The sequence below is a fragment of the Dendrobates tinctorius genome, unplaced genomic scaffold (genome assembly GCF_039654945.1).
Source record: "Dendrobates tinctorius isolate UK_male_01 unplaced genomic scaffold, ASM3965494v1 ptg000103l, whole genome shotgun sequence".
NCBI classification, from domain to species: Eukaryota; Metazoa; Chordata; class Amphibia; order Anura; family Dendrobatidae; genus Dendrobates; species Dendrobates tinctorius.
In genome coordinates this window covers 34,477,242-34,549,330 of record NW_027361771.1, presented here as the reverse complement: position 1 = coordinate 34,549,330, position 72,089 = coordinate 34,477,242, and the positions used below count along the sequence as shown (strand labels likewise).

Below are 72,089 nucleotides of genomic sequence, written 5' to 3'. Positions count from 1 at the left end.
GTGGCCAAACCTGCCTATCATTACCGACCATCCTGCAGTGCAACCAGATTCCTGACAACAGGTCAGAAATACCTTCACGGGAGGTGGCGACACATCACCCCCATCTAAAGCGTATAGTGTTATGATTGGGTCACTGAGAAGGAGAGCAAGCCCAAGCTAAGCCACAGAAATCCAGAGAGATTGGTAACTAAGCGGATTGCAGACCCCTGATCCTATCAACTAGCAGTAGCCGTGGAGCATACCTATGATGATCCTAGTCGCCTTGGCACAGCCGGAGAGCTAACTAAGCCTAAAGCAAGAAAGGGGAAATCTAAACTGCCCCAGAGCAGACCCCAAAGGAATAGATAGCCCCCAAACATAAATTGTCGGTGAGACAAGATGAAAACACAAACGCAGGCAGGAAAACAGACTGAGCAAATGATGGGGCCCACACTGACTAGACAGGACAGGAAAGGAAAGACACTGTCTGCAACCACGCAAAAAAACCCTGCAAAAAGTCAAACACGTCTGATGCAAAAAACACGGAAGTTGCACGACTTCGCCCACTATATCAGCACTCTGGAATATTTTGAAAGCAGAGCTAAAAGAGGCCAATCTAATAAGGGACAAAAAACAAACTGGCACAAGCAGTAACATATGGACGGTGATTCAGCACAGCCCCAGCCAGAGCTGGCTGACCCACACAAAACTGAGATAGCAAAACCAGATCAAATGCAAACAGAATAGCAAATTAACATGTAGCTGAACATGCAGGGACTGAGCTGGAAACATCATACCTCAGGAGGCAAGAAGAAAATCACCAGCAGGGAGAGAGTCGGCTGTCTTAAATCCCAAACTGAAACCCCAGATCTCCAATCGTTGTCCTCATTATCAGGTGGCAAGCCTCTGTTAATCAAATCAGCTCCATTACCTCCAGTAACCCCACCAGAGGGAGCCCAGAAAGAGAACTCGCAACCCCTCTGTCAATCTGACCAGCTCCACTACCTTCAGTAATAACCAGAGGGAGTCCAGAAAGCGAATTCACAACAGTACCCCCCCTTGAGGAGGGGTCACTGAACCCTCATCCACGCCACCAGGCCGATGAGGATGGGACCAGTGAAAAGCACGAACCAATCTATCGGCATGAATGTCAGAAGCAGAGACCCAAGAATTATCCTCCTGGCCATAAGCCTTCCATTTAACCAAGTACTGGAGTCTCCATCTAGCCAAACGAGAATCCAATATTTTCTCTACCTCATATTCCAAATTGCCTTTAACCAACACAGGGTCAGGAGGCGCCGCCATAGGAACTACTGGCTCCAAAAACCTCTTCAACAAAGATTTATGAAACACGTTATGGATCTAAACGTAACTGGAAGAGCCAATCGGAAAGAAACGGGATTAAGGATCTCCAAAATCTTACAAGGTCCAATGAATCTTGGCTTGAATTTTGGAGACGCAACCTTCATAGGAATATTCTTTGAAGACAACCAAACCATATGACCCACTTTAAATCGGGGACCAATGGTCCTATGCCAGATGGAAAACCGTTGGGCTTTTTCCTGAGAGTGGGACAACTTATCCACCACTTGGTCACAAATCTGCTGCATTCTCTCTACCACAGTGTCCACACTTGGGCAAGTCGAAGATTCCACCTGCCCTGAAGAAAATCGAGGATGAAACCCAAAGTTACAGAAAAAGGGCGACCTCAAAGTGGCAGAACTAGCTCTATTGTTTAGCGTGAATTCAGCCAAGGGCAAAAATGAGACCCAGTCATCCTGATCAGCAGATATGAAACATCTCAAATGGGACTCCACAGTCTGCTTTGTTCTCTCAGTCTGCCCATTGGTCTGAGAATGAAATGCAGAGGAGAAAGATAACTGAATTCCCAGTTTGGAACAAAAAGCTCTCCAAAATCTGGAAACAAACTGAACTCCTCTGTCTGACACAATGTTCTCAGGAATCCCGTGCAACCGAACCACCTGTTGTAAAAACAAGGGCACCAACTCAGAAGAAGATGGCAACTTTGGGAGTGGTACAAGATGGATCATCTTAGAAAAATCTATCACAAATCACCCAGATAACGACAACCCACTAGAACGAGAACAGGGCTTGGACCGAGAACAAGTCCCACAGGACTGCACAAAATTCCTGACATCACGAGATAAGGCAGGCCAGCAAAAAGACCGACTCACCAAATCTCTGGTACCAAAAATACCTGGATGACAAGCCAACGCGGAGCAATGAATTTCAGACATTACTCTCTTTTTCCACTGGTCAGGGACAAACAATTTTCCCATAGGGCAACGTTCAGGTTTGTCCTCCTGAAATTCCTCCAGGGCACGTCTCAAATCGGGTGAGATGGCGGAAAGAACTTCACCCTCATTTAGAATGGTAGTAGGCTGGGTCACATTAAGAGAATCCGCAAAGAAACTCCTAGAAAGGGCGTCCGCCTTAACATTCTTAGTGCCCGGAAGAAAAGAGACCACAAAATTAAAACGCGTGAAAAACAAGGCCCATCTAGCCTGTCTAGGATTCAGGCATTTGGCTGAGTCAAGATAAATCAAATTCTTGTGGTCGGTGAGGACCACAACTTGATGTCTAGCTCCCTCCAACCAATGTCTCCACTCTTCAAATGCCCATTTCATGGCCAACAATTCCTGATTCCCCACGTCACAGTTACGTTCAGATGGCGAGAATTTTCGAGAAAAGAAGGCACAGGGATTCATCTTAGAAGTCACCGGATCTTTTTGGGACAAAACGGCTCCTGCACCAATCTCAGAAGCATCTACCTCCACCTGAAATGGGAGTGAGATATCAGATTGCCGTAGAACCGGAGCAGAAGTGAATCTCCGCTTAAGCTCCTGAAATGCCAAGAATGCCTCTGGAGACCAATTCACCACATCAATGCCCTTTTTGGTCAGATCAGTCAGTGGTTTAATAATACCAGAAAAATTACTTTATAAATTTACGGTAGAAATTAGCAAAACCCAAAAACTTCTGGAGAGCCTTCAAAGAAGTGGGCTGAACCCAATCATATATGGCCTGTATCTTGGCCGGGTCCATTTCAATAGCAGACGGGGACAAAATGAATCCCAAAAATGAAATCCTCTGTACACCAAAGAGGCACTTCGATCCCTTAACACAGTGGTCCCCAACCTTTTTTGCACCGGGGACCGGTTTCAAGCAAGACCATTCTTCCATGGCCCGGCAGGGCGGGGATGGAGGTGTGGCAGGGGCGGGGCTTTGGTCATAAGGGGGCGGGGCTATGGACACGGTTGTAGTGTAGCAGTGCATACTTATAATTAAATAACATTTATAATGTGACTCAACTCACCATAGGTTTTGAATAAGTGCTCCATCACCCCCTTCTCCCCATCATTGCCTTCACCCCATCACTCCCTTCTCCCCATCATTGCCTTCACCCCATCACTCCCCTCTCCCCATCATTGCCTTCACCCCATCACTCCCTTCTCCCCATCATTGCCTTCACCCCATCACTCCCCTCTCCCCATCATTGCCTTCACCCCATCATTGCCTTCACCCCATCACTCCCCTCTCCCCATCATTGCCTTCACCCCATCACTCCCTTCTCCCCATCATTGCCTTCACCCCATCACTGCCATCTCTCCATCATTGCCATCACCCCCTTCTCCCCATCATTGCCTTCACCCCATCACTCCCTTCTCCCCATCATTGCCTTCACCCCATCACTGCCATCTCCCCATCATTGCCTTCACCCCATCACTGCCGTCTCTCCATCATTGCCTTCACCCCATCACTGCTGTCTCCCCATCATTGCCTTCACCCCATCACTGCCATCTCTCCATCATTGCCTTCACCCCATCACTGCTGTCTCCCCATCATTGCCTTCACCCCATCACTGCTGTCTCCCCATCATTGCCTTCACCCCATCACTGCCATCTCTCCATCATTGCCTTCACCCCATCACTGCTGTCTCCCCATCATTGCCTTCACCCCATCATTGCCTTCACCCCATCACTCCCCTCTCCCCATCATTGCCTTCACCCCATCACTCCCCTCTCCCCATCATTGCCTTCACCCCATCACTCCCTTCTCCCCATCATTGCCTTCACCCCATCACCCCCTTCTCCCCATCATTGCCTTCACCCCATCACCCCCTTCTCCCCATCATTGCCTTCACCCCATCACTCCCTTCTCCCCATCATTGCCTTCACCCCATCACTCCCCTCATGGCCTTATCCTCATGTCCCCATCTCCTCCAGGGCCAGGCTACACAGACACACAAACACACACACACACACACATACATGTACACACACATTATATACACACACACAAACACACATACATACATACATGTACACACACACACACACAGACATACATATACACACAGACACCACCTCTCTCCTCTCACCTGCCCGCCGCCCGCGCTTCCTCGCTCTGACACAGCAGCGGCCGCGCTCTCCTCTCTGTCAGTCAGAGACAGGAAGCGCGGGCAGGAAGCTGGATGGGTCCTTGCAGCTCCGCTCCTGCTATTCCCTCTTGCAGGCAGCGGAGCTGCTTGATCGCTCCCTGCCCGCCGCTAAGAGCTGCTGCGCGCCGCCCCAGCCCCCGCTACACCACTGACCGCCCCTGGCTCCCCTTGTGTCCGCGGACCGGCAAGGGCACTGCAGCGGCCCGGTGCTGGGCCGCGGACCGGCGGTTGGGGACCCCTGCCTTAACATACAGAGAATTTTCCCTCAAAATCCAGAACACAATCCAGACATGTTCCACATGAGAATCCCAATCACTGGAAAAGATCAAAATATCATCCAGATAAATGATCAAAAACTTATCCACAAAGTCCCGGAAAATATCATTCATAAAAGATTGGAAGACAGAAGGGGCATTAGTGAGCCCAAAAGACATCACTAGATACTGAAAATGTCCCTCAGGAGTATTAAACGCCGTCTTCCATTCATCCCCATGCTTGATGCGAATAAGATTATACGACCCCCTGAGGTCAAGCTAGGTAAACCAACAGGCACTTTTAACTCTGGAGAATAAATCAGATATCAGGGGTAACGGGTACTGATATTTAACGGTGATTTTGTTAAGGGAACGATAGTGAATACATGGCCTTAATGAACCATTTTTCTTGGCCACAAAAAAAAACCCAGCACCTAAAGGTGAAGATGATAGTCTAATATGACCCTTCTCCAACGACTCCTTGATATAAGATCACATAGCATCATGTTCGGGTACCGATAAGTTGAAAAGCCGACCCTTGGGAAATTTACACCCAGGCATTAACTCAATTGCACAGTCATAACTCCTATGAGGAGGCAAAGACACAGACTTACACTCACTAAATACATCAGAAAAATCAGCCAAATAGTCAGGAATATCATGAGACTGGGGAGAGGTGAAGAAAACAGGAGTGTCACTAAGAACACATTGACAACCCCAACTCACCACAGACACAGATTTCCAATACAAAACAGGATTATGAGTCTGCAACCAAGGAAAACCCAGAACAATAGTATCATGCAAATTGTGCAACACCAAAAATTTACAATTTTCTTGGTGGTTTGGGGCGACCCGCATTATCACCTGGGTCCAAAACTGGGGTTTATTCTCTGCCAAAGGAGTAGAATCAATACCCCTCAAAGGGATAGGAGTCCGCAGAGGTATAATAGGAAATCACAACATTTAGCAAAGTCTAAATCCAACAGATTCAATGCTGCTCCTGAATCTACAAAAGCCTTAAAATGAATCCTGACCCTGGTTCAATGCCAATAAGGTTTTCTCAGCTTGATCAATAGCATTAGGTTCATCATACAACAACCCCAAGGCTTGAAAAAATGCGTCCACATTAGCCAGAATAGGATCTCCGGGTGTCAAAGAAAAGGCCCAATCCTGGGGATCGCCGCGCAGCAGGGAGATGACAATTTTAACCTGCTGCACAGAGCTCCCCGATGAGTTAGATTTCAAAGCAAAAAATAGTTTACAATTATTCTTAAGTCAAAAATTTAGACCGATCCCCAGAAAACACATCAGGAGTAGGGATTTTTGGTTCAACAGCAGATGATTGAGCGAGATTGGAGGAAATTCCCCGCACTTCAGCAGCGAGCTGCTCAACACGATCAGACAATTGCTTAGTCTCCATTTAGAAAAAGAAAAAAAAAATCTCCTCCTGCAGCCCCAGAAAAAGAGGAAAAAATATACAAGAAAAAAAAAATTCTGACCATTTTCTTTTTTTTTTCTATATATTTTTTTTTTTTAAATTCTTTCTTACTTTAGAGTACCCTAGAGTCTACAGTTAGGCTGGTGATTCTGTTATGATTGGGTCACCGAGGAGGAGAGCAAGCCAAAGCTATGCCACAGAAAACCAGAGAGGTTGGTAACTAAGCGGATTGCAGACCCCTGATCCTATCCACACAACTAGCAGTAACCTTGGAGCGTACCTACGATGATCCTAGACGCCTCTGCACAGCCGGAGAGCTAACTAAGCCTAAAGCAAGAAAGGGGAAATCTAAACTGCCCCAGAGCAGACCCCAAAGGAATAGATAGCCCCCAAACATATATTGTCGGTGAGACAAGATGAAAACACAAACGCAGGCAGGAAAATAGACTGAGCAAATGATGGGGCCCACACTGACTAAACAGGAAAGGAAAGACGCTGTCTGCAATCACGCAAAAAACCCTGCAAAATGTCCAACACGTCAGATGCAAAAAACACTGAAGTCGCACGACTTCGCCCACTATATCAACACTCTGGCCTCTTTTTGCTCTGCTTTCAGAATATACCAATCTAATAAGGGACAAAAACAAACTGGCACAGGCAGTAACATATGGACGGTGATTCAGCACAGCCCCAGCCAGAGCTGGCTGACTCACACAAAACTGAGATAGACAAAACCAGATCAAATGCAAAGAGAATAGCAAATGAACACTTAGCTGAACATGCAGGGACTGAGCTCGAAACATCATACCTCAGGAGGCAAGAAGAAAATCACCAGCAGGGATAGAGGGAGTCGGCTGTCTTAAATCCCAATCTGAAACCCCAGATCTCCAATCGTCGTCCTCATTATCAGGTGGCAAGCCTCTGTTAATCAGATCAGCTCCATTACCTCCAGTAACCCCACCAGAGGGAGCCCAGAAAGAGAACTCGCAACCCCTCTGTCAATCTGACCAGCTCCGCTACCTTTAGTAATAACCAGAGGGAGGCCAGAAAGCGAATTCACAACAGTATAGCCCACTTGATATCTGAAATGGATCCAGGAACCCCAATAGCTCTACTTCTTGGAAGAGATATACTACAAGTCCACAAGGCTAGAGAATGCATAAATGGCTCCAGGAACGCTCCGTACACACAGAGGCATGACTGTTGTGAATTCGCTTTCTGGCCTACCCCTGGTTACTACTGAAGGTGGTGGAGCTGGTCAGACTGACAGAGGGGTTGCGAGTTCTCTTTCTGGGCTCCCTCTGGTGGTTACTGGAGGTAATGGAGCTGATCTGATTGACAGAGGCTTGCCGCCTGATAGTGAGGACGACGATTTGAGATCTGGGGTTTCAGACTGGGTTTTGGGACAGCTGACTCCCTCTGTCCCTGCTGGTGATTTTCTTCCTGCCTCCTGGGGTCTTGGTTTCCGGCTCAGTCCCTACGTGTTTAGCAGGGTGTTCGCTTGCTATTCTGTTTGTGTTTTGTCTGTTTCGGTTTTGTGTGGGTTGGCCGGCTCCGGCTGGGTCTGTGCTGAGTCGCCATCCGTGTGTCGCTGCTTGTGTCAGTTCGTTTTGTCCCTTGTTGGATTGGCCTCTTTTTGCTCTGCTTTCGGAGTGTGCCAGGGTGCTGGTGTGGTGGGTGGGGTTGTGCGACTTCGGTGTTTTTTGCGTCAGACGTGTTGGACTTTTTTGTGGGTTTTTTTGCGTGGTTGTGGGCGGTGTCTTTCATTTCCTGTCCTGTCTGGTCAGTGTGGGCCCCGTCGTTTGCTCAGTCTGTTTTCCTGCCTGCGTTTGTGTTTTCGTCTTGTCTCGCTGGCAGTGTGTGTTTGGGGGCTGTCTGTTCCTTTTGGGGTCTGCTCTGGGGCAATTTGGATTTCCCCTTTCTTGCTTTGGGCTTGGTTGGCTCTCCGGCCATGCCGGGGCGTCTGGGATCGTCGTAGGCACGCTCCGCGGCTGCTGCTGGTTGTGTGGATTTGGTCGGGGGTTTGCAGTCCGCTTGGTTGTCGGCCTCTCTGGTTTTCTGTGGCTTGGCTTGGGCTTGCTCTCCTCCTCGGTGACCCAATCATAACAGATATGCAAATAAAGTCCGTGGAGCCTCATTTAAGAGTCTCAAACACGGGACTAGCCAGATCTTCCTCCAGGGAAGGACCCAGCCAAGGAGTGGCTCCTTTCGGAAACCACCATTACCACCATATTAAGTGGCCCTTTAAGTCAATATCCAGCTCTTTACGAGTTTACAGACATGACAAGGGAAATACCAAGGCCAGGTATCCATCCACAGACAGCTGTTTCGGGGGTGTTGCCCCTCATCAGTGTGGAGTAGGATTCTGGCTAGGTGGGAGCAATGCCTAGTAGACCAACATCACGAAACAATCACTGACCTCAGGGAGACCAGTCAAAGAAAACACTGTGGCAGCCAGCAAAGGCGCTCAATCAGTGAAATCCTAGGTGCATTGCTCCCAATCATAACAGAGTCACCAGCCTAACTGCAGACTCTAGGGTACTCAAAAGAAGGAAAGAATTGTTAAAAAAAAAAAAAAAGTGTCAGAATTTTTTCTTTAATGGAGATTAAGCAATTGTCAGAATGGGTTGAGCAGCTCGCTGCTGAAGTGAGGGGAATTCCTGCCTTTCTCGCTCAATCATCTGCTGTTGAACCAAAAATTCCTACTCCTGATGTGTTTTCTGGGGATCGGTCTAAATTTTTGAATTTTAAGATTAAATAAACAATTTCTTGCCTTGAAGCCTAACTCATTGGGGAGCTATGTGCAGCAGGTAAAAATTGTGATCTCCCTGCTGCGCGGCGTTCCCCAGGATTGGGCTTTTCTCTGACACCTGGAGATCCTATTCTGACTAATGTGGATGCATTTTTTCAAGCCTTGGGGCTGTTGTATGATGAACCTAATGTAATTGATCAAGCTGAGAAAACCTTATTGGCATTGAATCAGGGTCAGGATTCTGCAGAGTTATATTGTCAAAAATTCCGAAAGTGGGTGGTCCTTACTAAATGGAATGATGATGCCCTAGCAGCTCTCTTTCGGAAGGGTTTGGCAGAAACCGTTAAAGATGTTATGGTGGGATTTCCTGTTCCCTCTGGTCTAGACAACTCTATGTCATTGGCCATTCAAGTTGATCGGCGTTTACGTGAACGCAAAACTACACGAGAGGAGTTGCCGCCTTTCGAACGAACGTCTGAACCCATGCAATGTGATAGGGTTTTGTCTAGGGCGCAACATAAGGAGTTTAGATGGTGTAATAAGCTGTGTTTTTTCTGTGGAGACACCTCTCATACTATTTCTGTCTGCCCTAAATGAGAAAAAGGTTTTGCTCACATATTTGGGCAGTGTACAGCCTAAGTTCCTTTTGGCAATTACTCTGATCTGCTCCTTGTGTGGCGCCCCCAGGAGTCTGGCCGCAACAGTGGCTTTGCCTTCCTCCAGGGAGGGTAATGCCAGGCTTGGAAGCGGTGAAGGGTCTCTCTCGCTGTTAACCTATATATGCAACACAGTTCCACTCCAGGCCAGCAGGGGGGACTCTGAACCGGAATTGAAGGGAGGAGTGCTCTCTGAGGGCCAAGAGGAAGGAGTGGGCAGTTAGTCTGCGGAGGGTGAAGTGTGCAGACGTGTGGAGAGAAGCTGGAGGTTGAGCTGAGGAAAGAGAGCTCCCTCCCAGTGAGAGCGCATGAACTGGAGCCTGGTCTCCACGGGTGTATGGATACTGACGGTCCTGCACCAGAAACCAGAGGAGTAGGAGGCTGTAAATGCCCTACTCTCATCTAAGACTCGGAGGCACAACAGCACGGAGTGAGCCAAGAGAGGAATACGGCTACAGCTGTCTGCCATACAAGGAGTGCTAGTAGAAGAGAATCAGGAGGAACTTCAGTGTAACTCAGTACTAGGAGTACTTCATTCAAATAAGCACTAGGAAGGAGACTGCACAGCCCTTCTGCTGAGAGAGAATCCTGAGCTGCTTCCAGGCTAGCCTGCTCCGGTACCATCTGTAATCAGGACCCTGGACTGCATTTATCAAGAAAAGGTACAGAAACTGCACCCCGCTGTGTCTGTCTGCTTCCTACCCTTCCGGCACTGTTACATCCCCGTGCCAACCACATCAACACTGTCCTGGGACTACAGCTTCACCTTTGGGGAGCTTTTACATCTTTGCTGCACCATACTATCAGTCCCAGTGGATCTGCATGCAGCGTTGGCTTAACATTTCACTTGCCGAACACCACAGGTGGCGTCACGAACTATTCCATTAACTATAATCCACAATTTCCATTCCCCCATTACTTGGGCGCCCAGGGCCATGGACCGGGTCACCGCTGCTGTGACACGTCCCGCTGACACCGGCCCGTTACCAAGTACCCCACAGCCCTGGGAGGGTGACCCAACTTGGCGTCACAAACAGGATTACGGAGCCCGGTACCCCCCAGGTCCTGTGTGCCATAGACTGTGCTTGTGTAAAAGACTGTGTGTGAAATTGGCATCAATTGCCGCGCTGCTTGGCGCGCGTGGGAAGAAGGGCGGGCTTTCGTGGGCGGAGCCTGCCGCAGAGCACGAAGAAGTGAAGTGCCACGCGGGAAGAGGACAGCGCGCGAGAAGGGGAGGAGCTGAGGCCTAGAGCCTGGAGCGTCGGGCCTGCGAAGCGACCGCCGGTAAGCTCACACAACCCCCGGCCCTGGCTAACGTTAACTGGGGGGGAAGAGAATGTCTGCGCCGAGCAACAATGCCGCGGCGGACGACGTTGCCAACCCTGCAGCACCGCAAGGCGGAGCGCCCGCCGCAGCGGTCTCCATGATGCCGCTGTCTATGCCCTATATACCGGGAGCGGCCTGGCTACTGCAGTACTCGGGCGAGTCACATACCCTGAGTGAATTTAAAGAGAGACTGTGCAGTTTGTTTAAAGTATACCCTCTGTCTGAAAGCCAGAAAGTGAACATCCTTATTGGACAGCTAACGGGTGCAGCACAGAGAGAGGTGAAAGCCTGGCAGGACACTGACAAAGAGACTGTTAAAAAGATTCTAGCCAAGCTGAGAAGCACCTTTGACACCCGCACTGCAGCTGAAATCAAGATGTGATTCTTTGGATGTAAGCAGAGAACGCAGGACAGTATAAGGGACTATGCTCTTAACCTGCAGGAGGCGCTGTGAGCAGTTAAGCCAGTTGATCCTGACAGTGTGAAGGAGGAAGATAAACTGTTAAAGGAGCAGTTCATTGAAGGACTCCTCTCCAGTACCCAGAGAGGACAGTTGCGCATCATAACCCTGAAAAACCCTGATCTGGACTTTGCTGATTTTAAGGACAGGGCTATTCGGGTACTGCAGGAATCAACTGACAGCCGTCCAACGCCCCCTAGGCGCCCAGCGATCACCTACCACCAGGAAGCAACATCTTTCCCTTCCATCCCTGTGGAGGCTGATGCACAGACTATGGATAAAGACCCTACAGAAGAGCTGCATCTTCAGGTCCAGGAGTTGACCAAAGGGATGGCTGCACTTACTAAAACCGTGCAGTTCCTGCAGGTGTCCTCCAAAGAAAAATTCCAGCTTGCTTCCAGTCCAGAGGATGTCCCGTGGCTCCGGGGGAGGAGAGCCTCGCCACTCCGAGGAAGGAACATCGATCGCTATGACCAGGACGGACGTCCCATCTGTCGTCGCTGCTACAAGGCAGGTCATCTTGCAAGATTTTGTCCTTTACACGAGCAACCCCTGGGGCAGAGGGCCAACCCCCAGGAGTAGGATCACAAGGCTCAAGGAACTGGCGAGCCAAATGGGTCGCCCCCGCTGGCTTCACACAGGGCTGTGGGATACTCGGTACCGGGCCGGTGTCAGGGGGTTGAGGTGTCACCGCAGCGGTGACCCGGTCCGTGGCCCTGGGCCCCAATATCAATGGCGGTGGTGTTTGTAATGTAAAGTTCGTGACGCCACCCGTGGTATTTGGCAAGTAAGATGGTAAGCCAACGCTGCTTGCAGATCCCCAGACTCAACTCCGGTCAGACTGACCTAAGTGTGTCTGACGGCCCCCTAAGGGACTGACTTGTAATTCTATCTTTCCCAGTCTTTCTATACTAACTCCACCCACCTCCCAGCACATCTCGTGTTACGAAGCAGGGTTCCACGAAGGGTGCTCTGCTACCCCCAGCCTGAAGCTGCTAGGTGTCCTTGCTGAACTATCCTGTGTGTGGGATGCAGGTGTTGGAGTGTGGCAGGGAGTTCCCACCTTACCTGGATGGTGGGGCACTACACCTTAGGAGAAGGTGCAGTACCTCTGTGGCGACCGAGCCTCAGGGGCGCCACATACCCCCCCATTAAACACAGCACATCCGCGGGCTGCAAGAAAACACAGCATACAGCAGAGAAACATACAAAAATTTTATATTGCATAATAACTTTTCTTACTCTAAGCTTCCTAATATAGGAGGTACTCATCTTAAACGTTACCAACAATCCTATCAAAAATTCTATGTTAAACAGTGCAAATATCTAAGTGCAATTCTTACTCTCAAAGTGCTATTCTCTGTAACACATTTCTTTATTACTTTTCTCTCTTTTCCGTCACTTAATTCTCATTTTTCTTTTCTTTCTCATTCTACTAGACGCAAGACACTGACCTCACATACTTGGCCTGTCACCTGTCTCTCTCAATTCTTCATCTACATTGCTCATCTCTACATTAGACATTCCTAATTCTAGCTACATAAAAGCCATTTCTCAAATATCAACTTTCTTATAAAACACATTATCAAATACTTTTTCAATAAAACATTATAAACATTCTTGTAAGTGCTGGACACTGCCCCCAGCCGGGATCTCTTGCAGTGTCCTTTGAGGTAGACATCATTCTTCGAAAAGTGTCCATTCAAAAACATCATATTCGCAAAGTGTCTATATCTGTAAAACACTATCTTCACAAAGTGTTCCTTTATGTAAAACCAAGAAAGGGCACCTAAAGAGGTGCAACTATTTACAATATGAGTTCGGATCAATTAGCGTCTATGATCTCCTTAGTTCCATTTCAAAAATATCGCTGCCAATCAAAACTGGGCAACAAAAAGGAAAAATAGCAAAAGGGCACAACTGGTGCAACAAACCCTCCTGGGTAACGAGATTTGAAAAATAACACAAAATCTTTTAATGGTGGTCCCCTCCTGGGGTTCTGGAAACTGAACTGTGACCGCTACCAGACTCTAGGTGATCATGGGCGATTTTCAGGTACTCCTCTTCCGAGGGTGTCAAATCTGTAAACTTTAACTTGGGCTGCCGGATAGGTGCAGGTACTGGGTCAGCTGGTTTCTCCGTAACCGGTACAGGAACCGTCTGGTTGGTAGCTGTATGTGGAGGGGCAGCAACTGATGAGCTCGGCAGGTATCGTGGATAAATTCTTTGGGGATGCGGCGGATGTTCAGGGCATACCACCCCCTTAGTCCTTCATGCCGAGTGAACGTCACGTACTCCCCGGGCTGCAGGTCCCTGTCTGGGTGCCCCTGTCTTAGATGGGGCTCCACGTCCTGCCGGTTGAAGAACAGGTCACTGATCCGTTTGGGGTCCGCGATAAAGCCAAAACCCATCTCCCGATTCACATTCAGGACCTGTCCCCAACCGGCTGCATCCCGGGGACCAAGTTGACCAGCACGGGCCCTCTCTTTCTGGTTTAAATCACGGCCCAGCACCTATATCTTCCGCTGCTCCCTCTTCCTGTATTCCGCTGCCAACTGCCGCAGGGTAGCCCGACAGTGGGCCTCAGTCTTCTCTTTCTCCTCCCAGGACCTGCTCTCACCCACTGGGGCTCGCGGTACCACCGTAAGGGGTTCAGGTGTCTCCCTCTTGGGGCTAGCATCCCGGTCCCAGATGAGGTCCAACACGACCCGTCCCGCCGCCACTACGGCGGGCGCGCACCCCAGGGCCTTCCCATGCACAGGGCCTGCAGTCCTACCTGGGACCTCCTGGCGGTGCTCCGGTTCCAATTCAGGCCCGAAGCGGTGGGGCGCTGCAGGGACATCTTCTGGAATAATGGGTCCGGGTGCTGGCGTTGGTGGAGTAGGTGGCGGCTCCGGATCCGCGGAGGCTTCAGTTGGGACCTGCGCGGTCGCGACAGGTCCGAGCGGGAGCACGGTCTTAACTCCCGGGTCCTCCGATATTCTCTTCTGGCCAGCGTCACTCAGCTGCATGGACAGCGTGGATGTGAATATTAACGCTGCCGGAGGACAGTCCAGTGCAGCGGTAGCCGGTACCGGTGGAAGAGGTACCGCAGGCATAGGCCCTGCCGGGGCGCGCTGCCGTCTCTGCTTCTCCAAGGCCTCCTGCCTCAGCTGCAGACGGGTGGTCAGTTCGGCTATTTGTTCTTCTAATTGCTGGCAGTTCATTCCGGAGTCAGGGTTGTAGCCGTCAGCCATGGCGCCGGGGATATCAGTTTCCCCGCACTCCGCAGGCCTCCTTCCCTCACTCTCCAAAATGACGTTCTTCCTGCCTCGGCCCCTTTCCCGCCACTGGCATCTTTTGCCCCTCCTTCCGGGGGCGGCGTCTTCCAGCGCCTCCATACCAAGCCAGCATACGAACCCCTCGGGGGGTGGACTATGTATTTGTCACATAGTAATTCAGGCAGGGCAGGCCCAATACTCTTTGCGGTCTTTTCTTAGGAACTCCTATCTCTTCACGTCCTTCTTCACCGCACCAGCGGCCATTTCTAATGTCCATTTCACAGTCTATCAAATCAGGTCTTCTACACATTTTCAAAAAGTCAAAGTTCAATAAATTTCAGGCACACAGGACCCGATGGTGTCGGGTCTCGTCATCCTGATCGTGATGCCAAAATTGGGTCGTCCCCGCTGGCTTCACCCAGGGCTGTGGGATACTCGGTACCGGGCCGGTGTCAGGGGTTGAGGTGTCACAGCAGCGGTGACCCGGTCCGTGGCCCTGGGCCCCAATATCAATGGCGGTGGTGTTTGTAATGTAAGTTCGTGACGCCACCCGTGGTATTTGGCAAGTAAGATGGTAAGCCAACGCTGCTTGCAGATCCACTGGGACTGATGGTGTGATGCAGCTAAGATGGTGTAGCTCCCCACAGGTGGAGCTGTAGTCCCAGGGCAGTGTATAGGTGCGATGGAGGAGTAGGGGCACAGAATGTTGATACCCCCAATGTAGCGGTGCTGATGCGGAAATGAATGGAGGACACCAGGGCTTGCAGTTTCAAAGCTTTACTCACAGTTTGTAGTGCACACAGGTGCCTGCTTCGGTACCGTGTCCTCCGGGACAGAGGCCCAGCCAACCTCCAGGCAAGATAGGGCTCTCCCCGCCAGCACCCCTCCAACATGTGCCTTTGCTGAACAACTCCTCTATAGCGCCTATTGGTGTGAAGAGCTCCATCACCGTGGTTCTCTGAAGTTCCTCCTGTCAGATGTTCCTAACAACTCTCTCACTTGTATGACAGACAGCTGTAGACTGCTTCGGGGACTCCCTTCTCCTGAATCCCGGCTCTCTATCCATTTCGCTGTTGTGTCCCAAGTCTTGGATGGGAGTAGTGCATTTACAGCCAACTACTCCACCGGTGTCTGCTGCAGAACCATAAGTGTCCATACAACCTCGGGGACCGGGCCCCGGCCGTGCGCTGAGAACCTATAGGCAGGGTTCCTATCCAACCCACTCCTTCTCTCTGTTCTCCTTCCACTTCGTTCCGTACTTGTCTTTCTCTCTCTTATGGAAATGCAGGTTACAGTTCTATGTGTCTCTCTCTCTCTCTCTCTCTCTCTCTCTCTCTCTCTCTCTCTCTCTCCCCGTGCCAGCTGGCTCAGGTCACTGTGGCAGCTGCAGCACTTTCTTCTCTTTCTTTCTTCGGGAGCACTCCACTAAGACCAGTCCTCAGCCTCTCCCGACTGACTGTCTTTCCTCCGCCTGAACTCCCGACAGGCTGACCTCCTGCCAGCCTGCTCTCCTCTGGGACTCCCCCCAGACTCCACTCCGGTCAGACTGACCTAACTGTGTTTGACGGCCCCCTAAGGGACTCACTTGTAATTCTATCTTTCCCAGTCTTTTTATACTAACTCCACCCACCTCCCAGCACATCTTGTGTTACGAAGCAGGGTTCCACGAAGGGTGCTCTGCTACCCCCAGCCTGAAGCTGCCAGGTGTCCCTGCTGTACTATCCTGTGTGTGGGATGCAGGTGTTGGAGTGTGGCAGGGAGTTCCCACCTTACCTGGATGGTGGGGCACTACACCTTAGAAGGTGCAGTACCTCTGTGGCGACTGAGCCTCAGGGGCGCCACACAAATATGTGGGAGGGAGACCGATCCTTCCTGTGGTGATTGACGGCATCCCCATGAACGCTTTGCTGGACACTGGCTCCCAGGTGACCACCATGCCCTATATCCTCTACAAGCGGTATTGGGCTGATTCTGAACTCACCCGTGGCCCAACTGATGAACTAACAGTAGTTGCCAGTAATGGCCAGTCTTTGCCACAGATAGGATGTAAGGAAATTACTGTTAAAGTGGGGAGGGTGGAGTTGAAATCTCAAGGTCTGATAGTTGTGGATATTGATCGACGTGAATGTAATCCCATGATGACTCTTGGTACAAATGTAATTGAAAATTGTCTTTCCGAGGTAATTGTCTTGTTGCAACAGGTGGCTGAGACTACTGGTTCCAGTGAACGAGTCCTGCAGAAGGAGATCAAGGCCCTGATGCAAAGACAACAGGTAGAACTCTCTGGCGGAGAAATTGGTAGTGTCAGAGTGAGTGATGCTTTCCCCATTGCAATACCCCCCAGATGTGAAATGTTGATTTGGTGTTGGGCAGCCATAGGCCTCAGAGGGAAGGATTACCAGGCATTAGTAGAACCAGTATATTCTGATAGCAGGCCCACTGTCCTGACAGCCAGAGGGGTGGTTGATGTACGTAAAGGGAGAGTATCTGTACGCCTTTTGAATTGTGGGGAGGAGAAGGCCACAATACCTCGGTACGCCACAGTTGCTAAGCTGATCACTGTTAATAACTCTTTGCAGGCAGCAGAGCCCTTGGTCTCATCCGATCAGGTGGAGGACAATGGCTCTGTGAAGCAGATGGAGGAGTGGTGCCAGCAACTGCAGGTGGAGACTGACTCTACACCTTCATACAAGAAAAATGGGGTTTACAGAGTGACATAAGAATATGAGTGGGTATTCAGTAAACACCCACTAGATTTTGGGCAGGCAAAAGGGGTCCAACATCATATCCCCACTGGAAACCATCCACCCATTAAGGAGAGGTACAGACCTATACCCCCAACACAATACCAATATGCTAAGAGTATGCTGAGAGAGATGAAGGAAGCAGGGGTCATCAGAGACAGTTGTAGCCCCTGGGCAGCTCCAATAGTTTTTGTAAAGAAAAAGGATGGTACCATGAGAATGTGTGTTGACAGGAAAATTAACAGCATTACACATAAAGATGCCTACCCATTACCTAGAATTGAAGAGTCATTAGCTGCACTTAAAACTGCTAACTACTTTTCCACCTTGGATCTCACCAGTGGGTATTGGCAGGTTCCCGTGGCAGAGGCAGACAAGGAGAAAACAGCATTTACCACTCCAATGGGTCTCTGTGAGTTCAACTATATGCCATTTGGGCTCTGCACCGCCCCAGGAACATTTCAGCGGCTGATGGAGTGCTGCCTGGGACACATGAACTTTGAGACAGTCCTGTTGTACCTTGATGATGTCATTGTTTTCTCCAAGACTTATGAAGACCATCTGAAGCACCTGGCTGAAGTGTTTGAAGCCTTGTCCAATTTTGGCCTGAAGGTGAAGCCTTCCAAATGCCACCTCCTGAAGCCCAAGGTACAGAACCTCGGTCATGTAGTGAGTGCAGAAGGTGTGGCACCAGATCCTGACAAAGTCACAGTCATCCGGAACTGGCCGAAGCCCAGCAACCACCATGAAGTACGCCTATTCCTCGGGTTGGTAGGCTACTACCAAAGGTTCATCAAAGGCTTCACTGAAATAGCCACTCCTATGCAAAATCTCCTGGTGGTACAGCCCAAGAAGGCCAAACAGAAAAGTTCCACCTTTGAATGGACTGAGGAGTTGGAGAGGTCCTTCACCCGGCTGAAGATGGCTCTCACGGGAGATGAAGTTCTGGCCTACCCAGATTATGACAAACCATTTGTGTTGTATACGGATGCCAGCAACGTGGGACTGGGAGCAGTACTGTTGCAGGTACAGAATGGCAAAAAAAGAGTGATCTCCTACGCCAGCAGGAAGCTACGTCCCACTGAAAGGAACCCTGACAACTACAGTTCCTTCAAGCTGGAGTTCCTCGCCATAGTCTTGGCTGTGACTGAGAGATTCAAGCATTACCGAGCTTCAGCCAAGTTTACCATCTTCACGGACAACAACCCGTTGACTCACTTGGACACTGCAAAACTAGGTGCACTAGAACAGCGATGGATGGCTCGGTTGTCTAACTATGAGTTTACCATCAAGTACCGGGCAGGGCACAAGAATGCCAATGCTGATGCGCTGTCCAGGATGCCTAATCTGCCAGATGCAGGAGAAGACCCCGAGGCTCTTGAAGAAATAGAGTTGCCTCCCTTCCACCGGCCACTTGCAGTCCAGCGTGCTCAAGGAGTGAGAAACAGACGGTCTGGCTTGAAAGAAGTCACCCTAAATCCATTGCCCCATCATGACTGGGCAGAAACTCAGGATAGTGATATCCCGCAGTCCGCCTGGTGAAGGAGCTACTGTCACAAGCTGACTCACGCCCAGAGTCGAATGCTCCTGAAGAAACTCAGCATTTGTGGAAGGAAAGAGGTCGGCTGGTCATTTATGAAGGAAAGCTGTGTCGGAGGAGTATCAATGCCCGCACTCATGAGCTGGTTTGGCAGGTGATAGTCCCAAAGAGAGAGGCATCAATGGTCCTGGAAGCATACCACAATGGAGCTGGACACTTCAGATGGAAGAAGTTGGAAGCATTGCTCCGGGAGAGGTTCTACTGGGCTGGTATGAGGAAAGCCATTGAGAGGTGGTGCCGGGAGTGTGGACAAAGTAACCTGCGTAGAAAGGATCGAAACAGCCAGAGAGCTCCTCTACAGCCAATCATCACCAAACAGCCACTTGAGTTGGTAGCACTGGACCATGTGAGGCTGGTTCCAAGCCGATCAGGCTACATCTATGCTCTTACCATTGTGGACCACTACTCAAGATTCCTGGTAGTTGTGCCTGTCAAAGATCAAACAGCCAGGACAGCAGCCAGAGCATTCCAACAGCACTTCTGTAGACCACATGGATATCCCGAGCAAGTGCTTATAGATCAAGGTCCCGCCTTTGAGGCAGAAGTGTTCCAGGAATTCTGTAACTTGTATGGTTGTAAGAAGATCCGGACAACACCGTATCACCCACAGACCAATGGCATGTGTGAGAAGATGAACCAGGTAGTGATTGACCTACTGAAGACCTTGCCTTTGGAGGAGAGGAATCTGTGGCCAGAAAAGTTGCCAGATCTGGTAGACCTCTACAACCATATTCCAGTGAATTCCACCAACTGTACCCCAGCCTATCTAATGAGAACAAGACCTGGTAAGCTGCCTATTGACTTGGACATGGGAGTCCTGACACCTGAAGTAACGTCACCAGATGCTGACTGGGACACAGAGAGGCAGCAACAGTCCAGAAGAGTACAAGAATGCGTGGAAAAGAGTCTCTCAGGCAAGACAGAAGCAAGAAAGGCACTACAATCAGAATGCACTTGCAGTTCCTTTGTCACCAGGAGAACAAGTTCTCAAGAGGAAAAGAAGATTGCATAAGCTGGATGATCAATGGGAAGCTGAACCCTACACCATTCTACCCTCAAACTTTGACAATACCAAGGTGTGCCTTATTAGTAAAGATGGAGGAGAGACATCAACAGCAATATCAAGAGATCATTTGAAATTATGCCCTGATCAGCTAAAAGAAAGAATGGAAAAACAAGATAACATCCAACCCATAGAAGAAAAGGTTAGCACTATACTTGAAGAATTTCCTGCAAATTGGACTAAAGTAAATTATGCTATAGTGGTGCCGGTGTTGACATTTCCCCAATTGGTAGCACAGGAAGTGACTCAAGAAAATCCTGAAGATCAGGAAAATCAGGCAGCAGATGCCACACCAGCAGTGGAGCCAGAGAACCCTCGCACTGCCAGTGGTGAACCTGTTGTTCCCATGGTGAGTCTAAGCGTTCCTAGACAATCTAGTATCCTTGTGCCATGCAGAACCACAAGTAGTGTATCCAGTACATTACACACTACACCAGTGTTACGCAGGTCTACCCGTACTACACAAGGTATACCACCCATCAGATATCGTATCTAGCTAAAGTTAATGTGAATGTTGAAATGGTATGTATATATGTAACTGTTTTCAAGTTTTGTGCCTACAGGTAACCTGTAAGAGTTTCCTTTGGAATTTGCCAGTTTTGTTTTATAGGCATTGTACCACAGGACTTGTGTGGTCACCAATTTGTATATAGTTCACGATTTGCCCAGGAATGGACCATGGACATCATAGGACTATTTTTGGAGCTCTTGGTTTTTGTAACTTTTTCCCTTTTCAAATCTTGTACAATTATAATTATTCACATTGTCTAACTGTTTATATGTTTTTCATGTTTTGTTCAGCCCAGGAGTGCTGACTTGAACTAAGGGGGAATGTGGCGCCCCCAGGAGTCTGGCCGCCACAGTGGCTTTGCCTTCCTCCAGGGAGGGTAATGCCAGGCTTGGAAGCAGTGAAGGGTCTCTCTCGCAGTTAACCTTTACATGCAACACAGTTCCACTCCAGGCCAGCAGGGGGGACTCTGAACCGGAATTGAAGGGAGGAGTGCTCTCTGAGGGCCAAGAGGAAGGAGTGGGCAGTTAGTCTGCGGAGGGTGAAGTGTGCAGACGTGTGGAGAGAAGCTGGAGGTTGAGCTGAGGAAAGAGAGCTCCCTCCCAGTGAGAGCGCATGAACTGGAGCCTGGTCTCCACGGGTGTATGGATACTGACGGTCCTGCACCAGAAACCAGAGGAGTAGGAGGATGTAAATGCCCTACTCTCATCTAAGACTCGGAGGCACAACAGCACGGAGTGAGCTAAGAGAGGAATATGGCTGCAGCTGTCTGCCATACGAGGAGTGCTTGTAGAAGAGAATTAGGAGAAACTTCAGTGTAACTCAGTACTAGGAGTACTTCATTCAAATAAGCGCTAGGAAGGAGACTGCACAGCCCTTCTGCTGAGAGAGAATCCTGAGCTGCTTCCAGGCTAGCCTGCTCCGGTACCATCTGTAATCAGGACCCTGGACTGCATTTATCAAGTAAAGGTACAGAAACTGCACCTCGCTGTGTCTTTGCTTCCTACCCTTCCGGCACTGTTACATCCCCGTGCCAACCACATCTACACTGCCCTGGGACTACAGCTTCACCTGTGGGGAGCTTTTACATCTTTGCTGCACCATACTATCAGTCCCAGTGGATCTGCATGCAGCGTCGGCTTAACATCTCACTTGCCGAACACCACAGGTGGCGTCACAAACTATTCCATTAACTATAATCCACCATTTCCATTCCATTCCGGATTTTGAGGGAAAATTCCCTGTATGGTAAGGGATTGAAGTGCCTCTTTGGTGTACAGAGGATTTCATTTTTGGGATTCATTTTGTCCCCGTCGGCTATTGAAATGGACCCGGCCAAGGTACAGGCCATTTATGATTGGGTTCAGCCCACTTCTTTGAAGGCTCTCCAGAAGTTTTTGGGTTTTGCTAATTTCTACCGTAAATTTATAAGTAATTTTTCTGGTATTGTCAAACCACTGACTGATCTGACCAAAAAGGGCGCTGATGTGGTGAATTGATCTCCAGAGGCAGTCTCGGCATTTCAGGAGCTTAAGCGGAGATTCACTTCTGCTGCGGTTCTACGGCAACCTGATGTCTCACTCCCATTTCAGGTGGAGGTAGATGCTTCTGAAATTGGTGCAGGAGCCGTTTTGTCCCAAAAAGATCCGGTGACTTCTAAAATGAATCCCTGTGCCTTCTTTTCTCAAAAATTCTTCCCATCTGGACGTAACTATGACGTGTTGGCATGAAATGGGCATTTGAAGAGTGGAGACATTGGTTGGAGGGAGCTAGACATCAAGTTGTGGTCCTCACCGACCACAAGAATTTGATCCATCTTGAATCAGCCAAACGTTTGAATCCTAGACAGGCTAGGTGGGCCTTGTTTTTCACGCGTTTTAATTTTGTGGTCTCTTTTCTTCCGGGCACTAAGAATGTTAAGACGGATGCCCTTTCTAAGAGTTTCTTTGCAGATTCTCTTATTGTGACCAAGCCTACTACCATTCTAAATGAGGGTGTAGTTCTTTCCGCCATCTCACCCGATTTGAGACGTGCCCTGGAGGAATTTCAGGAGAACAAACCTGAACGTTGCCCTATGGGAAAATTGTATGTCCCTGACCAGTGGAGGAAGAGAGTAATGTCTGAAATTCATTGCTCCGCGTTGGCTGGTCATCCAGGTATTTTTGGTACCAGAGATTTGGTGAGTCTGTCTTTTTGGTGGCCTGCCTTATCTCGTGATGTCAGGAATTTTGTGCAGTCCTGTGGGACTTGTTCTCGGTCCAAACCCTGTTCTCGTTCTAGTGGGTTGTTGATGCCCCTGCCGGTGCCCAGGAGGCCATGGACCCATATCTCAATGGATTTTATTTCCGATCTTCCTGTCTCTCAGAGAATGACTGTTATCTGGGTGATTTGTGATAGATTTTCTAAGATGATCCATCTTGTACCACTCCCGAAGTTGCCAGCTTCTTCTGAGTTGGTGCCCTTGTTTTTATAACAGGTGGTTCGGTTGCACGGGATTCCTAAGAACATTGTGTCGGACAGAGGAGTCCAGTTTGTTTCCAGATTGTGGAGACCTTTTTGTTCCAAACTGGGAAGTCAGTTATCTTTCTCCTATGCATTTCATCCTCAGACCAATGGGCAGACTGAGAGAACAAACCAGACTCTGGATTCCTATTTGAGATGTTTCATATCTGCTGGGTCTTATTTTTGCCCTTGGCCAAATTCGCGCTAAACAATAGAGCTAGTTCTGCCACTTTGATGTCACCCTTTTTCTGTAACTTTGGGTTTCATCCTCCATTTTCTTCAGTGCAGGTGGAATCTTCGACCTGCCCAAGTGTGGACACTGGTAGAGAGAATGCAGCAGATTTGGGAAGAAGTGGTGGATAAGTTGTCCCTCTCTCAGGAAAAAGCCCAATGGTTTTCCAACCGGCATAGGACCATTGGTCCCCGGTTTAAAGTGGGTGATATGGTTAGGTTGTCGTCAAAGAATATTCCTATGAAGGTTGCGTCTCCAAAGTTCAAGCTAAGATTCATTGGACGTTATAAGATTTTGGAGATCCTTAATCCTGTTTCTTTTCGATTGGCTCTTCCAGTTACGTTTAAGATCCATAACGTGTTTCATAAATCTCTGTTGAAAAGGTTTGTGAAGCCAGTAGTTCCTATGGCGGCGCCTCCTGACCCTGTATTGGTTAAAGGCAATGTGGAATATGAGGTAGAGAAAATATTGGATTCTCGCTTGGCTAGACGGAGACTCCAGTACTTGGTCAAATGGAAGGTTTATGGCCAGGAGGATAATTCTTAAGTCCCTGCTTCTGACATTCATGCCGATAGATTGGTTCGTGCTTTTCACCGGGCCCATCCTGATTGGCCTGGTGGCGTGGATGAGGGTTCAGTGACCCCTCCTCAAGAGGGGGGTACTGTTGTGAATTCGCTTTCTGGCCTACCCATGGTTACTACTGAAGGTGGTGGAGCTGGTCAGATTGACAGAGAGGTTGCGAGTTCTCTTTCTGGTGGATACTGGAGGTAATGGAGCTGATCTGATTGACAGAGGCTTGCCGCCTGATAGTGAGGACGACAATTGTAGATCTGGGGTTTCAGACTGGGATTTGGGACAGCCAACTCCCTCTGTCCCTGCTGGTGATTTTCTTCCTGCCTCCTGGGTCTTGGTTTCCGGCTCAGTCCCTGCGTGTTCGGCTGGGTGTTCATTTGCTATTCTGTTTGCGATTTGTCTGTTTTGGTTTTGTGTGGGTTGGCCGGCTCCGGCTGGGGCTGTGCTGAGTTGCCATCCGTGTGTCGCTGCTTGTGCCAGTTCGTTTTTGTCCCTTGTTGGATTGGCCTCTTTTTGCTCTGCTTTCGGAGTGTGCCAGGGTTCTGGTGTTGTGGGCGGGGTTATGCGACTTCGGTGTTTTTTGCGTCAGACGTTTGTTGGACTTCTTTTGCGTGGTTGCGGGCGGTGTCTTTCATTTCCTGTCCTGTCTGGTCGGTGTGGGCCCCGTCGTTTGCTCAGTCTATTTTCCTGCCTGCGTTTGTGTTTTCGTCTTGTCTCGACAGCAGTGTGTGTTTGGGGGGCTGTCTGTTCCTTTGGGGTCTGCTCTGGGGCAGTTTGGATTCCCCTTTTTTGCTTTGGGCTTGGTTGGCTCTCCGGCTGTGCCGGGGCATCTGGGATCGTCGTGGGCGCGCTCCGCGGCTGCTGCTGGTTGTGTGGATGGGGTCGGGGGACCGCTTGGTTGCCGGCCTCTCTGGTTTTCTGTGGCTTGGCTTGGGCTTGCTCTCCTCCTCGATGACCCAATCATAACACATGACCTTGGATGGGTCATCATAGGAGACGCACACAAGCCGGCCTTAGTCGACAGCATGCTTACCAATACTCTTGAAAATGGACGTCCGTCTCTCTTCCAGCCATGTAAGAGTAGCTTCCTGGTAAAAGAGTTGCCACGCAATGCTCCTCTACCTTGTCTGTTAGCTGATCCTTCCTGTGAAGACCACACACATGACGGCGACTAAGATCACATAGGGTGCACAGTTTTCCACAGAACAAGAGAGGACAACAAGGTAGCAATGTCCATAGAAGACAGACTGTTTTTGAACATCATGGATCGAGAGATGGTAAGAGATGAGTCAAAGAGTTGGATGGCCCCTCTACCGTTTAAACCCCAGAGGCAACGCTTACCCAACAACAGAGAACCTGTCTACGGTCGATTTGTCTCCCTCAAACGCAAATTTCAGAAGGCATCTGAAATGAGAGAGCACTTCACCTTCATGGAGAACATACTTCAGAATGGCCATGCAGAAATTGCACCTGTACTCCAAGATTCCGAGGAATGTTGGTATCTACCCATTTTTGGCGTGTATCATCCTAAGAAACCTGGTCAGATAAGTGTAGTATTTGACTCAAGCGCCAGAGGTGTCTCGCTAAACTGTCTTTTTGTCTTGCCCAGACCTCAACAACAGACTTCTAGGAGTACTTCTTCGCTTCCACAAAGATGCAGTGGCATTCATGGCTGACATACAACAGATGTTTCACTGCTTCCTTGTCAAAAAAAACATAGAAACTATTTGAGGTTTTTCTGGTACCGCGATAATGACCCCTACAAAGAGATCGTGGAGTATCGGATGAAAGTACACATCTTCGGGAATGGCCCTTCCCCTGCTGTCACCATCTATGGTCTTAGACACTCAGCCAGAGAGGGCGAAGCAAAGTACGGGTCGGATGTTAGATCTTTTGAGGAGAAGGATTTCTATGTGGACATCTGCTTGAAATCTACACCCACAGATGAATCAGCAGCCAGTCTCCTAAAGAGGACACAATAAATGCTCGCTTTGCCCAATTTGAGGCTGCACAAAATTGCTTCCAACAGCCAAAAAATGATGGCAGCTTTTCCATCTCAAGATCACTCAACTGATCTAAAAGACTTGGATTTAAACACAGACTCCCTTCCCATGCAACGGAGCCTTGGTTTGCTCTGGGATTTGAAGAGAGATGCATTTACCTTTGGGATCTACAAAGAAGAAAAAGCTTTCACACGTAGAGGTGTCCTATCCGTGATAAACAGCCTGTACGATCCTCTAGGATTTGTAACCCCTGTAACTATCCAAGGTAAAATGATGTTGAGAGACTTCACCCAAGAGATGTCTGAATGGGATGATCCACTTCCCATGGAGATGAGAGATTTGTGGGTAAGATAGAAGAAATCTTTAGAAGCCTTATCAGATCTTTTTGTGGCATGGCCATACACTTCCGTGTCATCAACAGAAGTCAAGACGCAAAGGCTCTATATCTTCTGCGATGCCTCAACCAAAGCAACTGCAGCAGTAGCATATCTGAAAACTAATGACATCAAGGAACAATGCCATGTAAGCATTGTTATGAGCCGGGCAAAACTGGCGCCAGTCCAGGAGCACACAATACCCAGACTGGACCTCTGTGCGGCTGTGCTAGCAGTAGACTTAGCTGAACTTATCTCGACAGAAACTGATCTGGAAATCAAGGACGTTGAGGTCTACTCAGACAGCAAGGTTAGTGCTTGGGTACATTTGCAACGAAACTCAACACTTTTATGTTTACGTCAGCAATCAGGTGCTAAGGATCAGGAGATCCACATGCCCTAAGCAGTGGTGCCATGTGTCCACACACCACAGTCCTACGGACCACACAACTAGATCCGTTGAATCAAGACACCTTAAGGACACTACCTGGTTTACAGGCCCTGCATTCTTATACCGTTCAACGCCTTACAATGACGAATCAGACACCTTTGAACTGGTAGATGCAGATGAAGAAATCCGCCCTCAGGCATCCGCTGTAAGTACGGTGACTTCAGACAATCACCTCAAATCCCACCATTTCAGCAGGTTTTCAATCTGGAACTTGCTTGTTTGTGCCATTGCTTGTTTAATTCATGTGGCTCAGTCTTACAAGTCAACATCACCCACCAGTCTTGTAAAGGTTGGCACCACTGCAAGCATGCATTTACCGCTCAAAACCTTAAAAATGAAGTGGCATTAGTTAATGCCAAGCGGGGAGTGTTCTGCCCTCTGAATAGGGCAAAGATGTTTGTATTATGTGCTGGGTTAGTTATAGCACCATCTAGTGGTGCTTTAATTTATATCAGTGTCTTTGATAGCATTTGCAGTCTGTGACTTTGACAGAAGCAATGCACTATGGGATTGAAGCAATGCTTTGTGGGAAGGAAGCAATGTATTCTGGGACAAAGGAGGTGCAATTTTCTTCTTGTATTTCATAAGGACCGCTCAAAACCTTAAAAATGAAGTGGCATTAGTTAATGCCAAGCGGGGAGTGTTCTGCCCTCTGAATAGGGCAAAGATGTTTGTATTATGTGCTGGGTTAGTTATAGCACCATCTAATGGTGCTTTAATTTATATCAGTGTCTTTGATAGCATTTGCAGTCTGTGACTTTGACAGAAGCAATGCACTATGGGATTGAAGCAATGCTTTGTGGGAAGGAAGCAATGTATTCTGGGACAAAGAAGGTGCAATTTTCTTCTAGTATTTCATAAGGACACACATATTTATCTGTCCTCCTGTTAACTCTCCAACTTGAGTTCGTTATCAGGGTAAAACATATCTGGTAAGCTTAATATCTTTCTTACAATGCAGTGTGTGCAGAGATGTTATTAGCTGTATAGCAGTCAGTGCTCAGTAGATGTAATGAGACACCTGTTTTTTCTATGTAAGCTGCATCACACTGAATATTTCCTGTACTTGTGTTAGCTGTGTGATCATCTGCCCAATACTTACTTATGTCAGTTACACAAGTTGAGGATCAAGAAAAGCACTTCTGAGCAACCGCGCTGCTACAGTGACACGAATTCTTCAGAAATCCATATAAATCTTTCAAGTTCTTTATTGAATGTACTACAAAAACTACGCGTTTCGAGGAGACAAACCAAGTGATAGCTTTTTATGCTGTGTGGACAAGGCCCCCCGTCGTAAGAAAAGGGCGTCAACCCACATATGTTGCACATAAAGATATTTGAGAAGAAAAACAGAAACAGACAAAATAACATATATATCAAAAAACATATATTCCAGATAGTGGTAGTATTGTGTATCCCATTCAGACAATCAATATGATAATATAGACTTCTATCATTAAATAAAAAGAAATATAAAGAAATTTCTTTTTATTTCTTTTTATTTAATGATAGAAGTCTATGCTATCATATTGATTGTCTGAATGGGATACACAATACTACCACTATCAGGAATATATGTTTTTTGATATATATGTTATTTTGTCTGTTTGTTTTTCTTCTCAAATATCTTTATGTGCAACATGTGTGGGTTGACGCCCTTTTCTTACGACGGGGGGCCTTGTCCACACAGCATATAAAGCTATCACTTTTATTGACCGATTACAACTCTGTACCCTAACCTGAAGAAGAGGTGCGGTTTGTCTCCTCGAAACACGTAGTTTTTGTAGTACATTCAATAAAGAACTTGAAAGATTTATATGGATTTCTGAAGAATTTGTGTCACTGTAGCAGCGCGGTTGCTCAGAAGTGCTTTTCTTAATCCTCAACTTGTGATTCTTAGTGGACGTTTCCACCTGCACGAGCTCTGCAGCAGCTATACAACTGCAAAAAATGTTGTGAGTGGTTGTGTCTGAACACAACCCATAAAGGGTGAGTACTTCAGAGTACTTTTTTCATTTTCATTGATTTATACCAGGTGAAGCCCTATGTCTGCGCCCCCTCCCTTGTTTTTTCCTTTGTACTTATGTCAGTTGTATTCTTTATAGTTTTACCGCTCGCTCGCATGTTCCATACTCTTCACAAATAAACAAGTTAGACTACAGAGAACAGTCTGCTTATTTTGGACAATGTCAGATACACAAATTTATAACCTCTGGTACAACTACAAGAGTACTGGGATGAGAATGGGACTTAAAACTTTAGCATCTATTGGTACTCAGTAAGCTATGTAAGGATTAATATATGTATTATTAAGCACCTATCCTGACTCCAGGACTCTTGCAGTTGTACCACACACAGAAATATATTCAGTGCCTCGTGTTGGCCACCAAACGGAGTTCTAACACTGGAAAAAGCCGTGGTATTATGCATGGGAAAAGAGAAGAATCTGCCCAGGAGCAGTGTAGACATGGCAAGTAGGTACAGTGCTATTTTGCAACACTAACCCTGTATATGGAAAGAAACACTAAGAAATATGGGTTCCTAAATGAGAATGGTGTCACATGACAAATTGATATGGCCATGGCAGGGCAAAGTTAACTGTTACACCCAACAGTGCTGTATGTTGACTTGTGGACCCACTGTGCCACAGGGCCGGGCCTGGCCAGGAAGGGGCGTACTTAAGCATGTACCTGGTGTTCACTGGAGCTCCTGTTGGTGGAGATAAACTGGTCTGCAGGTAGCACCTGCTGAGCCCAGAGGATAGGTCTCCGTTGAGACTAGTAATTTCCGGCACCTCTACAGAACAGTTACTGACACTGATCAGGGCTTGGTTCAGGCACGCCGCTCTAGGATACTGGATCAGGGTTTGTCCACACATGGATCAGGGGATAATGTTCAGGTTCTGACCACTCCAGGACACAGTTCAGGCGCTCGCCACTCATAGACCAGGGAAAAGCGAAAACAGGACTGGCCACACTGGGACCAGAGATAAAGGTTCAACACACTGACCACACCAGGACTAGTGGACCACAAAACTCTGTAGTTGTACACCTTTGTCACATACCCGCTTCTCAGCACGTGACTTGGGGTTGCGCCTGCAAGGGTTAAGCTTTCTCCTCTCACTCAGTCCAGCATTCAACCTCTGTCCTATGCTGCAATGGGAGCACAGATCACACCCCGACACAGACCACTCACCCGACTTCACACACACTGCCACCACTTACCGAACATATGGGCGATGAGTCCCGGAAGTACTACTACAACTGTCTGCCAATCACCAGGATCATACACTCTAAGGCTATGGATTCATTTAAAGCATACAAGGGTCAGACATATTAAAGTTTTAAGCTTTAATAGAAAAGGTACAGTGCTTACAATAAAAGGATATAAAAAAAAATGGAAATAAAGAGTGACATACAAATATGCAAAACAGTTATAAAAATAAAAGGGAGAAACTTGCAGAAATATCTAAACTTTGCATTCTGGTATTCTGTCCCCTGAGGGGGGGGAATATGAAATGGATTACATCAGCTTTCTGCCCCTCAATCTGTGAACTTTTTTTTTGTAGAGGGACTAATTTATAGGCTTAGCCTGGAGATCAGATTTCTGGACCAGCCTTTCGTGTTAATATTCTAATTCCTGGTTTGTGACTAGACCACAGCTACTTTATCAATGAATACATAATTTTTTTTCTCTTAACACTCTTTGTGTAACCTTTCTTTCCCATAATAATTAGCAATTATCAGGCTGAACTAGGTCCCATTTAGCATCTTCCTACAAACCATCAGAGGTGTGAAATGTTTCCAATTCTGTGCGTTCTCAGGAAGGTCCCTGGGGTCTGAGATCAGGAAAACTGCCTTTTCTCAGGATAACATATGTTATGACCTTTGTGAAGAGCTGCAGCCTAAGAAACAGATGCTAATTTACTTCCGGTCATATATCCATACATATACATATTTTCACTACACCTCCCTCCTTATGAACGTGCATGGGGGTTGACTTACAGGTCAGCTCCCGAGCGCAAATCTGGGTCCGACCCGCCTTGGTGAGATAAGCCATCAGCGTTGCCGTGATTAATTCCTTTCTTATGTTGAATTGTAAAATATTGCTGTAATATCAGGCACCAACTAAGCAATTTCCACCTGTGTCCATTGACCTTCATTTAGGGTTACCTGAGGGTTCGCCATATCTATAAGAAACGGTTTTAGTTCAAGCAATCGCTCAGTCATTAAATAAGTGCTGCCCCTTCGAGTGGCTTGATCGACAATTGCCCCTTTCCCAGCACGTCTCTTCAAGATGGAAGCAATTTTAGGGGTTCTGGCAGCAATAACCAATTTCCTCACTTTTCCAATCAGATTTCCAGCATGTCCCTCTTGCAGACCGTTTTGCTGCCGCTCCCCGGCCACCCCTCTTATTGCCAGCTGCAGCGTGTGCACAACACAGCGCATGTGATGAACAGGAAAGTGTTTTGAAGCAGCTTCAACAAGATCATCTATTTCTACAGTATAATTTTGCTGTTCTTCTGTAGTAATATCTGTTTGTTCCTCAGTTACATGAACAGCACTGTGGCCTTCCATCTCAAACATAATGAATCCTAAATTTTCCTCTAGCTGTTGTTCATTACTCTTATTCATCAGTTTAATTGTACTTTCGTAATCTTGCAGAACTTTTTCCTCTAAGGCCTGGAGAAACTGGCTGCTGTGATGAGCTTTAGTATCTTTTACCGCCAGTGTCTTGGTAACAACTTCTTTGTTGTCACAAACATATCGAACATTGATGGCAAAATAGTTCACTCTGTGACGTGTGCAGGCATCCATTTTAAGAAACATGAAGTATCTTTTTGGAGTCTTTTTAAGATCTTCCTTTTATTTAAAGTCTTCTTCAATCACTAATTTTCTAATACTTTCTCTTTCCAGAGAAACACCAATGGATAGAGCAGATTTCTAATCTGCTTTTGCTATTGAAAACATTATCTATGAGCTCAAAAACCTTTCAGGTGATGCGGTTTTTTAAAAAGCTGATCTGCTTTTGCAGCTGAAAAACGTATCCTCAAAAAATGCAGGAAAAACGCTGTGTGTGAATGTAGCCTTAGATCAGGAATAGAACAGCCATTTATTGTACATTTCATAACTTTCCCAAATTCCTATGAAAAAATATTCAGCACATTCTGCATTGAACTACTGTACCCAATTTATTATATAATTTTAGGAGTCGGTCCATTTTATACCGACTCCAACTCCGACTCCACCAAAATGAGCACCGGCTCCGAATCCACGACTCCGACTCCACAGCCCTGCAGGAAAGTATACAAGTATACCAAGATCCCCAGATCTGACCCCCTTAGACTTTTACTTTCGGGGTTATGTGAAGCAACATGTGTACATTGAACGTATCAACGACATTAACCCCTTAAGGACCAAGCCACTTTGTAGGTTGACCAGGCCTTAATTTTGAAATCAGACCACTGTCACTTTATGTGCTTATAACTCTGGAACGCTTCCACGGATCCTGCTGATTGTGAGACTTTTTCTGAGACTTTTTTTTTCGTGACATATTGTACTTCATGTTAGTGGTAAAATTTCTTCGATATAACCTGCGCTATTTGTGAAAAAAATGGAAATTTCCAAACTTTTAATTTTTGTACCCTTAAATCATAGAGCAATGTCACACAAAATAGTTAATAAATAACATTTCCCATATGTCTACTTTACATCAGCACAATTTTGGAAACTAATTGTTTTTGTTAGGAAGTTATAAGGGTTAAAAGTTGACCAGCGATTTCTCATTTTTCCAACAAAATTTACAAAACCATTTTTTTAGGGACCACCTCACATTTGAAGTGAGTATGGGGGGGTCAACATAAGATACCCAAAAGTGACACCATTATAAAAACTGCACCCCTCAAGGTGTTCAAAACCATATTCAAGAAGTTTATTAACTTTAGGTACGTCACAAGAATTGAAGCAATGTGGAAGGAAAAAATTAACATTTAACTTCTTTTTTCCCAAAAATGTTTCTTCGGACACAATTTTTTTATTTTGTCAAGGGTGTCAGGAGAAAATTAACCACAATATTTGCTGTGCAATTTTTCCTGAGTACACCGATACCCCATGTGTGGCGGAAGACCAATCTTTAGGCGCACGGCAGTGCTCAGAAGAGAAGGAGCATCATTTGAGATTTTGAATGTCATATTGGCTGGAATCGAGAGCGGACGCCATGTCGCGTTTGGAGAGTCTCTGATGTGCCTAAACAGTAGCAACCCCCCATAAGTGACACCATTTTGGAAACTAGACCCCCCAAGGAACTTATCTAAATATGTGGTGAGAACTTTGAACCCCCAAGGGATTCACAGAAGGTTATAACGTAGAGCTCTAAAATTAAAAAAAAAAATTTTTCCACAAAAATTATCTCTTCACCCCCAATTTTTATTTTCCCAAGGGTAACAGGACCCCAAAAGTTATTGTGCAATTTGTCCTGAGTACGCTGATACCCCATATGTGGGGGTTGACCACTGTTTGGGCGCATAGCAGAGCTCAGAAGGGAAGGAGTGCCATTTGACTTTTTTTGGCTGGAATTGAGATTGGACGCCATGTCGCGTTTGGAGAGCCTCTGATGTGCCTAAACTGTGGAAACCCCTCACAAGTGACCCCATTTTGGAAACTAGACTCCCAAGGAGCTTATCTAGATGTGTGGTGAGCACTTTGAACCCCTAAGTGCTTCACAGAAATTTATAGCGTAGAGCTGTGAACATAAAAAAAATCGTATTTTTTCCACAAAATGATCTTTTTGCCCCTAAATTTTTATTTTCACAAGGGTAACAGGAGAAATAGGACCCCAAAAGTTGTTGTGCAATTTGTCCTGAGTGCGCCAATACCCCATCTGTGGGGTGGAACCACTGTTTGGGCGCATGGCAGAACTTGGAAGGGAAGGAGTGCAGTTTTGGAATGCAGACTTTGATGGAATGGTCTGCGGGCGTCATGTTGCGTTTGCAGAGCCCCTGATGAGCCTAAACAGTAGAAACTCCCCACACGTGACCCCATTTTGGAAACTAGACCCCCCAAGGAGCTTATCTAGATGTGTGGTGAGCACTTTGAACCCCTAAGTGGTTCACAGAAGTTTATAACGTAGAGCTGTGAAAATAAAAAAAATCATATTTTTTTCCACAAAAATGATCTTTTTGCCCAGAAATTTTTATTTTCACAAGGGTAACAGGAGAAATAGGACCCCAAAAGTTGTTGTGCAATTTGTCCTGAGTGCGCCGATACCCCATCTGTGGGGTGGAACCACTGTTTGGGCGCATGGCAGAACTTGGAAGGGAAGGAGTGCAGTTTTGGAATGCAGACTTTGATGGAATGGTCTGCGGGCGTCATGTTGCGTTTGCAGAGCCCCTGATGAGCCTAAACAGTAGAAACTCCCACAAGTGCCCCCATTTCTAGATGTGTGGTGAGCACTTTGAACCCCCAAGTGCTTCACAGAAGTTTATAACATAGAGCCGTGAAAATAAAAAAAATAAAAAAATCATTTTTTTCCACAAAAATGATCTTTTTGCCCCCAAATTTTTATTTTCTGAGGGGTAACAGGAGAAATTAGACCCCCAAAGTTGTTGTGCAATTTGTCCTGAGTACGCTGATACCCCATATGTGGGGGGGAACCACTGTGATCCCTTACTGCGATCTTTGGAAGGCAGAATGAACAAATCCATAAAAGGTGAAGAATTGGTCTTATCTTTTACGCCGTTCCTTGTATGGTATTAGTGATTAGGCGACTTTATTCTTCGGGTCGGTGCGATTACAGCGATACCAGATTTATATCCTTTTTTCATGTTTAGCTTCTGTCACACACTAAAAGACGCTTTTTTTTATAAGAATTCTTTGTAAGAAATTTTTTGCATCGCCATATTTTGAGAGCTATAATTTTTCCATATTTTGGCCGGCTGTCATTTGAGGGCTTGTTTTTACAGTACGAGCTGACGTTTTTATTGGTACCATTTTCGGGCACATAATGTTTTTTGATCGCTTTCTATTCTGATTTTTGTGGAGGCAGAATGAACAAAAACCAGCAATTCAAGTTTTTTTTTTTTTTTTTTCCCCCTCAGTTCCGCGTGTGGTAAAATTGATAAGGCAGCTTTATTCTTCGGGTCACTATGATTACAATGATACCTCATTTATATAGTTTTTTTATGTTTGGCGCTTTTTACACAATAAAAACTTTTATAGAAAAAATAATTATTTTTGTATCACTTTATTCTGAGAACTATAACTTTTTTATTTTTCTGCTGAAGGAGCTGTATGGCAGCTTGTTTTTTGCGGAAAAGATGGCGCTTTAAGTGATACTATTTTTATTACCATTCATTTTTTTTATCGCGTTTTATTCCACCTTTTCCAAGCGGTATGATGATATCACTTGGAAAAGTTTTTTGTGGGTTTTTTTTTTCACGGCGTTCATTGAAGGGGTTAACTACTGTGACAATTTTATAGATGGGATTTTTACGGACGCGGCGATACCAAACGTGTATTTTTTTGTTAATTTTTTTGTTACATAAAAATGTGAATTTTTTAGGGGAATTTTTTTTTTTTTTTTTAATACTTTTTTTACATATTTTTTAAAAAAAGTTTTTTACCTCATCCCTTTATGGGACTTTCACTTTTTTACTTTGATTTGCAGGTATAACACATTGCAATGCATTATACCTATGCAGAAAGCTTCTGAGATCATGCTGTGAGCATGGCCTCAGAGATTTTATGTAGCTGGATGACCACGGGGTTGTCATGACAACCCCGGGTCATCATGGCTGAGATCGGGCAACGCGATTATATCGCGGGGATGCCGATCTGAGGCAGAGGGAGCCCCCGACCCTCTGCCTCCCCCCTGAACGCTGCGATCGCGCCCATTCGCAGCAGTCAGGAGGTTAACAGGCATGGACGCCGCTCCTGGCTACTAGGGCAGGAAGCTCAGCCACCGGCAGCGCTGAGCTCCTGCACTGACTGGGCAGGAGATGCTGAAATTTCAGCATCTCCTGCAGGCTCATGCTGTGATCGGTCAGTGAGATTGACTGACCAAACACAACGCTCTGGGTGCGGGGGACCGACGGCAAGGGTCTCCGCACCTCTTGCTGTGCCTGTCAGCTGTCTGACAGCTGTCGTCACTGAACTGTCACTGCGTGTTTACATGCAGTGACAGTATAAATGCATGACTGGCACAGCCCGGCATGATGCAGGAACTTACATCCTGCCATGACGGGCTATACCCATCATTGGACGTTAAGGGGTTACTTATTTAAAACAGAGAATAACAGACGTTATTCACTCTGTTACACCAGACGTCCTTACCCGTGTGTGGCAAGAATTTCACTATCGTTTGGATGTGTGCAGGGCATCAAATGGAGACCACATCAAACTACACTGAATAGGCATGAAACTGGGAGGGTTTTTCTTTTATATGGAGCAGATTTCACATTTCTATAGTTTTTTGTTGTTTTCCAGTGACTGGTCAAAAGTGCACCATGACTTTATGGACACACTGTATTTTGCCCTAGTGCTCAATTTACAGCAATATCGCTCAGTACTGCTGTAAAGTGTACTCCATGATGAGGGTGTTCAGTAAACACTCAATATGGCAGGAGGGATAAAGAAGTGGGAGGCAGATTCAGAGAAACATATCCCAACCAGACTAAAGTCATTCATATTAATATAATTTTAATTGACATGAGTGTAGCATGATAAAAAATGAGAAAATGACTTGAGCAGAATCTTTATAGCGTATGACAAACACCAGCACAGTAGTTCTAGACAGACACACAATACTATAATGGCTTGAACATTTGTTCATGATGAACTGAAAGTTCACTGAATCACATTTTCTCTGACTAGTCCATATAATTCATAAGACAGAGAAGATTTTCTTGGAGCTTTGATGATTTTTCGATATTGATTGTCCCTGTGTGAATTCTTTGATGATTAGCAAGAACAGATTTCCTGCTAAAACACTGACCACATTCCAAACACAAAAACGGCTTCTCCCCCGTGTGATTTCTGTGATGTTCAACAAGTTCTGATTTCTGTGCAAAGCATTTCCCACATTCTGAACACGAGTATGGCTTCTCACCTGTGTGAGTTCTTTGATGTCTAACAAGACCTGATTTCTCAGCAAAGCATTTCCCACATTCTGAACATGAAAATGGTTTTTCACCTGTGTGAATTTTTTGATGTTTACTAAGACCTGATTTCTGGATAAAACGTTTTCCACATTCCAAACATGGGTATGGCCTCTCTCCTGTGTGAATTCTCTGATGACGTTCAAGATGATCTTTGAACATAAAACACTTTCCACATTCCAAGCACGAAAATAGCTTCTCCCCTGTGTGAATTATCTCATGCTTAAGCAGGCTTGACTTCTTTGTAAAACATTTGCCACACTGTGAGCAAGAATGAGGTTTCTCCCCTGTGTGAGTTCTTAGATGTTCATTAAGAATGGATTTCCTAGTAAAACATTTTCCACATTGCAAGCATGAAAACAGCCTTTTTAGAGATGTGTTTTTCTGTCCTTCAAGACTTTCTTTATGAATTCTTAAATGTACAAGGAGATTTGCATTGTGGGCAAAACATTGTCCACATTCTGGACAAGGAAATAGATTATCCATATTTCCCATTCTTTCATGGGAGCACTGCTCAGATTCTTCAGCAAAGCATTCCACAGATTCAGAAGATAAACTCTGTGGAAGAATATGTTCTGGACCTTCCTCATAATTCGAAAAATCCCACAACAGTTCTGGAATATAAGGACCCGAGTACGTATTTTGGGTAGTAGGATGTTCTATTAGAGATGTTTTTGAGATATCATTATAATGACTCTTCGAGGTATTGTTGTAATCATCTGCTGGAAATAAAAAGGTATTTTCTTTTTTACAACTTGTATATCATAAATCACACAAAATACAGACCTGAACAGATTTAAAGGCGCCATCTAGTGAAAACAAGTCATCACCCATATATACCGTAGGTGATAACTTATTGATTCGTGGGGGTTTGACTGCTGGTACCCGCACTGATGGGAAGAATGGGGAACTTTTATTCACGTTAAAATAGGGTGTCAATGGGCATTCTCAACCGCTGTTCCATTTAGGTCCCTGGGGGTTGCACTCAAAACTACCACTCAATTTTATAACAGGGATATAAGCCCCCCCGTCAGGGATAAAGATTCTCTGTTCTAACGATTTGGGGGGGTTCCAGTGTTCAATCATCCACTAACTTAAGGGCCTGTCACACTAAGCGAAATCGCTAGGAATATCACTGATTTTGTGACGTTATAGCGATATTGCTAGTGATATCGCTATGTCTGATACTTATCTCCGACCGGCTCCCCCGCTAGCTATCGCTGTTCGCGCGAGAATGGCCTGGGCAGTTTCTTGTCGTCAGCTTCCTGCGGCGCCGACGAGCGACGCGGGTGGACGTCAGGATCGCCGCGTCTGACAGATAAGTAGCGACCCCTGACCCCTGCTATGTCGCTGGTGAGATCTGCCTGTGTGGCAGCTCACTAGCGACCACTTAGCGATGCACCAGCGATCTTGACCGCGTCATATCGCTGGTCGGGATCGCTGGTGCATCGCTAAGTGTGACAGTACCTTTATTCCCTATTCTGTGGATAGGAGACAACTTGTTTTCACAGGACAACCCCGTTAATGGTCAACAAGCGATGAAAGACAATGTTTAGTCAGATTATATGCATGGGCCATGATTGCTAACCCATAAACGCTCAGAGATTTTCTGTGATGGGACAGATGATCATATCACACCAAGAAAAAAAAATTCTGACAAGTTCTAACTCACTGAATGTAATAACCTGTCATACTAAAACAAAATAACCTCTATATAGAAAAAAAGCAATTTTTGGTTTTCTGTGTTTTTATTTTTTAGTGTTCACGTTTCACACCAAATAACCTGTTGACTTAATTGTTCGGGTTATTATGTTGTCATGAGATTTATTATATGTAGGCTTTTGTTTTATATGTATGTAATAAAATGTATTTTATATTAAAAAAAAAAAAAAAAAATCGCTTGATATTTTTTGTAGTGAGGACTTTTTATTTTGTATTACTTTTTTTGCAGTTTTTTTCATCCATACATATTTTTTTTTACATAATTTCTCTCCCAAGAATTCATGAAAGATCTGCGGGGAACATTTTTTCCCCTATTATAACAGAGGCAGGCTCCACAGGCAGATTTGCTTTGGATCATAGGACCCAGAAGCTCTGTTATGCCGGCAAAGACTCTGTTCCTGTGATCGCCAGGTCCTACAGAACATCGGCAATGTTGATGCTTTTTTTCACTGCAAAAATGTCAATAAATGATAATAGCTTTTTTTCTTCTCCCAGAGTTCAAAGCTGACCAGAACAAGTGCCATACATTTACAAGGTTATGATGTTAAAGCCCAGGACCAAGCTCGATACATTTATGGTGTTTTGGTTGTTATCTGGTTAATATGTATCCTACAAGTATGCTCACAGGGTAATATATAGCAGCTGATGTCCTCAGTGAGACACGAGTAGTCAATGCAGACGACAGCTCCTACACACCACATACAACAAGGATGCATTGCTGTGCATTTTGGCCAACAGTATGAATGACATTCATACTGTATGTACCAAGTATAAAAGTAACTAGTCATTAAAGGGGTTGTCCACTACTAGGACAACCTCTTCTCGATATGAATGTTTGCCTGCATGAAACATGGATTTTTGTGATAAACTCAACATAAAATCCTTTTCTCTGAGACGCTCATTGGGGGACACAGATACTGTGGGGTGTATGCTTCTGCCGCTAGGAGGCTGACACTAAGTGGAAAAAAAAGAGGTTAGCTCCTCCGCCGTATACACCCTCGCCCCCATTGTGGGCGGAACTCAGTTTGGTGCCAAAGCAGTAGGAGGACAACAACATCAGCCTTAATACAGGTACAACATGTCCAAAAAAAGACCACCCTTATATCAAATAAGTAAATGCATATTAATTAAATAAAACAAGAGCCAACTGGCTAATAGGGTGGGTGCTGTGTCCCGTAATGAGCGTCTCGGAGAAAAGGATTTTACGGTGAGTTTATCACAAAAATCCATGTTTCTCCTTCGCCTCACTGGGGGACACAAATGCTGTGGGACATCCTAAAGCAGTCCCTGGGTGGGAGATTGACTCACCGATCCAAGCTACATGCACCTCTTGTTTAAAGGTGCGCCACCGCTGCTTGGAGAATCCTACCCAGGCTCGCATCCGCCGAGGCCTGAGTGTGGATATTATAATGTTTGGTAAATGTGTGCAGGCTGGACCAGGTTGCTGCCTTGCAAACCTGTTCCGTTAAAGCCTGATGCCGAAGCGCCCAAGAGGCGCCCACTGCCCGAGTAGAGTGCGCTTTGATCCCTGCTGGAATCGGCGCGCCTCTAATGTGGTAGGACTCCTGAATAGTCAAACGAATCCATCTGGCTATGGTCGATTTTGAGGCAGCAAGTCCCTTCCTGCGCCCTTCGGGGAGCACGAACAGAGTGTCCGTCTGACGAAAGGGCGCCGTCCTCGACACGTACCTCCGGAGGGCTTTTACCAGGTCTAATGTGTGAAGAGCCTTTTCCACACGGTGCACCGGTGCTGGACAAAAAGAAGGCAGAAAAGGAGGGGCTGGTCTGAGCACCACCTTATCCTTATGCAAAGTGAGGAACGGAGCTCGGCAGGATAGGGCCGCCACCTCTGAAACCCGCCTGATAGAAGAGATGGCCACTAGGAACACCACTTTCCAGGAAAGGTACCTCAAAGAGACATCCTGAAGTGGTTCAAATGGAGCTTCCTGCAGAACACTTAGGACCAGGTCAAGGTCCCAGGCGTCCATAGGCGCGAATAAGGCCGATATTTGTCTCCTGAGGGAACTTGGGGCCAAGCCCGAGTCTAGGCCCGACTGGAGAAAGGCCAAGATGTTGGGAATCGAGAATCTTAGCGGAGAAACACTCCGGCCTCGGCACCAAGCAAAGAACACCTTCCAGGTGTGGTGGTAAATTCGTGCTGAAGCAGGCTTCCGGGCGCTAACCATTGTAGCGACCACCTTGCTCCCAAACCCTGCCTGGGTTAGAATCCAAGAGTCAACGGCCATGCCGTCAAAAACAGAGCCCCTGAGTTCGGGTGGCAAATCGGCCATTGAGAAAGTAGATCTGGGCGCTCTAGCAGTCGCCAAGGAACGTCGGCGAGCAGCTGCATTAGATCTGCGTACCACGCTCGACTGGTCCAGTCCGGGGCCAGCAGAATCGCCGGAACCCCTTCCGTCTTGATCTTTTTGATGGCTCTCGGGAGTAGTGGCAGTGGGGGAAATAGATATGGGAGGCGGAACTGGTTCCATGGCAGAACCAACGCATCCACAGCGATTGCTTACGGGTCCCTGGCCCGAGCGACATATGTGGGCACCTTGACGTTCACTCTGGACGCCATCAGGTCCATATCCGGAGTTCTCCACCGTTGACAAAACTGCTGGAAGACCTTGGGATGTAGTGACCACTCTCCGGACACAAGACCCTGCCGGCTGAGAAAGTCTGCCGCCCAGTTTTCCACGCCCGGGATGTGGACTGCCGAAATCACCGAGTTGTTTTGCCTCGGCCCACTGAAGAACGTGCCCCACCTCGCGCATAGTTGCTCTGCTGGGGGTGCCCCCTTGGTGATTTATGTAAGCCACCGCCGTGGCGTTGTCCGATTGGATCCGGACAGGGCGGCCTGCTAAGAAGTGATGAAACTGCTGCAGAGCCAGCCGAATTGCTCATATCTCCTATAAGTTGATCGGGAGGCGTGCCTCCTGTGGCGACCACCGTCCCTGGGTTGTGTGGTGGCGAAACACCGCTCCCCCGAGGAGACTGGCGTCGGTTGTCATCACCAACCAATGGTCTGGGGGGAAGGGTTTCCCCTGGGTCAGAGAGGTTATCCACCAACCGAGCGACTGCCTGACTTGAGAGGACAGTCGGCACGGCCGATCGAGCGTGAAAGGATTCTTGTCCCAAGCTGACAAGAGAGCGTGCTGCAGGGGGCGAAAATGGAACTGAGCGAACGGTATCGCTTCCATTGCTGCTGCCACCATTCTTCTTAGAATCCTCATCCCGAAACGAATGGTATAAGGGACTAGTTGGCGAAGAGTCCGAACTCCCTGCCAGAGTGCTAGGGCTTTTTCCTGAGGGAGAATTACCAACCCACGGCAAGTGTCGAAGATCATTCCTAAGAAGGAAATCCTCTGAGCTGGCACAAGGGATGACTTCTTCGCATTGACCAACCACCTTAAGCGGGCAAGAGTATCTAGCGTGATGTTGACATTTTCCTCACATGCCCGTATTGAAGGCCCCTTGACCAATAGGTCGTCCAAGTAAGGCAAGACGACTATGCCTCGAGAATGCAGTATGGCCATGACAACTGCCATAACCTTTGTAAACACGCTGGGAGCCGTGGCTAGCCCAAAGGGTAGCGCTACAAACTGAAAATGTTGACCATTGATGGCGAAGCGTAGGAACCTCTGATGAAGAGGAAAAATGGAAATATGCAGATATGCGTCCTGGATGTCGATCGAGGCCAAGTATTCTCCCTGCTCCATGGTCGATATGACTGAACCAAGGGACTCCATCCGGAAATGCCTGATCCTGATGAATTTGTTCAGAAGCTTCAAGTCCAAAACAGGTCTGACAGACTCGTCCTTTCTGGGAACCGCAAACAGGTTGGAATAGAAGCCCTGAGCTCTTTCGTGTTCTGGTACAGGAACAATGACCCCGTTGTGCTGGAGCGATTCGATGGCTCCTAATAGAGCGCTTGCCTGGGCATCCACCCTGGGAAGACGAGAACGAAAAAACTGTCTTGGAGGGTACCTGACAAATTCTATTTTGTAACCTGAGGTCACCAACTCCTTCATCCATGCGTCGCGTCCAACACTGAACCAGACGTGGTGAAACCAGAGTAGGTGGCCGCCCACCCTGCTGGTGTCGTCTGGTAAACGCCTCGAGTCATTTGGCTGATGATCTTTGGGATCTGGATCCGCTCGATCTGGGCTGTTGAGGACGCATTCTCCTCAATGGGTTGGCTCTATATGAGACCTGCCACTCCCTACCCTGGTTGGGGCGGCCTGAAGCGGCTTGACCTTTTGTTGAGGGAGAAACCCGCTCTTTCCTCCTGTGGAGTCGGAGATGAGTTCATCCAACTTCTCTCCGAAAAGACGGCCGCACTGATAAGGCAGAAAAGTCAAGGACTTCTTGGAAGTAGAATCGGCCCGCCATGTCCTTAACCATAGAGCTCTTCTGATAGAAATTGCGTTAGTGGCAGCAAGTGCAGAGCAATTGCCCACATCCAAAGATGCATTGATTACGTAGTCTCCAGCCATCGCCATCTGACTCGCGATCTCCGATATCTCTGCAGGTAGATCTTGCTCCTGCGCGACTTTATTTAACGATTCTGACCATGAGATCATAGCCTTGGCTACCCAAGTTGCTGCGAACGAGGGAGCGAGTTCTGACCCTGACGCTTCATATACTGAACGAGCTAAACTCTCTATGAGGCAATCCGTGGGATCCTTAATAGAGGAAACACTAGGCACGGATAACAGGGTTTTAGTGGCTAGGCGCGAAACTGGTGGATCCACCATTGGAGATTCTGTCCAATTTTTACGGAGGTCCGGGGCAAATGGATACCTTTGTTTCGAGTGCCTTTTGGCCAGAGAAACGCCTATCTGGCTGTTCTCTGTGTCGCTGCACTATGTCCTCAAACTCGGGGTGAGAGGAAAAAATTCTGTGCGGCTGCTTTACTCGCTTAAATGCCACCTTATGCCCCGTAGCCGCTGCGGGATCTTCCTCAATCCCCAAGATATGATTGACGGCTTCTATGAGGCTGTCCACTGTTTCAAGTGACCCTGGAGTGTCCAGGTCAAGGGGCTCGTCTGAGTCGAAATCTGAGGTCTGCTCACTATCAACCACTGGTGACGGGGAGCAAGAAGCAGAGCTTACGGATGCCAGGGCACCGGATGGACTGGGTGACACAGCGTGGATTCGTTTCCCCCAGGTCTGCCTGGAATAAGAGCGGCCCCTGCAGGCCGGAGGCTCGTGTGAGGTGGAGGTTCCCTCTAAGGTCGGCGAGCCATTGTCCCTGCCCCTATCTGGGGCCTGAAGGGACTCGATTGCCCTCGTAAGCGACCCCATGGACTGTGACAGTGATAGGGCCCACTCCGGGGGGTTCGGCACATTGGTCGCGGTCGCAGGGGAGGGCTCCTGAGCGTGTTCGGACTCGCAGGCTTCGCATAATCACTTGCTCTGCGCCCGCGGAAACGCAGCCTGACAAGAGATGCATGCAGCGTAAAAAAAGTGTGCGTCCTTGTTTTTTCGGACATGTTGTATCTGTCCGCTGCTGGGGAGGGGGGGGAGGAGGTAGCACCTCGTTTTTCCTGTAGCGTGGCCTCTCAGGCAGCACTTACCCCAGTCCTGCGCCCCCACTCCTGGACGCCTTAACATCCAAAATCGTACGCCACCAGCTGTGGGGCGGGCTGCCAGCATATGAATCGCTCCAGGGGCGGTACTTCCGACTCTGTGGCCTAGCCGCGCTCCGAAGCCGGGGACTAAATTTATTCGCCGCCGCCCAGTGCGGGGCGGGCCTGAGGAGGCACTTCCGCCCGCGGCCTAGCTCTGGCTAAAGCCGCGGCCTCAATTTTATCCCCTACCCGAAGGGGAGGGGTGCGGACTTCCATGGCGCCGAAAAATGGCGCTGTTTACAGGCGCGGGCTGCTGCTGCTGCAACGCCGCCTGACGATGCCGCCACGCTCAGCCCTGAATCGCCGGTGGCCTCCCCGCTAAGGGCTCCAGTCCCGATCTTCACAGGAGCCCTCCCAGGCCCTCTCCTCACAGACGATCCTCTTCAGCTTCCTGTGCTCTGGTATGTGAGGGGGCCTCGAAAAAATAGGAAGTGCAGGCACTCTAGCACCGTCTAACCCCTTCAGGGGGTGAGGAGAGGGACCGTCAGCCACCTTGCAGCACCGCAGTCTCAGCATTGGTGGAGCAGTGGGGGCCGCACGGACTAGTCTTGTGCCTCTGTACAGCCCATGGTTTCAATACCTAGGGGTGGTCAGGGCTATGTCCGGCATTGTGTCCCACGACGCGGGAGAGGATACGTGGAGGCGACACTCGCACGTGCTCGCCCGTTGTAGGTTTGGGGAAATCGGACCCTTTCAATAGGATCTGTTACCCCTGTCTAATCTTCATGGGAAAAGAAAAAAGTCTGGGGAAAAAAAAACAGACATGTGCCTCCATGGACACTAAGCAAAAAACTGAGTTCTGCCCGCAATGGGGGCGAGGGTGTATATGGCGGAGGAGGAGCTAACCTTTTTTTTTTCACTTAGTGTCAGCCTCCTAGCGGCAGAAGCATACACCCCACGGTATCTGTGTCCCCCAATGAGGCGAAGGAGAAAATAAAAATCTTAAAACTCACCAACTGTGCTGGTACCGTTCCAGCAGTGTCAGTGCTCACTTTTCTGGGGCTCACATGCGGTTGTTATGACACGTGAGCTTTGTGCTGCAGTCAATGTCCCCACCTTTGGACGTATACATAATTGAGATGAAATGGGAGATGAGGCTGGCCACTTACGTCCTGATTACTAATACTTCCGAAAGCAGAGACAGTGACGTGAGCGCCGATTGGGTGCAGGGCTCACAAGTCATAACAATCTCACGTCAGCCCCGGGAATGCGAGTGTCAACACCGTTGGAACTGCGCTGGTAAGGATAGTGAGTATAAGTTTTTTTATTTTTACGGTGGAAAACATTCATATTGACAAGGGTGGGCCGAGAAGTGGACAACTCCTTTAAAAATCAAAATGTCAATTTTCTGCAAGAGAAGATTCTTGAGCAATAAATAATACTGCTTCCAAAACCAGTAAATAAATAATAATAAAAAAATGTACTGGGCCTGTGTACAAACTTCCTTTACAGTATCACTATAAAAATACAGTGGGGAAAAAAAGTATTTAGTCAGTCATTAATAGTGCAAGTTCCACCACTTAAAAAGATGAGAGGCGTCTGTAATTTACATCATAGGTAGACCTCAACTATGGGAGACAAACTGAGAAAAAAAAATCCAGAAAATCACATTGTCTGTTTTTTTTTCATTTTATTTGCATATTATGGTGGAAAATAAGTATTTGGTCAGAAACAAGCAATCAAGATTTCTGGCTCTCACAGACCTGTAACTTCTTCTTTAAGAGTCTCCTCTTTCCTCCACTCATTACCTGTAGTAATGGCACCTGTTTAAACTTGTTATCAGTATAAAAAGACACCTGTGCACACCCTTAAACAGTCTGACTCCAAACTCCACTATGGTGAAGACCAAAGAGCTGTCAAAGGACACCAGAAACAAAATTGTAGCCCTGCACCAGGCTGGGAATACTGAATCTGCAATAGCCAACCAGCTTGGAGTGAAGAAATCAACTGTGGGAGCAATAATTAGAAAATGGAAGACATACAAGACCACTGATAATCTCCCTCGATCTGGTGCTCCACGCAAAATCCCACCCCGTGCGGTCAGAATGATCACAAGAACGGTGAGCAAAAATCCCAGAACTACGCGGGGGGACCTAGTGAATGAACTGCAGAGAGCTGGGACCAATGTAACAAGGCCTACCATAAGTAACACACTACGCCACCATGGACTCAGATCCTGCAGTGCCAGACGTGTCCCACTGCTTAAGCCTGTACATGTCCGGGCCCGTCTGAAGTTTGCTAGAGAGCATTTGGATGATCCAGAGGAGTTTTGGGAGAATGTCCTATGGTCTGATGAAACCAAACTGGAACTGTTTGGTAGAAACACAACTTGTCGTGTTTGGAGGAAAAAGAATACTGAGTTGCATCCATCAAACACCATACCTACTGTAAAGCATGGTGGTGGAAACATCATGCTTTGGGGCTGTTTCTCTGCAAAGGGGCCAGGACGACTGATCCGGGTACATGAAAGAATGAATGGGGCCATGTATCGTGAGATTTTGAGTGCAAACCTCCTTCCATCAGCAAGGGCATTGAAGATGAAACATGTCTGGGTCTTTCAACATGACAATGTTCCAAAGCACACCGCCAGGGCAACGAAGGAGTGGCTTCGTAAGAAGCATTTCAAGGTCCTGGAGTGGCCTAGCCAGTCTCCAGATCTCAACCCTATAGAAAACCTTTGGAGGGAGTTGAAAGTCCGTGTTGCCAAGCGAAAAGCCAAAAACATCACTGCTCTAGAGGAGATCTGCATGGAGGAATGGGCCAACATACCAACAACAGTGTGTGGCAACCTTGTGAAGACTTACAGAAAACGTTTGACCTCTGTCATTGCCTACAAAGGATATATCACAAAGTATTGAGATGAAATTTTGTTTCTCACCAAATACTTATTTTCCACCATAATATGCAAATAAAATGAAAAAAAAAACAGACAATGTGATTTTCTGGATTTTTTTTTCTCAGTTTGTCTCCCATAGTTGAGGTCTACCTATGATGTAAATTACAGACGCCTCTCATCTTTTTAAGTGGTGGAACTTGCACTATTGCTGACTGACTAAATACTTTTTTTCCCCACTGTAGCTGAATGGAAAATCTCAGATATATAAAAAGATGAAGGAAGATATCTCTACTTTATGTACACATTCATGGATTTAACTAGCATTTTCATATACCGCATATACTCAAGTATAAGTCGACCCGAGTATAAGCTGAGGCACCTAATTTTGCCATGGAAAACTCGGTAAACTTATTGACTAGAGTATAAGCCCGGTATGCATTGTCCCCTCATCCCTGTCCAGGTGTGCATGGCTCCCCGATGCCTGTCCTTGTATGCATGGCTCCTCCTTTCCGTCAATGTATGCATGGCTCCTTATCCCCTATCCTTGTATGCATGGCTCCCCCTTCCCGTCAATGTATGCATGGCTCCTTATCCCCTATCCTTGTATGCATAGCTCCATATCCCCTATCCTTGTATGCATGGTTCCTATATATATATATATATATATATATATACTGTATATATATAAAAAAAAATCCTACTTACCTTGCCTGCGCGCCCTCGCTGCATCTCGTTGCAGCACCAGCAGCTCTTCCGGCTGAGCAATCACGTGGCCCCGCTTATTAAGATAATGTATGGGAGTGGAGAGGCGTGAATATTCATTACCTTAATGAGCGGAGCCACGTGATCGCTGGGCCGGAAGAGGTTCTGGCGCCGGACTGAACGAGATGCAGCGATGGCATGCAGGGAAGGTAAGTAGGATGTGTGCTGGAAACCGGTGGCTGCGGCTGTCACTGTGCGCTATTACAGAGAAATGAATATTCATTTCTCTTTAGCAGCGGCACAGGTTTTAACCACAGCCACCATCTCCTGCCTCTGTGACCTGATGCTCCGCCGCTCCCCCTCCGTCTTTCTGGGACAATTGACTTGTGTATGAGCCGAGGGGGAGTGTTCAGCACAAAAAAAATGTGCTGAAAAATTCGGCTTATACATGAGTATATACGGTAATTTACAATTAGTCTTGAAAGAGCATTAGCAATCACAATATTGTTTTTTTTTTTACACTGCACCGTCAGCTATACTGTACTTGCTGTTAGATTAGCCATGTAAGAAAAGTAAAGGCTTCTTCTGGAAAAGCTCAGTGCAATACATAGGAGTCAAAAATGGGGCTGTCACACTTCTTTGGATTTTCTCACCTGGATGGATATCTGTAGGAATCGCCTCTTCTTTGAAAAAGTGATTATCACTTTCATATGTCTTTTCTTCTTCATTTATGACTTCAGCTTTAATTTCAGTAGGAACTTTGTCCTGATTAATAAGAGCAAGAGAAATGTACAAATCAGAAGTCCGTTAACGAAAATTGGCTATGAGCTATAGAGATTCATTGTAATAAACTGCAGGCTAACTATTATCGGTTGACATTTTCCTTTGGTTTTATAGGGCTTGTCTTATTCAGATAACCTATTTTCATATACACTATCAGCAGTATCAGACTGGGGTGACAGAGGCTACAGTAACAGACTCTGGGGGCCCACTGTTCATCTACATGTAAATATTACATTACCACTATTCACAAATTTACATATGTTTCTATACAATACACTAGTAGTTTGTTGAAATAATTGAGATGCTATCATTGTCTGTAAATAGTGAATCAAGTGTATTGTGCTTTCTTCTGCTCATATAGGGGAGAGGGCCCACTCCTGCATAGGGGCCCACAGGGAATTCTCCTGTCCCCTGTGGGCCATTCCAAGCCTCCCTATCATTGAATTCTGGGGTTTTCTATTGAGGATCCTTGTTACACTGATGACCCTTCAATGTAATCGCAACTTTAATGTTTCATTTTCCCCGTGGTGGCTTCTTCAAATTTTTCTTCATTGTCAAATAATCATTCCATGTCTATCCACTCTGTGCAACGTCTCATTTGCTGTTCGTGAACTTTTTATTGGGCAGGTTGCGGTGAATATTTGAAATTGCTGTATTTATTTACCATGAAGAGAATTTGTGATGTGGATTTGAAATGAAAAAAAAAATGGTGAATGACAAAAAAATGAACCTATCACAGGGAAAATTAAACAGAGTTCCGATTACAATCAAGGGTCATCAGTGTAAGGAGGATGAATGTTTAATAAAAAGAAAGATCGCACACATTTGTCAATTTATTTATACCTTTTCAAGGAGGAATAGCAGAGGAACAGTATATTACATATTTATAAGAAAAGATAATTCAAAATTGTAATTTTATGGGAAATACAAGTATTAACGTAAAGAGACATGTCAGGAGTGGCCTACGTCATCTTTAAAGGGAACCTGTTAGGTCCCAATTGCCCCCAGAACCACCAGTAATTGTGTCTATCTATCTAAATTCCCTGCCTATATAAACCCTTTAACTAGTCGATGGGGCATTAGTTCCCCCAGACTAGTCGGATTAGCAAGTCATGTTGGCGTGATAACATGACTTACAAGAGTCAGAGTCATAGCCAGCGCTATACAAAACTCACACATGCGCACGTCTTTGTTTCCTCACATAATTAAGCCCCTGAAGCTGGGTGTACGCATCATGAAACTTAGAGAGGCGCACTGCACATGATCAGAAGTCGTCTGCACTTCCAATCATGCAGTGCACCTTCTTGAAGCCAGGACATGTACACCCAGCTTCCGAGGCTCAATGATGTGAGGGACCAAAGATGCGCACATGCGCAAGGTAAGTAGTAAGTATAGCGCTGGCGAGACGTCGGTTCTTGTAAGTTATCACTAGAGATGGGCGAACCTGAACGATAAAGTTGTGGGTCCATACCGAACACCTACTGTTCGGGCATGGACCCTGAACACGGACTTCCCCACGAAGTCTGTGTTACTGTTCGGGTTCGGCAGTCCAAACATCGGGTGTTCCCACGCTGTTATCTGCACGACCGTGCAAGAAACACTGTCGGTTCTGATTGGCGGTAAAATTATTACTGCCGATCAGAGAGCTGCATGAGCCAGCAGTTGTGACCAGCGGTAAAAAGTTTACTGATGGTCACAGAGGCATCGCGGCTGAAGAGAAAGTACTACTACCACCAGCCTATGTCTGCTGTCCCTGATAACAGAGTAGCCACTGATGGGCGTATTCATCAAGCGACGCCTCTATCTTTAAGAATAATAAATATTAATAATAACCCTCCACCTTCAGCTGTCCGCTTTATCATGGCTGGTTATCAAGAATAGAGGGGTCCCTACGCTGTTTTTTTAAAAATATTTCAATACATAATTAAAAATACGTTGTGGGGTCTCCTCCATTTTTGACAAGCAGCGAAGCTCAATCAGAGAGCTTGGTGGTGGTATTCTCAGGCTGGTAGGGGACCATGAATATTGGCTGCATACAGCCTTAAAATAGCAGCCCGAAGAAGTCTCATAAAAGACGCATCTATATGATGCGCAAATTCTGGTGATTTGTCTGGGTCTTATTATTATTATTTGTGGGGTTGATGTCACCTTTGTATTGTCAGGTGACATCAAGCCCACGGGTTAGTAATGGAGAAGCGTAAATAAGATGCTTCTCCATTACTAACCCCATAGTCATATTGTAAATAAGCACACAGAAAAAAAAGTTCTTAATTTGAAATAAAAATACATACTGTTTTACTTTTTTATTTAAAAATGAAAAACACAGTTAGACTCACCACATGCCCATTCCATTGAAGCCCTCGTCCCCTGTAAAAAAAAACAGAAAATAATAAACAATAATACTCACCTAATGCCCAATCTATTGAAGCCATGGTCTCCAGTAAAAAACAAACATAAAAACCATATCAGTCACCTGTCCGACATACTATCCGTAAATCCCTGTTTGCAATAAGTGGACTATATCTCACTGTGCTAGCGGTGATCCCACTGAGGTCATCGAAGTTCATCGGCCTAGCTCACAGCAAACTGAGCTGGGGAAGCAGCCTCAGTGACCTGCGGTAACCTCGATGACGTCACCGCTAGTAACTGGCAGCAGCTTATTCTCCCGTGGTTTTCAGCCTGGAAAATCACATCTTGGCACCGTCCAGGTTGAAAAACCACTTATCACAGACATGGATTAAGGCGTGGGACAGTATGTTGGACAGGTGAGTGATATGGTTGGTTGTTTTTTATTTTTGTTTGTTTTTTTACAGGAGATGAGTGCTTCAATGGAAAAGTAAAATGGTGTATATTTTTATTTCAAATAAAGGACTGTTAGGGTTGTGGATCGCACTAAATATAAAATATAAGGAAGTGTAATCGCAACCCGGGGTCCACCGTGCAGAGATGGAAAACTGCTGTTCAGTAATGGCGGAACACTAAGTAAACACCGGCGCGTTAACCGTTGACCCGGTGTGTACAGGAGCGAACTTTTACCTCACAGAGCCACTGGAATAAGTGCCAGAGCCTATTTATCCTCACAGGACTCAGCAGGGGAGCGCTAGTGCAAAGAGACAGGACACTGCCCCAAGGACACAGGGTTAGAGTCCCTCTAGCCCCACTAGAGTACAGCACCGCAACAGCGGTGCCTGGACAGACGCTTATAGAATGCTGTGCCCTGTTAACAGTCACAGGGTGCAGCTGATAGTTGCTTTTGCTTACCGCACTAAGTGCGTACAGCGCAGCTCTGGCGGACACCACTAACCAGGCATAGGACTGGAAAGCACATAAGATGCGCACTGCGCCGCTCTGACGGATGCTGCTGTACATGCGGTAGCGAGGTGCCCAGAGCAGGACGGCACTGTATGGCGCTGGGTGAGATGCTGTGAGATGTAGCACAGTGGAACAAGACGAATCCACTAATACAGTTAGGTCCATATATATTTGGACAGAGGCAACATTTTTCTAATTTTGGTTCTAGACATTATCACAATGAATTTTAAACAAAACAATTCAGATGCAGTTGAAGTTCAGACTTTCAGCTTTCATTTGAGGGTATCCACATTAAAATTGGATGAAGAGTTTAGGAGTTTCAGCTCCTTAACATGTGCCACCCTGTTTTTAAAGGGACCAAAAGTAATTGGACAGATTAAATAATTGTAAATAAAATGTTCATTTCTAGTAATTGGTTGAAAACCCTTTGTTGGCAATGACTGCCTGATGTCTTGAACTCATGGACATCACCAGACGCTGTGTTTCCTCCTTTTTAATGCTCTGCCAGGCCTTCACTGCGGTGGTTTTCAGTTGCTGTTTGTTTGTGGGCCTTTCTGTCTGAAGTTTAGTCTTTAACAAGTGAAATGCATGCTCAATTGGGTAGAGATCAGGTGACTGACTTGGCCATTCAATAATATTCCACTTCCTTGCTTTAATAAACTCCTGGGTTGCTTTGGCTTTATGTTTTGGCTCATTGTCCATCTGTAGTATGAAACAATGACCAATCAGTTTGGCTGGATCTGAGCACACATGGCTCTGAATACCTCAGAATTCATTCGGCGGCTTCTGTCCTGTGTCACATCATCAGTAAACACTAGTGACCCAGTGCCACTGGCAGCCATGCATGCTCAAGCCATCACACTGCCTCCGCCGTGTTTTACAGATGATGTGGTATGCTTTGGATCATGAGCTGTACCACGCCTTCGCCATACTTTTCTCTTTCCATCATTCTGGTAGAGGTTGATCTTGGTTTCATCTGTCCAAAGAATGTTCTTCCAGAACTGTCCTGGCTTTTTTAGATGTTTTTTTAGCAAAGTCCAGTCTAGCCTTTTTATTCTTGATGCTTATGAGTGGCTTGCACCGTGCAGTGAACCCTCTGTATTTACTTTCATGCAGTCTTCTCTTTATGGTAGATTTGGATATTGATACGCCTACCTCCTGGAGAGTGTTGTTCACTTGGTTGGCTGTTGTGAAGGGGTTTCTCTTCACCTTGGAGACTATTCTGCGATCATCCACCACTGTTGTCTTCCGTGGGCGCCCAGGTCTTTTTGCATTGATGAGTTCACCAGTGCTTTCTTTCTTTCTTTCTTCCTCAGGATGTACCAAACTGTAGATTTTGCCACTCCTAATGTTGTAGCAATTTCTCGGATGGGTTTTTTTTGTTTTTGCAGCTTAAGGATGGCTTATTTCACCTGCATGGAGAGCTCCTTTGACCAATGTTTCCTTCACAGCAAAACCTTCCAAATGCAAGCACCACACCTCAAATCAACTCCAGGCCTTTTATCTGCTTAATTGAGAATGAGATAACGAAGGGATTGCCCACACCTGTCCATGAAATAGCCTTGGAGTCAATTGTCCAATTACTTTTGGTCCCTTTAAAAACAGGGTGGCACATGTTAAGGAGCTGAAACTCCTAAACCCTTCATCCAATTTTAATGTGGATACCCTCAAATGAAAGCTGAAAGTCTGAACTTCAACTGCATCTGAATTGCTTTGTTTAAAATTCATTGTGGTAATGTCTAGAACCAAAATTAGAAAAATGTTGTCTCTGTCCAAATATATATGGACCTAACTGTAGGTGCTGACTACAAACCCTAAACCCTACTGTTACGTGTTACAGAACCACTCAGCACCCAGAATATGTTGTGCAGTTATATGTATGTATAATAGGTTCTATGTGAGATGCATGTTCCTAATGCATCAGCCCACAGGCTGCGCCCCTGGGCAGAGGGGACACGATATTCCCCTTTTGTCCGCCCTCCCCACACCTTTGTAATTCCCACAGTAAACATCGTCAGGCTCCAGCCACCTGCGGCTTTTGTAATGCATGTCTGGCCTGCCGCTTTTCTATTGGCCTGCCCTCTGTATTTGTGTGATATATTCTGTGTCCTGTGAGTAAAGTGTTGTCAGACTGGAAATACGTGGAGAAGCAGTGATCTTTTATATGCGCCCATGTAACCAAGGAATTCCAGCCAGCGTCATTCATTCAGACTCCAGCCAACACAGAGCGGACCTCCAAAAACACGGGGTGGTACTGAAAGTGGTACCCCAGCTTGGGTAGACCCCGTTACACCTACAAACATGCGTATCCAAGGGAGGGGTGTTATAATGAGTCAGTCACCAGTTTCATGCATCCATCATCACTCGCACAAATAGCATAAAGAGTCTAAACCTTTTATAGCAGCGTCCTTCCGGGACCTTCCTGATGGTCAAATCCGAGCTGCTTGAGGACATGAGCATGTGACCTCCGACCTCCAATGAGAGGTCATCCCGCGGGCATGCTCAGTAGCCCGAAAAGAGGACTTAGTCCCAGGAGCTGCTTGCTGCTGTCCAGTGCAGGCTGCTATAGCTGACCCTGAGATGGCAGCAGCAACTGAACCGACAGCACTGGCCTGATCAAGACGCCGGGAACGACGTCTTTGCTGAGCAGCCTCTCCTGCGGCCGGGACTGAATGGGAGACCGCAGAAGGCAAGGCTCGGGATTCCTCCTGTGCAGAGGCGGGAACCCGACACCTAACAAGGACTTTATTCTGGCTGTGTGTTTATTTACAATACGACTATGGGGTTAGTAATGGAAAGGCATCTCATAGATGCCTCTCCATTACTAACGTGGGCTTGATGTCACACGACTATACAAAGGTAATATTAACCCCACTTGCAACTGCCACAGAGCAAGTGGGAATAGCCAGGCAAAGTGCCAGAATTGGCACATCTAATAGATGTGCCTTTTCTGGGGTGGCTGGGGGCTATTTTTAGGCTGGGGGTGGGCAAATATCCATGGCCCTTTACCAGCCTGAGAATAACAGCCCCCAGCTGTCTGCTTTAGCTTGGCTGGTTGTCAAAAATAGGGAGGACTCCACATTTTTTTTACATTATTTATTTAAATAATTTAAAAAAAAAAAACGGTGTAGAACACCTCTATTCTTGATAACAAGCCATACAGCAGACAGCTGAGGGTTGCATCCCGCAGCTGTCAGTTTTGCCATGCTGGTTAGCAAAAATAGAGCAGATGACAGTGTGGCAAACTATGGATATTGGGGCCCCCAATTCCCGAACATCCATGGGTTCGCCCATAATTAGTTATCACAAACACGGGGGCTAGATAACATTCTAAGTGGGCAGACTAGTTTGTGGAAATTAACGCCCCATAGACTAGTCAAGGGGTTCATTTACATATCATAAATGGACTTTAGAAATACTTTTTCTAAAGATCTGTTTAAGTGTCATTGTAATAAAGGGACTGTAGGCAGGGAATTTAGATAGGTAGACACAGCTACTGGTGCTCCAGGGGGCATGGGGAAACTGACAGGTTCCCTTTAAACCTGAATTTTCAAAATTTGCAGGGGATTAATTAAGAAATTCATAACGTATTTCTTTATGTCATCTACCTGATAATTCTGTGGTACACCATGATTTTCTGCTTGACACTCCTGGAAAAACAGAGGACTTACACATCTCTCTCGATTTTTGATGCTGGATTCTTCTATTGGGAGACAGAAATACATCAATTACCGTGAAAACACTGTGTGAAAATATATTCTGTATATACACATACAATGCAGTTATCTGAATTCTAATAAAGGTCCCTTTACGATAAGCAATCGGCGGCACAATATGACAGCCAATCAGTAAACTTTTACCAATCGTCAGTCATTTAAAGGGAACCTGTCACGTAAAAAAGAACCCTATTAGCCTGACGATATGGTGTTACTCTGCAGGTTAATAGTGTTCTGAATGTGCCCGGCGCCCGCACTTAGAGCTCTGCTACTGGGATTAAATGAATATTATTTTCCCAGGCAGAGTTTGGGTTTCATCCAAGCATGTGGCACCGGCGCAGGTTCAGTCACCGCTCTTTGTAAAGAGAGTGGCGGCTTTAACTGTGCCCCCCGGCCCTGTCTAACAGCTCGCTCAGCATTAGGTCCTGCTGTCAGTCAATGCCAGAGGTACAGTTACAGCCGCCGCTCTCAATAAACAGAGTGGTGATTGAACCCACTGTGACTTATAATGAAAAAGCCATAACTCTAAAAGGCTAATTAATGTCAGAAACCTTGGTCAAAGTTATCTGAGCACACACATCTCCAAGGGTGCCCAAACTAATAACTTTAGGCCTTTTAGAGATCGTTTCATCTTCAACTTGCTTAACTATTCACAATAACAGTAACTTTGACCAGGGGTGTCAAACTTTTACATGACACTGTACACCTATACTAGATCACTCAGTGCACATAAGCTGCCAAGGTTCTCGGTATGGTTTACACAGAACAATGCACCACCGATCTGTTGTACTGCACAAAATATCATTTCACCCGATGAATCAGCAGTTTAATAATAATAATAATAATAATAAAAATGTTATTTCTATAGCGCCAACATATTCCGCAGCACTTTACATTTTAGTGGGAATTTGTACAGACAATAAAAGACATTGCAGAATAAAAATAATCACAAGTGATAGGCAGCCTGTTTACAGGGCAATATACCGTATATACTCGTGTATAAGCCGCCCCGCGTATAAGCCAACCCCCCTAATTTTGCCACTAAAAACTGGGAAAACTTATTGACTCATGTATAAGCCAAGGGTGGTGCTGCACAATGGTTAATGGGGGTCCAAAAAGATGCTCCATAGATAAATACCCCCATAAAATGCTGCACAAGGGTCAATGGTGGCCCAACAAGATGCTCCAAGGATAAATACCACCATATATTGCTGCACAAGGGTTAATGGTGTCCCAAGTAAATGCTCCATACATAAATACCCCCCATATGCTGCACAAGGGTTAATGGTGGCCCAAGTAGATATGCTCCATACATAAATACCCCCCATATATTGCTGCACAAGGGTTAATGGTGGCCCAAGTAAAAGCTCCATACATAAAATACCCCCATATGCTGCTGCTATATAAAAAAAAAAAAAGACATACTCACCTCTCCGGCACTGGGGGCCAGGTGCCGGTGTAGCCTCTGGCTCAGGCCCCCGGCACTGGCTATATTTACCGTGCCCCACTCCATCGCTGTCTCCCGGGTCCTGTGCAGTGACGTTAGCAGAGGGCGCGCACCGACTACGTCATCGCGTCCTCCGCTGTATGTCACAGCCAGAGGACCCGGGAAACAGCGATGGAACGGGGACCGGAAAATATTGCTCTGCACCCCGTCCTCCCCTGTGATACACACAAACCCTCCTGGCGCATGGTCTCTTCAGCCCCTGCTTCCCGCATGATCTCGGTGTCCCAGCTGTTCTTGCATTCAGCGGTCATGTTGTACCGCTCATTAAATATGCGCATATTCATGAGTCTAATGAACAGTACCATGTGACCGCTGAATGCAGGAACAGCTGGGACGCTGAGATCATGGGGGAAGCAGGGGCTAAAGAGACTGTGCCAGAAGGGGGTGAGTATGGTCTCTGACACCCCCCACTCCCACGCCAACCCCCGTATAAGCTGAGAGACGGACTTTCAGCCCAAAAAAATGGGCTGAAAATTTCGGCTTATACACGAGTATATACGGTAATTATGAAACTACTAGTTTTAACAACGCTCTGCTCACGATTACCTTGCAGTGTATTATCTTGCTCAGTGCCCCTGAACAACTCAAGTCTGCACTTACCTGGTGATATAATGGGCTGGTGGTCCTCCATGATAACATCCTTGTACATATCCTTCTGTCCTTCTATATACTCCCACTCCTCCATGGAGAAATGGACAGTGACATCCTGACTCCTTATAGGAACCTGACACACAATGATACAGTCATCACCCAGACACATCATCCCTTGTGTTACTGTATAATGCCCCAGTATTCCCAGCAGCGCTCACCTCTCCAGTCAGCAGCTCAATCATCTTATAGGTAAGTTCTAGGATCTTCTGATCAGGTTCCAGGGGATGAGGTGGACGCTCCAGGATGGGGCTTTGAGTCCTGCTACACCCATCAGATACACACCTGTTGGGGATCACACACTCTCTAGATGTCTTCACTACTGTGTAATCCTGTGTATTAAAGGAGACTCTGGTATGTCCCTTTTCTGATAAAAAGTTATGTTCCAACATGTAAAGGGAATTTGTCAGCAAGTTTTTCTATTTAAGCTGAGAGCAGCATAATGTAGGACTAATAATAAACAATGACCACCAGTCCAATAAGGTATTAGAGAAAGCAGGGTAGGATTAAGTACTAAAATACTATGTTATTAAATACAATTAAAATACTTTCTGAAGTGACACAAAAACACAAACATATAACACATACAGTACATGAAATCAAAAACACCAAAAGATAGCAAAACTATTGACAAGCAGGTCAAATTATTTCAAAAGTTACTCAGCATGAATATCACAACTAACAATGCTCAAATAACAATGCTCTTATTCCAATGTTGTGCTCATAATATGAGGTAGAGTATAATTATCCATACCTTTTTATATTCCAGTGATAATAAAAATGGAAAATCTCACCTCATTTGATTCATCTGTCCAACCTTTTTTGAAGGGCCACCGATTCCTATTGCCAGAGGGGGGAAGGTATTCACTTTCACTCAACCAGTCCCCCACAGAAGGAATTAATGTAAGACCCCTTATATTATGATCCCATGCTAAGCGCTTCCTGACGCGTTTCGTTTAACATACTCATCAGGGGAAGATAAAGTGCATCATAGGGGGAATATGAATAAAGACTAGTGATGAGCGAGTATACTCGTTGCTCAGGTTTTCCCGAGCATGTTCGGGTGGTCTCCGAGTATTTTGGTGTGCTCGGAGATTTAGTTTTCGTCGTCTCATTTGCATGATTTGTGGCTGCTAGACAGCCTGAATACATGTGGAGATTCCCTAACAAACAGGCATTCCTCACATGTAATCAGCCTGTCTAGCAGCTGCAAATCATGCAGCTGCATCAACAGAAACTAAATCTCTGAGCACGCCAAAATACTCGAAGGACACCCGAGCAACGAGCATACTCGCTCATCAATAATAAAGACCCATCAAGAATATGGGGGTAAAAGTCCTCATATTATGAATACAACATTGGAATAAGAGCATTGTTATTTGAGCATTGATAGTTGTGATATTCATGCTGAGTAACTTCTGAAAGAATCTGACCTGCTTGTCAATAGTTTTGCCATCTTTTGGTGGTTTTGAGTTCATGTACTGTATGTGTTACATGTTTGTGTTTTGGTGTCACTTCAGAAAGTATTTTAATCATATTTAATAAAAAAGTATTTTAGTAATTAGTCCTACCCTGCCTTTTCTGACAGCATAATGTAGGAGCTGAGAGCCTGATTACATGTATATGTCACTTGTTAGGCTGTGTGCTGTAGTTTCAATGCAATCAATGTTTTATCAGCAGAAAATTTTCACTAGAGGACTAGGTCTTATGTGCTGACTAGTCAGGCTAATCTGTGTAATCCTGCCCCCACCACTGATTGGCAGCTTACTGACCATTCACAGTATACACAGGTAGCTGACCGTCAAGGTTGTGGTCAGAGTTATACACAGCCTAAAAGACTTAGCTCTGCTACATCTAGAGCAGACAAAACAGGGATTCTATCAAAATGGCACCAATCAGTCCAGCAAATGATACACTGCTGGAATCAGGGTCTCTGTCTCTACTTTATGCTTATACAGTGGGTACGGAAAGAATTCAGACACCTTTAAATTTTTCACTTTTTGTTTCATTGCAGCCATTTGGTAAATTCAAAAAAGTTTTTTTTCTTATTAAAGTACACTCTCCACCCCATCTTGACTGAAAAAAAACAGTAATGTAGGAATGTTTGCAAATTTATTAAAAAAGAAAAACTGAAATATCACATGGTCATAAGTATTCAGACCCTTTGCTCAGAGACTCATATTTAAGTCACATGCTGTCCATTTCCTTGAGATCCTCCTTGAGATGGTTCTACTCCTTCATTGGAGTCCAGATGTGTTTAATTAAACTGATAGCACTTGATTTGCAAAGCTACACACTTGTCTATATAAGGCCTGTTTCACACTTCAGTTTTTTTGTGTCAGTTAAAATCCGCCAAAGTGGCGGAAAGCGGATCCGTTGCTAACTGATGTGAACGGATGCCACCGGACCGTTTTTTTGACAAGAGAGAGAATTTATTTTTTCCAGCCACCAGAACAGACTTTAAGGTTAAATTTCCAGCTGAGTGAAGTCTTTCGGCCATGCGCAGTGTGAAGTGCGGATCCTGCTGGCCGAAAAAACGTTACATGCTCCGTTCGGGCATTTCGGCGGACGGCACAATTTTGGCGGATCTGCAAAAAAACGGATCCAACGAATGGCCATCCATCAAGATCCGCTGGTAATGCAACTCAATGGGAAAAAAAACGGATCCGCCAAACAAAATGGCGGATCCGTTTTTTTTGCAAAACGGCAGATCTTGACTGATGGACAAAAACTAAAGTGTGAAACAGGCCTAAGACCTCACAGCTCACAGTGCATGTCAGACCAAATGAGAATCATGAGGTCAAAGGAAATGGCCAAGGAGCTCAGAGACAGAATTGTGGCAAGACACAGATCTGGCCAAGGTTACAAAAGAATTTCTGCAGTTAAAAGGAAGAAGTTTGGGACCACCAGAAGTCTTCCTACACCTGGCCATCCAGCCAAACTGAGCAATTATAGGAGAAGATCCTTGGTGAGAGAGGTAAAGAAGAACCCCAAGATCACTGTGGCTGAGCTCCACAGATGCAGAAGGGAGCCAGTCAGGCCTTTATGTCAGAGTGGCCCAACGGAAGCCTCTCCTCAGTGCCAGACATATGAAAGCCTGCATAGAGTTTGCTAAAAAACACAAGAAGGACTCTCAGACTGAGAAATAAGATTCTCTGGTCTGATGAGATGAAGATAGAACTTTTTGGTAATAATTCTAAGCGGTATGTGTGGTGAAAACCTGACATTGCTCATCACCTGCCAATACAATTCCAACAGTGAAACATGGTGGTGGCAACATCATGCTATGGGGTGTTTTTCAGCTGCAGGGACAGGATGACTGGTTGCAATTGAAGGAAACATGAATTCGGCCAAGTATCAGGAATGAAAACCTCTTCCAGAGTGCTCTGGACATCAGACTTGACCGAAGGTTCACCTTCCAACAAGACAATGACCCTAAGCACACAGCTTAAAATAACAAAGGAGTGGCTTCAGAACAACTCTGTGACCATTCTTGACTGGCCTAGCCAGAGCCCAGACCTAATCCCAAATGAGCATCTCTGGAGAGACCTGAAAATGGCTGTCCACCAATGTTCCCCATCCAACCTGATGGAACTGGAGAGGATCTGCAAGGAAGAATGGCAGAGGATCCCCAAATCCAGGTGTGAAAAACTTGTGTCATTCCCAAGAAGACTCATGGCTGTACTAGCTCAAAAGTGTGCTTCTACTCAATACTGAGCAAAGGGTCTGAATACTTATGATAATGTGATATTTCAGTTTTTCTTTTTTAATAAATTTGCAAAAATTTCTAGATTTCTGTTTTTTTTCAGTCAAGATGGGGTGCAGAGTGTACATTAATGAGAAAAAAAATGAACTTTTTGAATTTACCAAATGTCTGCAATGAAACAAAAGGTGAAAAATGTAAAGGGATCTGAATATTGTCCGTACCCACTGTAATTATCAGCAAGAAAAAGCACCAAAAGATAATCCGATCTAGGGACCAGATGCTTCAGCGTGTCTCCATATACCTCACTTAGTCATTTATACGTACAGTATTAGCAGAACCCTCCCCCAAGACCTATCCATTAAAGTAAATGGTTGCTCACTCTCTGCAGTCCCGCAAGCTCGTTGCCTTGGGGTAACCATGGACTCCAATCTCTCTTTCAAACCACATATCCAAGCCATTTCCACTTCCTGTGGACTCCCAAACTCCCTATATTTCCCAGATCCATACATTTCGTAATCAAGACTCTGCAAAAACCATGGTGCATGCCCTCATTTCCCACCTCAACTACTGTAACCTCCTGCTCTGTGGCCTCCCCTCTAACACTCTTGCACCCCTCCAATCTATCCTAAACTCTGCTGCACGACTAATCCACCTGTCCCCCCCGCTATTCCCCGGCCTCTCCTCTCCACCAATGCCTTCACTGGCTCACCATTTCCTAGAGACTCCAGTTCAAAATCCTAACCTTGGCATACAAAGCCACCCAAAACCTGTCTCCTTTGTACATCTGAGACGTAGTCTTCTGGTACTTACCTGCACGCAACCTCAGATCCTCACAAAATCTCCTTCTCTACTCCCCTCTTATCTCCTCTTCTCACAATCACATACAAGATTTGTCCCATGCATCTTCCCTAGTCTGGAACTCTCTACCCCAACATATCCGACTCTCGCCTACCATGGACACTTTCAAAAGGAGCCTGAAGACCTACCTCTTCTGAAAAGCCTACAACCTGCAGAAACCCTCGCTCCACTATACTGCTGAACGACCTGCTCTACCCTCACCTATTGTATCCTCACCCATCCCTTGTAGACTGTGAGCCATCGCGGGCAGGATCCTCAGTCTCTTCTCATGGTGATGTGTATTGTTTAAGATTATTGTTCTTGTTTTTTATTATGTATATCCCTCCTCACATGTAATACGCCATGGAATCAATGGAACTATAATAATACATAATAATAAACTTAACCTTTAATAATGACATATATAAAATAACACATCATAAAACTCATATATATGTACAATGAGGACATGTAAACGGCTGCAGGATAATCTATCATGATATAACAAGGGTGAGTAAATACATACAAATTATTGAATAATAGGAACCGCCTCACCCATCTGTTTCATCCACATGAAATATGCAAGGTCCTTCCTTTGCTGCATTGTTTACAGAACCTCATCTGGTCAGAATAATAGGCAGAATCCGGAGCTGACCTTAATGTGCCCTAGGTTGACATTAGGAAACATTAGTGCGCACAAGACTCCTGGCCCCAACAAGGGCAGTCCACAGCTGGCCTTGCCTAGCTTGCCCTATAAGCGCCCTACGAGCCTCCCGACGAGTTTCTCTTATGATAGGTCTTCAGGGGAGAGCCACAGCATGTGTCTTAAATTCATGGACAAAGGTGTCCACCTGTCGAATAGTGACCTTCAGTCGTCAGAACTCAATGTGGCATGGGACATAATCTATATCCAAGTGAGAACAGATATCATTGTCAATACTTAAGATAGGCCAGTGTGTCACCAGGATGGCCCTAATCTCATGTGCTCCATTGGAATATGTGGTAATATATCTCGTATAGCCCTCCATTTGAAATTTTTGATAATGTGTTCGCAGTTTGGCCCCATAATTTTTTGCCATCCTATAGGCCTCCTGCAGTATCTTTTTTTAGGATAACCTCTTATAGAATCTGGTCTCACAGTTCTACTGGCTGTTCTTCAAAGGTATTCTCATCAGTACAGTTTCGTCTTTGGCGTAGGTATTGGGAATTTCCCTTGAGTGGTCCAAGATAGTTTATCTACTTTATGCTGCTAACAGAATCCACAGAAAAACCTGCTGACAGATTCCCTTTTAAGTTATCACCTAGTCAAAGGATAATTTGCAGATGGTGGGGCTTAGAGGAGCTGTGGTTGCGCACGTGCGATACCAATATGTTAATTCTCTATGGGACTGCTGGAGGTAGCTTAATACAGTGCTAGCTAATATTAACGGGGTATTTCAGAGCTTCGCTCTTGGGATAGGTGGGGGTCCCAGAGGTCAGATTTCCGATCTGAAAGTTACCACCTATCCTTTAAACACTGAGAATTACCCTTTAATAGAAATAAGAGTGAAGACAAGTGGCATTGTTCCTAGAATCCCTCACCTCTTTGGTTAGCAGGTAAAGTATCTCCAAGGTGAGGTTTAATATCTTCTCAGTTATGTGGTTCCCTTGCTTGTCCATCCTTCCTCAGTAAATAAGAAGACTCCTGACTTTAGGAGGAGCAAAACCATAAAATTCTGTAATAATATGCTATGGAGTCAAGAGATATAATGTAGAAAACATCACTTAATACTTATGATAATTAGTATTTTGTAGCCAGGAAACTACACTGCTCAAAAAAATAAAGGGAGCACTCCAAATAACACATCCTACATCTGAATGACTGAAATATTCCAATTGAATACTTTGTTCTGTACAAAGTTGAATGTGCTGACAACAAAATCACACACAAATCATTAATGGAAATCAAATTCATTAACCAATGAAGGCCTGGATTTGGAGTCACACACAAAATTAAAGTGGAATATAATGTTCTTAACCCCTTCACCCCCAAGGGTGGTTTGCACGTTCATGACCGGGTCAATTTTTACAATTCTGACCAAAATCCCTTTATGAGGTAATAACTCTGGAATGCTTCCATGGATCCCGGTGATTCTGACATTGTTTTCTCATGACATATTGTACTTCATGTTAGTGGTAAAATTTAATTCAAATAACTTGCGTTTGTGAAAAAAAACGGAGATTTGCCGAAAATTTCGCAATTTTCCAACTTTGAATTTTTATGCCCTTAAATCACAGAGATACGGCACACAAAAAAATTAATAAGTAACATTTCCCACATGTTTACTTTACATCAGCACAATTTTGGAACCAATATTTTTTTTTGTTAGGAAGTTATAAGGGTTAAAAATTGACCAACGATTTCTCATTTTTGCAACACCATTTTATTTTTACGGACCATATCACATTTGAAGCCACTTTGAGGGGTCTATATGATAGAAAATACCCAAAAGTGACACCATTCTAAAAACTGCACCCCTTAAGGTGCTCAAAACCACATTCAAGAAGTTTATTAACCTTTTAGGTGCATCACAGGAATTTTTTGAATATTTTAAAAAAAATGAACATCTAACTTTTTTTTCACAAAAAAAATATTTCAGGTTCAATTTTTTTTATTTTACCAAGGGTAACAGGATAAATTGGACTGCAAAAGTTATTGTGCAATTTGTCCTGAGTACGCTGATACCTGATATGTGGGGGGGACCACTGTTTCGGCGCATGGCAGAGCTCAGAAGGGAAGGAGCGCCGTTTGACTTTTTCAATGCAAAATTGGCTGGAATTCAGATCGGACACCATGTCACGTTTGGAGAGCCCCTGATGTACCTAAACAGTGGTAACCCCCCACAAGTGACCCCATTTTGGAAACTAGACCCCCCAAGGAACTTATCTAGAAATGTGGTGAGAACTTTGAACCCCGAAGGGCTTCACAGAAGTTTATAACATACAGCCGTACAATTAAAAAATCATATTTTTTCCACAAAAATGATCCTTTCACCCTCAATTCTTATTTTTCCAAGGGTAACAGGACCCTAAAAGTTATTGTGCAATTTGTCCTGAGTACGCTGATACCCCACTTGTGGGGGTAAACCACTCTTTGGGCGCATGGCAGAGCTCGGAAGGAAGCAGCGCCATTTGACGTTTTTGGTTGGAATTTAGATCTGACACCATGTCGCGTTTGGAAAGCCCCTGATGTACCAAAACAGTGGAAACCCCCCACAAATGACACCATTGTGGAAACTAGACCCCCCCAAGGAACTTATCTAGATGTGTGGTGAGCACTTTGACCCCTCCAGTGCTTCACAGAAGTTTATAACGCCCGGTCACCAATTTTTTTTATTTTCCCAAGGGTACCAGGAGAAATTGGACCCCAAAAGTTGTTGTCCAATTTGTCCTGAGTACGCTGATACCCCATATGTGGGAGAAAACTACTGTATGGGCACATGCCAGGGCTCAGAAGGGAAGTAGTGACGTTTTGGAATGCAGACTTTGATGGAATGGTCTGCGGGTGTCATGTTGCCTTTGGAGAGCCCCTGATGTACCTAAACAGTGGAAACCCCCCACAAATGACCCCATTTTGGAAACTAATCCCTCTAAGGAACTTATCTAGATGTGTGGTGAGCACTTTGAACCCCCAAGGGCTTCACAGAAGTTTATAATGCCCGGGCATTAAAATAAAAAAATCGTATTTTTTCCACTAACATGATCAATTAGTCCCCAATTTTTTTATTTTCCCAAGGGTAACAGGAGAAATTGGACTCCAAAAGCCAAAAGTTGTTGTCCAATTTGTCCTGAGTACACTGATACCCCATATGTGGGAGAAAACTATTGTATGGGCACACGTCGGGGCTCGGAAGGGAAGTAGTGACGTTTTGGAAAGCAGACTTTGATGGAATGGTCTGCGGGTGTCATGTGCGTTTGGAGAGCCCCTGATGTACCTAAACTATTGAAACTCCCCACAAGTGACCACATTTTGGACACTAGACCCCCCACGGAGCTTATCTAGATGTGTGGTGAGCACTTTGAACCCCTAAGTGCTTCACAGAAGTTTATAACGCCCGGGCGTGAAAATAAAAAAATCATTTTTTTCCACAAAAATGATATTTTTGCTCCCAATTTTTTATTTTCCTAAGGGCAACAGGAGAAATTGAATCACAAAAGTTGTTTTGCAATTTGTCCTGAGTAGGCTGATACCCTACATGTGGGGGTAAAACACTGTTTGGGCGCATGGCAGAGCTTGGAAGGGAAGGAGCACCATTTGACTTTTTCAACTCAGAATTGGCTGGAATTGAGATCAGACGCCATGTTGCATTTGGAGAGCACCTGATGTGCCCAAACAGTGGAAACCCCCAATTCTAACTCCAATCCTATCCCCAAAACACCCCTAACCCTAATCTCAGCCCTAACCCTAGCCCTAACCCTAGCCCTGGCCCTAGTCCTAGCCGTAATGGGAAAATGGAAATAAATACATTTTCTTTTAATTTTATTATTTTTCCCTTACTAAGGGGGTGATAACGGGGGGGGGGGGGGTTGATTTACTATTTATGGCGGGATTTTATGTTTGCCAGCTGTCATACGCTAAAAGACGCTTTTTATTGTAAAAATAGTTTTTAATCGCTTTTTATTCCGATTTTTGGGACGCAGAATGAACAAAAACCAGCGTTTCATGAATTTCTTTGGGGGGGCGTTTACACCATTCCGCGTGCGGTAAAATTGATAAAGCGGTTTTATTCTTCGGGTCAGTACGGTTACAGCGATACCTCATTTATGTCATTTTTTTATGTTTTGTCAGTTTTATGTAATGAAAACTATTTTATATAAAAAATAATTATTTTTGCATCGCTTTATTCTGCCAGCTATAACTTTTATTTTTTCTCTGATGATGCTGTGTGGCGGCTCGTTTTTTGCGGGACAAGATGACGTTTTCAGCGGTACCATGGATATTTATATGCGTCTTTTGATCGCGCGTTATTGCACTTTTTGTTCGGCGGTATGATAATAAATCATTATTTTTTGCTTCGTTTTTTATTTTTATTTTTAAGGGGTTCGCTAAATGGGTTAACTAATGGGACAATTTTATAGGGCAGGTCGTTACGGACGCGGCGATACCTAATATGTGTACTTTAATTTTTTTTTTTTATTATTTCCAAAAAATAGATTTATTGGGGGAATATTTTTTTTTTTTTCTAATTTATTTTTAAATTATTTTAACACTTTTTTTTTTTTTTTTTTTTTTAACTTTATTACATAGTCCCAGGTGGTGATCAGCGATCTGTCACAGGCACTGCTGCAGACTTCCTCATGCCTGCGCTTTGCAGACACTGAGGAAGCCAGCTCCCTGCAGGCCCCCGTCGCCATCTTGGATTCGGGGGCCTGCAGGGAAGGAGCCCCCGCAGCAGCGCTGCACATTGCGCTGCCGTGGGTGGCTCAGGGAAGCACGGAGGGAGCCCCCTCCCTGCCGATGCTTCCCTTTAACTCCCGGTACACCGCAATCATGTTTGATCGCGGTGTGCAAGGGGTTAACGTGTCGGGGGCGGTCCGTGACCGCCCCGACACATTATGCCGGGTGTCAGCTGTGATAATTAGCAGACACCCGGCCGCAATCAGTGGCGCTCACCACGTGGGCGCCGCTGATCGCTGAGACGTACTATCCCGTCCATGGGCATAGAGGCCCGGGTCCCATGGACGAGATAGTACGTCTGATGTCAGGAAGGGGTTAAAACAAGTCAAAATGAGGCTCAGTAGTGTGTGTGTGTGGCCTCCACACGCCTGTATGACCACCCTAAAGCGCCTGGGCATGCTTCTGATGAGGTTGCGGATGGTCTCCTGAGGGATCTCCTCCCACACCTGTACTAAAGCATCCACCAACTCCTAGACAGTCTGTGGTGCAATGTCACGTTGGTGGATGGAGCGAGACATGATGTCCCAGATGTGCTCAATCGGATTCAGGTCTGGGGAACGGGCGGGCCAGTCCATAGCTTCAATGCCTTCATCTTGCAGGAACTGCTGACACACTCCAGCCACATGAGGTCTGGCACTGTCCTGCATTAGGAGGAACCCAGGGCCAACCGCACCAGCATATGGTCTCACAAGGGTCTGAGTATCTCATCTCGGTACGTAATGGCAGTCAGGCTACTTCTGGCGAGCACATGGAGGGCTGTGTGGCCCTCCAAAGAAATGCCACCCCTCACCATTACCGACTCACTGCCAAACCAGGCAGCAGATCGCTCTCCACGGCGTCTCCAGACTCTGTCACATGTGCTAAGTGTGAACCTGCTTTCATCTGTGAAGAGCACAGGGCGCCAGTAGCGAATTTGCCAATCCGGGTGTTCTGTGACAATTGCCAAGCTCCCTGCACAGTGTTGGGCTGTGAGCACAACACCCATCTATGGACGTCGGGCCCACAGACCATCCTCAGAGATCGGTTTCTACGAATTTGTGCAGACACATGCACATTTGTGGCCTGCTGGAGGTCATTTTGCAGGGCTCTGACAGTGCTCCTCCTGTTCCTCCTTGCACAAATGCGGAGGTAGCGGTCCTGCTGCTGGGTTGTCGCCCTCCTACGGCCCCCTCCACGTCTCCTGGTGTACTGGCCTTTCTCCTGGTAGCGCCTCCAGCCTCTGGACACTACGCTGACAGACACAGCAAACCTTCCTGCCATAGCTCGCATTGATGTGCCATCCTGGATGAGCTGCACTACCTGAGCCACTTGTATGGGTTGTAGAGTCCGTCTCATGCTACCATGAGTGTGAAAGCACAACCAACATTCTAAAGTGACCAAAACATCAGCCAGAAAGCATTGGTACGGAGATGTGTTCTGTGGTCCCCACCTGCAGAACCCATCCTTTATTGAGGGTGTCTTGATAATTGCCAATAATTTCCATCTGTTGTCTATTCCATTTGCACAACAGCATGTGAAATTGTCAATAAGTGTTGCTTCCTAAGTGGACAGTTTGATTTACTTGGAGTTATATTCTGTTGTTTGTGTTCCCTTTATTTTTTTGAGCAGTGTATATGTAACAGTAAGTCTATGTGCCCACGATCAAGAAATAGCGTTTTGGACACAGCGTATTTTTGTTGAGTTCAAAACGCTGCATCCTAATCACACAGGTAAATCCGCATGTGATCAGGGAACCATGCAGATTTTCTGCATCTAGTTAATGGCTACGGGTGAGACTACACAGGGGAGATTAGCGTCTGCGCTACAAATAATTGACGTTCTGCGGCTCGTAAACCTGCACCGCAGCGTTAAATACAAGCACAGTGGGCAATAGAGTTCTATAAATCGCATCCACTGAGCTGCATCCAAAACGCTGCTCTTCCTGATCGTGGGCACATACTCGAAAATACTCCTTGTCATTTGGCCAATAGCTCTGGATACATTGTAAATGACACAGGAGTGCAGCTGCACAATTTGGCTATACGGTCACATACTTACGGCTGTGGGGCAACTTGCACAAACGTGTGCACATATAAAGTCCTGCAGGCGGCAAAGCTGTATATAGCGGACCATGCAACCTCGGGATCTTTAAACCTCAGCATGTCCCATCACAATCAGTCTGTGATCTCGACTCCATGCCATCAGCTTAGAAGTGATCTGCTCAGTTGGTGCCAAAGCCTGGAGACGAGGTCATTCATCCTACAGTTAGACAGGGAATGTCAGGGGCTATAGACATGCTGATGGTGGAGAGGATGTATTGTAAGAGGAGGACACTGGAAAGGCTACATTATATCCAGCACCATTCTACTCACCAATGCAGCAGGAGATCTACAGAAGATAGTGAAAGGTGCAAGGAGGAGAACACTAGCACTTACCATACTCTCTCCTTCTCCACCATGCATCCCCTGGAGTGATCAGAGACACTCACCTCAGTATTGTCATTTCCTCTTCTGGACTGGAGATCTACTGGTGATGTCATTCTGGTCATGTGTCTAGTCACATGTGTAGGAGGAGTCAGGCACTGAGTTTTCAGTAATATTCCAGTGTATTATAGAGAAGAGTGTGCACCCTTATGTGTGTATGGCAGAGTTGTGTGGGTACAGACAGGAAAGCACAGGAGAGTGTGCATTATATAAGCAGCAAAGGTGTGCTTGGATGAAATGGCAATAGGTGTGCATGTGTGTTGTATGCACCAATGGTGGGCATGCATGTAATATGTGGGCAGCAGAGGTGTGCATGTGTGTAATGTGTGGGCAGCAGAGGTGTGCATGTGTGTTGTATGCACCAATGGTGGGCATGCATGTAATATGTGGGCAGCAGAGGTGTGCATGTGTGTAATATGTGGGCAGCTGTGCTGTGCATGCGTGTAATATGTGGGCATCAGGTGTGCATGCGTGTAATGTGTGGGCAGCAGAGGTGTGCATGCATGTAATGTGTGGGCAGCAGAGGTGTGCATGTGTGTAATATGTGGGCAGCTGTGCTGTGCATGCGTGTAATATGTGGGCAGCAGAGGTGTGCATGTGTGTAATGTGTGGGCAGCAGAGGTGTGCATGTGTGTAATGTGTGGGCAGCAGAGGTGTGCATGCGTGTAATATGTGGGCAGCAGAGGTGTGCATGTGTGTTGTATGCACCAATGGTGGGCATGCATGTAATATGTGGGCAGCAGAGGTGTGCATGTGTGTAATATGTGGGCAGCTGTGCTGTGCATGCGTGTAATATGTGGGCAGCAGAGGTGTGCATGTGTGTAATGTGTGGGCAGCAGAGGTGTGCATGTGTGTAATGTGTGGGCAGCAGAGGTGTGCATGCATGTAATATGTGGGCAGCTGTGCTGTGCATGCATGTAATATGTGGGCAGCTGTGCATGCGTGTAATATGTGGGCAGCAGAGGTGTGCATGTGTGTTGTATGCACCAATGGTGGGCATGCATGTAATATGTGGGCAGCAGAGGTGTGCATGTGTGTAATATGTGGGCAGCTGTGCTGTGCATGCGTGTAATATGTGGGCAGCAGAGGTGTGCATGTGTGTAATATGTGGGCAGCTGTGCTGTGCATGCGTGTAATATGTGGGCATCAGGTGTGCATGCGTGTAATGTGTGGGCAGCAGAGGTGTGCATGCATGTAATGTGTGTGCAGCAGAGGTGTGCATGCATGTAATATGTGGGCAGCTGTGCTGTGCATGCATGTAATATGTGGGCAGCTGTGCTGTGCATGCGTGTAATATGTGGGCAGCAGAGGTGTGCATGTGTGTAATGTGTGGGCATCAGGTGTGCATGCGTGTAATGTGTGGGCAGCAGAGGTGTGCACGCGTTTAATGTGTGGGCAGCAGAGGTGTGCATGCATGTAATGTGTGGGCAGCAGAGGTGTGCATGAGTGTAATGTGTAGGCAGCTGAGGTGTGCATGCGTGTATTGTGTAGGCAGCAGAGGTGGGCATGCATGTAATGTGTAGTCAGCAGAGGTGTGCATGCGTGTAATGTGTAGGCAGCAGAGGTGTGCATGCATGTAATGTGTAGGCAGCAGAGGTGTGCATGCATGTAATGTGTGGGCAGCAGAGGTTGCATGCGTGTAATGTGTGGGCAGCAGAGGTGTGCATGCATGTAATGTGTAGGCAGCAGAGGTGTGCATGCATGTAATGTGTAGGCAGCAGAGGTGTGCATGCATGTAATGTGTGGGCAGCAGAGGTGTGCATGCAGGTAATGTGTAGGCAGCAGAGGTGTGCATGCATGTAATGTGTAGGCAGCAGAGGTATGCATGTAATGTGTGGGCAGCAGAGGTTGCATGCGTGTAATGTGTGGGCAGCAGAGGTGTGCATGCATGTAATGTGTAGGCAGCAGAGGTGTGCATGCATGTAATGTGTAGGCAGCAGAGGTGTGCATGCATGTAATGTGTAGGCAGCAGAGGTGTGCATGCATGTAATGTGTGGG

At 46.2% G+C, this 72,089-nt stretch overlaps 1 protein-coding gene across 8 annotated transcripts; it reads right to left on the bottom strand.

Moving 5' to 3' along the window:
• Window positions 1–36,315: 36,315 nt before the first annotated feature.
• On the bottom strand, window positions 36,316–70,170 carry LOC141100193 (uncharacterized). 8 transcript variants are annotated; one of them, XM_073588507.1, is made up of 8 exons: window positions 70,097–70,170; window positions 69,667–69,867; window positions 63,774–63,880; window positions 57,811–57,981; window positions 57,602–57,725; window positions 55,387–55,481; window positions 48,337–48,448; window positions 36,316–37,512 (listed from the first exon to the last, which is right to left on the bottom strand). In XM_073588507.1, exons 3-8 carry the CDS (start codon window positions 63,849–63,851, stop codon window positions 36,503–36,505), a joined length of 1,590 nt encoding a protein of 529 aa, XP_073444608.1. In that variant the 5' UTR covers window positions 63,852–63,880; window positions 69,667–69,867; window positions 70,097–70,170; the 3' UTR covers window positions 36,316–36,502. The 8 variants fall into 8 exon arrangements, with proteins under 8 accessions (XP_073444608.1, XP_073444610.1, XP_073444609.1 ...); XM_073588509.1 differs by having other exon boundaries at window positions 36,316–37,509; window positions 70,097–70,169; XM_073588508.1 differs by having other exon boundaries at window positions 70,044–70,108.
• Between the last annotated feature and the right edge of the window lie 1,919 nt (window positions 70,171–72,089).

What these genes read in the sequence shown, in the direction of transcription:
- LOC141100193 (XM_073588507.1), bottom strand. Translation starts at nt 63,851, where the DNA reads ATGGACAAGCAAGGGAACCACATAACTGAGAAGATATTAAACCTCACC. An exon ending in TTGAGCTGCTGACTGGAGAG is followed by an intron (nt 57,726 to 57,810) that starts GTGAGCGCTGCT and finishes ATTGTGTGTCAG; the next exon opens with GTTCCTATAAGGAGTCAGGA. An exon ending in TCCTACAGATATCCATCCAG is followed by an intron (nt 37,513 to 48,336) that starts GTGAGAAAATCC and finishes TTTTATTTCCAG; the next exon opens with CAGATGATTACAACAATACC.